This window comes from Physella acuta, unplaced genomic scaffold (assembly GCF_028476545.2).
Source record: "Physella acuta isolate Inbredline_101_S28 unplaced genomic scaffold, ASM2847654v3 ptg000307l, whole genome shotgun sequence".
In the NCBI taxonomy this organism is placed as follows: Eukaryota; Metazoa; Mollusca; class Gastropoda; family Physidae; genus Physella; species Physella acuta.
The window spans coordinates 213808-285896 of NW_026731826.1; the positions used below are offsets into that span (position 1 = coordinate 213808).

Consider the following 72089-nt stretch of genomic DNA (forward strand, 5'->3'; position numbering starts at 1 on the left):
TATTTTGTAGAGCTAAATATGAAACATCTTTTGGTTTTAAGTTTAAGTCTTTTTTTTATTGCATGATGATTTAGTGAAACTTTCAGCACACATATAAAAAACAACATAAGGAGAGGCATATGGCTGGGAGGGGATGAGAATTGCACATTGTGACACCATCCTGTGTGTGAGATTATCCCAGAGGGTGACAGCATCGAAGTAACACCATTCTGGGGTGTAAGACTATCCAAGTGGGTAACACCATCCAAATTTACTATACCGTCCGATGTATTGTCACCATTAAGGTGGATCCTTCTTCTCAAGAAGATTCGGAGACCACGGCATATGAAGGGATGGTGTGGTCAGCACTATGCCCAGCCGCCATTGTTTCCATAACGTAAATTAGGTGCCCATCAGTGCTGGGATTGAATCCGTATTCGAACTCGAGACTCTCGGGTAAGCAGTCTAGCTCTCTACCGCTAGTCCACGCCATCCCATATTGAAGGGGAAAATGCCATTCAAGTGTTTGACACTAAATGACACCAATCAAGTGACACCATTCAAAAGGTCAAACCTCCCATGTTGGAACAAGACATCATAGTAACTTAATGTACATTTATTACAACACCTTCTTATTATAGACACCTTTCAGCACAAAGTGCAACCATTCAGAATGTGATAACACCAAGCAGTTGGTAGTTTTATAGCATTGTATGGTGTATACAGCCTTTGCGGTGGTGACACAAGTGGTATATAATCGCAAAGTAAAAACAAAGACAAGTTGACACTGATTGACTTTGAAAATCAAACGTTTTATTGAGTTCGCATTGTTGTTTTTTTTTCACATTGATATAAACATGTCTCCACTTTTCTTTAAGCAAATTAAAATTGTACATACAGTAGTCACAATCAGGGGAAGCAATTCAGAGTAATCATGTAGGCATTTAAAAAAAACAGCTTCACTTCAGGTTTGCTAACACATTATTATCTCAGAAACCAAAATGTTGTACAATATTATATAAACTAAGAATAAAATAAACATTACTTAGACTTAATTCAATATTCTAAAAATAAAATAAACTCATTAGCATCAAGGAAACCATACACATTTTGACATGAATGCAATACACGAAAAGAATGTTTGGAAAAGTAAGCGATGATTAAACACTGTTAGAGTCTGAGACAATATTCCAGTATGAAATTGATTTGAATAGCAAACGCAGCTCGTTCTTAAAAAAAAAAAATTAAATAAAAAAAAAAATAGCAAACGCAGCTCGTTCTTTTAGTCACACTCGTGCTCTTCAATTGGTGTTCACAAGTAAAACCATTAACTTTTTAAAAAATCCGAAAGCAATACTGAACCGCAATGATTTCGAAAATTTAAAAAAACAAACTGCACTCAAGTACATTAGGTTTGTCTTAGAGAAAAAAATTAGTATGGTACACAGATCTATCACACTTTACTTTCCAGCTTAAGAGGTTTTTTTTACTGTGGACGATTTCTACATAAATATTTGTGGACTGAAATCCGACTCTAATATCAACTAAGTTGATTTATATTTTCTTGTAGTCTATGAGAGATGTTAACAGTACTGTTTTAGTTTGTTTAAAAGGGATAACTTGATCTATTGGTAGGCAGATCATTCAACTGCTAACTTTAAAGTGCCGAGTTCGGATCCCGGGCCCGATTCCGTACGACGTCCAAGAGTCTAGTCACCTTTAAGCACAGGCCTCACGTTAGAAAATGTTAAAAGCGGCTGGCCATAGTGCTGACCACATTATCCATTTACATGTCAAGGTCTTATCCCCATTTACCGTAAGGTTCGAATGAGTATTTTACTTTTTTCTAGTCTGTTTAAGGGAAATGTAATCACAAGGGTAACATTTGAGGCTGATAACTTATAAAGTAGGTAATCAACTGTAATATTGCTGCTGCATGAATTGTAATACTCGCCATCTTTTCCAAATTATGACAGGTATCCGTTACAGCTGAGTAGACTCCATCACATCAGAAGAAAGTTAAAAAAAGTTTATCCGTATAGTCGGTTTTAGAATATAAAACTTTTAACTATGAGCTTATTGTGAGACAAACATCGTCATACTCCTTGAAGCTCTTATTGCTTTTTCTCCAACTTAACGCGTACGTTGATAAAGATGATCTTAAATCAAGGTGAAACTACTGACCTCGGCAGGTGAGACATACACAAATAGACCACACGTGTGAAGGGTACAAATGTACATTCAGTAGGTAAATAACAAAACTACTGTTTACAATTAAATCTGCATATTCATTGAAAACAGACTTCGATATATATATAAATATATATATATATATATATATATATATATATATATATATATATATATATATATATATATATATATATATATATATATATATAATCTATATGTTATTTTCAACCAGTGATAGGAGAGTATTTTTTGTTATAGAACTATGTTTATTCAAGAAGCAACTTCGAGGCTTCTGATACGACTTTATAACATAATGTACTACTTTTAATTAAGAAGGGCAAGGCAATGTTTATATGATGCTTAATAATTAAAATATAAGTAAAAACTAAATTTGACAATAAAGTAGAATGCAATTGTTTTTTCCTAGGCTTAATCAATAGTAACTTTTTATTTAAAACAAATTAGAAGAAGGTAGGTTTCTTTGTTTAATATTTGTAACAGAAGTGTTATTTTTATGTGGTTGTCTCCCTTAGCAACTATCAAACACTATAATATGGATGTTGCTTTAGTGAAGAAAATTATGTACAGCATAAATTCAGCATACAGTAGCATACATAAACATGAGACAATTCACATACAACTAAATAACTTTACTAAAGCCAACACATTTTTTTTCAATGATTGGACTGTTAAATTAGAACACATTACGGTGTTAAATAATAGATTTAAACAGAGGGGTGGGTTGGGTAAGGGAGGCTAATAAGGTTAAGCTTACTCTAGTGATCTATTTTAACAGTGTCATTTTACACTCCAATGCCACCTAGATATAATGTAGCGTGAGTATGTTGTTGTATATAACAGTTATAAATTAATGTATATGTTACATGATATATGTTAGGAAATTAGGATATAACTTTTACGCTAAAAAGATGTTGTGGAGTATGAATGAAGTAACCTGAACGATATACGTATGTTTTAAAACATTGAGTAGTGACATTACACTTACATAACATTTTATTTCACGCTTTACTCTAATACTATTAGGCACGTAGTTATATCTGTTTGTAAGGAAATCCTTCTATCAATCACTTTGTTACAAAAATGCGAGTTTAAGAAAATGTTTAAGTTGCTATTTCACATAAACTATTTTATAATAAGTTTCATGGTTAATTTAAATTCTTTGCAATTTTTTAATTAAATTTAATGAAGGGAATTAATTGTTTTCTTATAACATTCAAACAACTTTAAACATTGAGTTTTAAAGTTACTAATTATTTGTGTAATTGTCAGTACCTGAGACAAAAAATATTTAAAAGTTTATGGGAAATTTTTTGATGAATATGGAACAGGTGCTATAAAAAATAAAAACAAAACAAAAGTAACTGACTTGCTTTTGATATAGTGGAAATCATTAGCTGTCACTGTGGCTCAGCCACTTTAGTTGATGCTGTGACAAGGTCATTGTGACAAGGTTATTGTGACAAGGTCATTGCGACATAGTCATTGTAACATGTTCAGTTTGACATAATCACTGGACACGTTCACGTTGACCGAGAGGCGTAGTGACCCTTCCCGGCGCCCGGGGACAAACTTTCGATTTGCACCCCCCCTCAAACTTTCGATTTGCAACCCCCCCCCCTTCAAAAAACTTTCGATTTGCACCCCCCCCCATCATCAAACTTTAGTTTTGCACCCCCGTCAAACTTTTTATTTGCAGCCCCCCCCTCAAACTTTCGATTTGCACCCCCCTCCCCCAAACTTTCGATTTGCACCCCTCCTCAAACTTTCGATTTGCACCCCCCTCAAACTTTCGATTTGCACCCCCTCCCCTTCAAAAAACTATCGATTTGCACCCCCCTTGAACTTTTGATTTGCACCCCCCCCCCCCTCCCCCATCATCAAACTTTAGATTTGCACCCCCGTCAAACTTTTTATTTGCAGCCCCCCCCCCTCAAACTTTCAATTTGTTTTTCCAACCCATTTTGGCGCCCCCCCCCCTAAGGTCGGCGCCCGGATACATATGTGTCCCCCCCTCGCTACGCCTCTGCGTTGACCATTGACGGCAGTTAGGTGACGGACGTTGTGACACAACAATGACACCGTAACTGTGACACTGTGACATGAACAATGCTCGATAAGAAAAGTGTCATTTTTTGTAATATTAGAATAAACAAAAAGCAAATAAAGTGTATGGCCTATTGGTAACCAATACAGTAGGTCAGGGTTCAAAGCTATTCTGCAAGGACTTCAATGATTGACACATGGCAGAGAAACTAACATACGTGGAACAAAACAAAAATATGATGGCGAAAATAATTTTAAACGAACATATCAAGCAGATTATTAATTGCAATTTAAAGCAAATTATAAAATAAAAATAATTTTAAAGTATAATATTAAGAAATTTAAAAAACTTTTATGCACATAGTAACATGTCTGGTCAAAGGGAGGTGATTCGTGAACTATACTTGAGAGAATATTTTAATCAGTTAACTCCCTTGTATTATCTTAAAATTATTATTAAATGCAAACATTCAAAATCTTTATACAAACACAGGTCATGGGCGGCGTATTTATAACAAAACAAGGACTATTCTAAATGCTTCTACATTTAAGTAAACAACGTGTTAAAATTTTAAAAATTGTTTAAAAAAATTATGTAAATGAATTTTCTTTTCCTCATACCCATTTAGTATCACAAAATAAAATCATCACAATAACAAAAATTCCCGTTACAATTTCATTGCAAATTACAAATAAGGACACATGTTATAGGTAGGTAACAGTAAAAACAATAACACTGACGTCAACATGCCTGATGTGACGTCATGTAAGCTATCGGGAATTTAAAACATTTTATTTTTAAACTCACTCCTTCCAGTAGACATTGTTTCTGTATTTCAGAAATGACGTCAAGATTGCCTCCTTGAATTGTTGAAACACGACGTTGACTTTAGTTTGTCAATTCTAAAAACAAATATAATTCTACTTTCACTGAAGAATTCCACTTTAATTAAAACTTTCTACATCCAAGTAATTTTTTTTTCTTTGCTAATTATTAGAAATATGTAACTGTCTGCAGAATTTGATGATTATCATTAATAATTGCTTGTTTGTTGGTTTGTTTTTGTGTCTGTTTTATGAGTTCACATATTTGAAACAGCAAGCTAATTAATCACAAATAATGATTTGACAGTTTTGTGGCATTAATTAGACAGTTAATATTGAATTTCTTCAATCAGTTTTTTAACTATAAAAAAAAAACCATCCTAACAATACTAATATTTACAAAACAAGGAATTGTAAATGGGAATTCCCACACATGAAAACGGATGATACTGTTTTTATGTAGTTATTTTTACTCTCCGGGAATTCCCAGACGAGCAGTAAATTGACGTCTTAGCTTTTACGGAAAGCTTTTAGAGACAGTAGATTTACCAGTGGATTTCGTGAGGCGAACTCGTAGAGACTGCCGGCGTACTTGGTGTTTAGACGTAACTAGAGCTAGGCTAGGGTTATCCGTCGATGTACAGATGCTAATCATTATCCAACCGCCTCCTGGATTGTTAATTAACTGGTTTTACGTCATCTCTAATTAGTTTAGCGTCTTGGGTTTCTTTGTGTGGTAAATGCGTGTCAGTCACCACTCACTCGTCTGTTGAACTGACCGGCACGCATGCGTAGAGCGGGCTGTTCTGTCGCGTGGGCCGATCACGTGGTGACTTGTAATGGACTTTTGGACTTCCGGAACTGAGTGCCGCGATCTCTCCGTCCTCGCTGGACTCTTGACCAATGGCGTCCTGGGGCTGGACATAGGGCACCCTGACGCTACTGCCCACAGAGGGGGGACGGCGGTATGCTGCAATTTCAGTGCGATAAGCTACAGATATAAGTGTGGGCAATCAGTTACAGTTTACATTCAGCTATAGAGAGAAATAGGCAATAAGTTATAGATAGAAGAAGGGAATAAGCTACAGATATAAGTGTGGGCAATCAGTTACAGTTTACATTCAGCTATAGAGAGAAATAGGCAATAAGTTATAGATAGAAGAAGGGAATAAGCTACAGATATAAGTGTGGGCAATCAGTTACAGTTTACATTCAGCTATAGAGAGAAATAGGCAATAAGTTATAGATAGAAGAAGGGAATAAGCTACAGATATAAGTGTGGGCAATCAGTTACAGTTTAGTTTACATTCAGATATAGAGAGAAGTAGGCAATAAGTTATATATAGTAGTGGGCAATCGGTTTAAGATAGAAGTAGGCAATCAGTTATAAATATATGTAGGCAATCAGTTAAATATAGAAGTAGGCAATCAGTTATAGATAGAAGTAAACGATACGTTAACAGATATAAGTTTACATTTAGTTATAGATAGAAGTAGGCAATCAGTATTAGATAGAAGTAGGCAATCAGTGATAGATATAAGTTTACATTCAGTTATAGATAGAAGTAGAAAATCAGCTAAAGATATAAGTGTGTGCAATCTGTTATAGATAGATTTGTTCAATCTGTTATAGATATAGGCCTACGTGTGTATTCAGTTATAAATATAAATTATGTGCAATCAATTTTAGATATCAACGTCTTAGAATGCATTCAAGCTATAAATAAAATAAGATCTATAAACATAAGTATGTGCTATCGGCGAAATATATATTAGGCGTATACAATTAGGTGACGTTATAATAGTGATTTTGAGCACACAGTTTAAGTTAAATACAAAATGGCGTATTAAATATTATAATAAACCGTGTTCATATAAATATAATTACTATATACGATTTTTAAAATGTGTAAAAAATATTTAGTAGGTCTATATTTTTAAACATTTACTTCTAGATTTTAAACTAAACTTATCAAGAGACAATATATACTGAAATGGGGATAGGTTGTCAATGTAGGGGAACTTACTCTTATTTCTCCTAGGTGAGTGGGGTATTGGCGGCAGTGGCATGTGCATGTGGTGAGCGGCGATGCTGTAGTGACTCCTGGAGTTGAGGGTGCGGGCCGAGCCCTTGCTCTTGATGGTGGAGGAGTCGGTCCAGTCCAGGTGGTGCTCAGGTGCCAGACAGTAGGCAGGTGGTCGGTAGAGTTCCTCGTCACGTCTCATACAGCGACCTGGTACAGGTGGGGTAGGTGGGGGGGGGGGGGGTGGATGAGATGGTGGTTGTAGTTGAAACGGTGGTTGCAGTTGAGATGGTGGTTGTAGTTGTGATGGTGGTTGTAGTTGAAACGGTGGTTGTAGCTGTGATGGTGGTTATAGTTGTAATGGTGGTTGTGATGGTGGTTGTAGTTGTAATGGTGGTTGCAGTTGAGATGGTGGTTGTAGTTGTGATGGTGGTTGTAGTTGAAACGGTGGTTGTAGCTGTGATGGTGGTTATAGTTGTAATGGTGGTTGTGATGGTGGTTGTAGTTTTAATGGTGGTTGTGATGGTTGTTGTAGTTGTAATGGTGGTTGTGATGGTGGTTGTAGTTGTAATGGTGGTTGTAGTTGTAATGGTGGTTGTGATGGTGGTTGTGATGGTGGTTGTAGTTGTAATGGTGGTTGTAGTTGTAATGGTGGTTGTAATGGTGGTTGTAGTTGTAATGGTGGTTGTGATGGTGGTTGTAGTTGTAATGGTGGTTGTGATGGTGGTTGTAGTTGAGATGTTGGTTGTAGTTGAGGTTCAAAGTTGCTTGTATTTGCAATAACTAGAGCATTATTGATTAAATTCGAAATAGGGCTGGTAAGTAGGTCACCAACCCTATTGTTAGATTTAAGTTGGTTGTTTTTGTGATGGCTAAAATTTAATAAGTGCACACATTTATTGTTATCAAGATTTAAATTATTTATTAATATTCTTTCTTTCAGCACATATGTATGTGAATGTAAATGAAGTGTTTATGTTTAGCACACAGGCATATCCCAAGAAATACATCAAAGACCATATCATAAACCACTAGCAATTGTGTCAGGTTTAAACAAAAATTAAAGTAATGAAAGTTAAGAAAAAGAGACAAGTGTTCTTTGAGAAAATACATTGAACATGTCTTTTCTTTACGCGTACATTTTCTAAAATTTTCTCAAACATGTGGTTTGTATCTTTTTGCTAAAGAAATGTTTTGTGTAAAGCATCGATTTCTCTTTGTTAGGGAAAAAAATTAGAAACATCAATGTCACCAGATAATGACATATGACATTTCAAATCATAGCTTGAAGATCAACCCATGATTTTTTTTTAGCGAATGTGTTTTGAGATCGTCTCGATTTAGGGTTGAAAAAACAACAGCATTTCGATGCAAGAAAACCATCGTAGTTGGCTGCAGTGCAATAGATATAGTCAGCGTTTCTTTCAGACATTTTTCTCCGGGTTGGGGGGGGGGGGGGAGGCACTTGATATTTTCGGGGGGTGGGGGCAAACTATATTTTCCTGGTGGGGGGGTGGACATTGGTAAAAATATACGTTTTCAATATAAATTCCATTTCGTACGGGGAAGGGGGGTCCGACGACTCCCCTCCCCCTCGTCTGAAGAGATGCCTGAAAGAAACCTGGATATAGATACAACTGATGACATGAACGGACAAAAGTTTAACTCATAAGGGCAGATACACACTGGTATATACAGCCAATAGAATCAGAAGCGCTAAATGTAGCCCTTCTTTATCGGGGGCTAAAATGTTGCCCTTATCTGTCAGGGGCTAAATGTAGCTCTTTTTGGTCAGAGAAATATTTAACATACCCCCCCCCCCTTCCCCGTGCCTTTAAAAGAAGCTATCGCTTAGTTTATAAAGTATTAGAAAGGCGAGGTGAAAGAAAATTATCACTCGAGTATAATTACGATTACAGTGTTTTACTTACTTCGATACCTATGTAGTAGTAAAAATACAGCTAGGAAGAGCAGTATCGATATTAAGACCAGCATAACAATGAGTACCGTCATGGGGAGACTCTCAGCATCAACTGCAAGTGAAAAGGTAAAGAAGGGCATTGGTTAAAGGGGGCATCTGGGAGGGCGTTTGTAAAAGTAGGCATAAGTAGGGCATTGGTTAAAGTAGGCATAAGTAGGGCATTGGTTAAAGTAGGCATCTGGGAGGGCATTGGTTAAAGTAGGCATCTGGGAGGGCATTGGTTAAAGTAGGCATCTGGTATGGCATTGATTATAAGTGGTTGCATTATGGTATTTCATTGGTTAGTATGATTTAATGTCATTAGTAGTTACATTACTATCCAGCATTAGCTAAAGAAATCATCTATGTTCTTTGTATCCTTATTCAGGTCGGGCTTTGGTTAAAATGGACATCAGTTTTGTTAATATTAGCATTCTCGTAGGGTGGATTACAGTAAAAGCATTAGATAGAGTATAGGTTTTTATATTGGCCAGTAAAGGATATTAAGTTGATAATTAATTTTATCTATCGTGGAGCTGTAAATTATAAAATAATTAAAACTTACTTTCTTTTTCCTTGACGGGTCCCACCCTGTAGGGAGCCTCAGTGAACGGCCCGGGGGTCGTCGTGGTGCCTAGCGTGGTGCCGCCTGCAAGAGTGGACATAGGAGAAAATGTAAGGGTGTGGTGGGTGGGGTTGTTACCTAATGGACTTGGTGACACTCATGGTAAATTTTACTCCACTTTCTTACAGTGACTCTATGGTATACAGTGACTCCATGGTCTTACAATAACCTCAGGGTCTCTAGAGTGACTCCACTTTCTTACAGTGACTCTACAATCTACAGTCATTACAGGGTCTTACAATAACCTTACGGTCTTATAGTGACTCCAGTTTCTTACAGTGACGCTACGGTATACAGTGACTCCAGGATTTTACATTAACCTTACGGTCTTATAGTGACTCCACTTTTTTACGGTGACTCTTCAATCTACAGTCATTACAGGGTCTTACAATAACCTCAGAGTCTCTATGGTGACTCCACTTTCTTACAGTGACCCCAGGATCTTACAATAACCACAGGGTCTCTATAGTGACTGCTTCAAAACAGTGACTCTTGAGTCTACAGTGACTCCAGAGTCCTACAATGGCTTCTATACTAACGCCTCTAGATACGCAGACCACTCCTGTATGTGACTTTATCGAACTATTCTACTTCAAATACAAAACACAGCTTCAATTCTTAATATGAAACTTCGTTGTTGCTATCATTTATTTTTGTTTACTTATCAATCCGTGCGTACTAATTAGAAACTAATTGGATTGTAAATCACGATTTTTAAGTTTTAAAGAAAGTTTTAATTTGTGAGGTACGGGCGTGATTTATTTAACCAGAAAAAATGTCAACAATACATTTGAATGTGGGCAATTTCTTTTTTAAATAAAGAACAAAATCATAGATCATTACATGACGCGTACAAACACCAAAAATATCTTGGCAAGAAAAATGGTTCTCCCTTCTTTTGTTGTTCTTATTTACCGGATAGGTTTTTAAAAAACTTGCATCTCCAGAAAAGCATGAGGAAACGAAATATTGCTAGGATGTTTTGAGTGAAAGCTCAGATAATTGTACGAGGGATAGGTCCTGAGTTAATTGTGACAAATGATTGTTGACAGTTTGTTTGGCGATTTGTTTGTCTGTCTACCGCAGGCAAAATAAATACCAGCTTATTTTTAGAAAATAGATCTAGAGCAGAAACTAATTAATCACAATAACATTGTTTTTGTTTTAAAGCAAGCCGTTCAAGAGTTTAGCATGGGTGATTTTTAACATGGATGACAGTGGCGTAGCTACCGTAAAGCTAGCGTAAGCAAGGCATAGGGGCCCAAGGCAAATAGGGGCCCTTTTTCGAAAGTTTGAGGGGGGCGGGGTGCAAATCGAAAGTCTGAGGGAGGGGGGTGCAAATCAAAAGTCTGAGGGGTGGGGTGCAAATCGAAAGTTTGTCCCCGGTGGCCGGGAAGGGTTGCTACGCCTCTGAGGGACCCACTAACACTTTTTGCACAGGGGCCACTGATGGATGAATTTTTTTCCTTTGCTGAATTTGTTGACTGTAAAATATATTTAAAAGTGGACGTCGTAACTTAGTGGTAAGCTAACACAAAAGTCTAGAGTTTGAATCCGGATTCAAGTCTGTAAAACATTCCTGAGCCCACCCAGGTGGGTACCTAACTCACGTTAGGGAAAGTAAAGGCGGCTGGGTTTAGCGTTGATAGCACTATCCCTTCATATGCTGTTCCAGAAACAGGTTCACTCTACTTCACTTGGACCGCAACGTTAAACAAGGGATCATTACTTAAAATAATAAAAGTCAAGCGTCACAAGATTTAATGATGGATGAGTCAAGCGTCACTAGAATCAAGTCAGTTCTGATGGAAAAACTCTAGAGTCACTAGATTGGAGTCAGATAAAATGGAACAATGCGAAGCTTAACCAGAGCGTACAAAAGAGTTTAACTTGTCACCCGTTTAACTAAAGTACAGAGTTCGATAGATTATCCGAGGTTGACAAAAACAAAAATAAAAAAATATCTCATCAAAAACCTTTTGGCTCAAGTGAAATATTAGATTTAAAAAATAAATAAAAAACTTTCGTAACTAATAGTTTTTAGTTTTTAAAGATCTTCGTTGAAATAGAAACTAATGAATGGAGTGTGAGACAAAAACAAGACAGTGAGGGAAATGTACTGTCATTTCCAGAGCGAGGCTGTAGAGACACTTCCGGGGAGGTCAACGATATTTATGTCACGTGACAAGCACGTGATGCGACTATTCTTAGCTTAAAAATTTACATTTTTACAGGAAGTTGTCTGTAATGAAAACCTTTTGAAATTTAACCATTTTTAAAATTACAAATTCGTTTTATTATTTACATTATTTTGTAATATTTAAAATATTTTGAATACAGAAATGAAAATATTTTTATATTATCATCATGCCTAAGACGAAATAATAAAAAGTGAAGGATTATGCGTCTCATTTTATTCCAATCCAACATTTTTGTGACGATCCTTGAGAATTTTACTCGCGAACACGTTTGTAGGAGATGAGCACTTCAAACTTCAATAAGGTGAGTAATAAAACATGTTTTTTAAACATCGTTACAAGTGTTGGAAAATTTTTTTTAACAACGTTTTTTTTCTCGTTATTGGCAGACGCTTCAACGCTACGTTCTATGTGAACAGTGGGTAAATTCGATCAAAAAACTTTTTTGACATTATATAGTTTGGTGGCAGAGATATAACAGATTTCTCAGTCTTGTACTCTAAACACACACATTTATGTATATATATATATATATATATATATATATATATATATATATATATATATATATATATATATATATATATATACATATATATATATATATATATATATATATATATATATATATATATATATATATATATATATATATATATATATATATATATATATATATATATATATATATATATATATATATAACAGTATTGCTAACTCTGTAAGCATTTCCGTATGCTCTTAGCAATTTCTGAAAATTAATGCTAACTTTGGTTGCTCGGATGAAATGTTAATTTAATAATTACCAATTATATCTACGATTTGATGAAATAATGACAAAGTATAATCAAATATTATACGTTTTTAACAAAAAGATCTTCAACAAGAAATAAATATGTTGTTAATTATTTTTAACTATTATATATATTATTTTAATTATTCTCTTAGCGGTTAATGAAAAGCCACCTTCTCCAAAACTGAAGATGGTGGATTTTCAAAAGCTGCTGAATATAGATAGGAACGGCGTGGCCGGGTAATAAAGCATTTGATTGATACCCATATCTTTCGAGTTCAGATTTATATAGATCTAGTTAATTGCGTCTTGGCCTAATATTTTTATTTCTCAAACCTTTAAACGAACATTTAATACTGTTGTGTTATGTTAAGAAGCTTGTAAATCTACTGCAGACACTGTAAAGGTCAATGTAAAGTTTACCTGTAAACACAACATTGTTTAGTTAAAGTGAGAGACTCGGCCAAGAAAAACAAAAAACTGCGCACCTAATTTGACAACTAGTGAACGCCCCATCAGACGCACCGAAATTTAGTGCGTTTACCTGTTGGCTAAGTAGATTTAATTTCGCCTGCATTGTGCGTACATGTCTGAAAACGGATGTCGATGATTGCAAAAAAAAATAAACGCGAGTTTTTTTGAGGGAGTTTTTTCCCTTGGCGCTCGTAAAATAAAACAATGTCACGGTAGGCTAGAGCAAATGATTGCCGGGCTTTGATGAGAGGTTTGCCAGGTGGTTTACTGAGTTCCAGACCTCGACAACAGCAGAGGTAGCTTTTGGTTTTAGAGTTTAGGTATCAGTTCTTTAGTGGTAGTTTTTGGTTTTCAACTTTAGGTAGCAGTTCTTTAGATTTAGCTTTTTGTTTTAAAATTTAGGTTGCAGTTCTTTAGTGGTAGCTTTTTTTTTAAATTTAGGTAGCAGTTCTTTAGAGGTAGCTTTTTTTTTTAAATTTAGGTAGCAGTTCTTTAGTGGTAGCTTTTGGTTTTAGAGTTTAGGTAGCAGTTCTTTAGAGGTAGCTTTTTTTTAAAATTTAGGTAGCAGTTCTTTAGTGGTAGCTTTTTGTTATCAAGTTAAGGTAGCAGTTCTTTAGTGGTGGCTTTTGGTTTTCAACTTTAGGTAGCAGTTCTTTAGATGTAGTTTTTTGTTTTAAAATTTAGGTAGCAGTTCTTCGGTGGTAGCTTTTTGTTATCAAGTTAAGGTAGCAGTTCATCGGCGCTAGCTTTTTGTTTTGAAATTTAGGGTAGCAATTCTTTGGTGGTAGCTTTTTGTTTTCAAGTTTAGGTAGCAGTTTTTCGGCGGGTGTTTTTTTTTTACATTTGTAAAGCAGGTATTAGCAGATGAATTTCTGCATTATTTGAAATATTTTTTTCCGCTGAAATTTCTAAGTTGTTATAGCTATTGAGGGAAATATCGCTACTGCAAATAAATAGTTCTTTAGCGGCACTTCAGCGGATGATTTTTATAAAATGTAGTCGCACTTGAGCGGATGGTTAGTATGTTGATATAGAGGTAGTGGATGATTGAGTAAGGTCACGATGAGCTATACAGTTTGCACTTATATAGACAAATTCTTTGTTATAATGATATAAAAACATCGAGAAAACAAATAATCGGATACCATAGAATAATCGGATTATAAGAGAATCGTGCATTCAATTGTAGTTTACTTCAATAGACTTAACTTAGAAATCGTGCAGTAAAAAACAAACAAACGAATACACGAGTATAAAGCTGCTGATTGAAGCTAAACTAACATGACTCTACGTCATACCTGTTTTAAAGCTAATCAGGGATACTAAAAAACTTGTATAAAAATAAAAGCTAAAAAAACAACTTTGGTTTAAACAAAATTCGAAATTTTTTTTGTTCTGCGAGTTCTTTCTCTCAGCATGTTGGTAATTTCTACCCAGTCTGAGAGTGGGTTTTAAAAAAAAAATTCTACACGTTTTAACTCAATCATTTTTTAAGAGTGAGAAGACTCTCATAAATAAACAGACGCTGTCGTGTTGTGTTAGTGGGTGCAAAAATACGGTGTGGGGTGTTGAGATTTGTTTATAACTAGGTGTAGTTCCAGTAGCACTTCACTCACATATAAGTGATTCTCCATCGGTGGTACTTTAGCCGTCCATTGTTGCAACCATTACTTTTATTTAATAAGTTGTGAAATAAATGTGACAATAGAAGTTCAGTTATTCATTAACACCTCACTAATCTCTACTAATAACATTATAAATTCAACAGTACTTTACGTAGGAAAAAGTATTCCATACATCCAGTCGTGCGCTACTAATCCAATTATATAAACTAATCAAAACAAGCTGGTTTTAGGAAATGTAATTCATGCATTGACTACGTATTTACCTTGAGAAAAACACTGGAACAAAACAATGAAAGGAAAAGCTCCCCCTATTAAATGATTTTGAAAAGGCTTTTGATAGTCTAGACCAGGGGTCGGCAACCTTTTGAGACGGAAGAGCCAAAAGTTACAATTTTCAAAATTTCCCAGTTTATAAAGAGCCACAAACATTTTTTATACCAATATTTTATTATTCGATTAGGGTTAGGTAAATAAATTTGATTTTGCTATTTAAAATAAATAGCTTAAAATAAAAACATAGGACTATCCCAAACCACTTTAAAAGCAGTTAACTTTTACTTTCTTTACGGACACCGCCTGATCAGTGGGTGTCTCCCAATAGACAGGCAGGCCTCAACACGGCAAACTCAACTGGCTTGGGTATCAGTTTGATTAGCGTGTATCGGTCTTTTCCCATCCTTTGGATCTCATCAGACTTATCTTCCACCCCACTGAATGCAAGGTAAACTCGTACCACACCGTCTAGTACACGGCTCAACAATAGGAACTAATCACTTTAAAACTACGTCACTCACGTCAAATTAAAGATTACTAACCGATATAAACATGCATTTTGAATAAAATGACATTCACATTTAACGATATTCGAAAAAGTGGGCACTTGGGCAGTGGCAAGCATGTTAGTCGCCACGGAGCTGGCTAAAGCACGACCGTGGGGCTGGTCCTGGTGCCCAAATGTCTGTCAACTGTCCGTATACTTTCTATTGCACCTATCTCACTGTTCTCACTGAGTGTTTTTATCCTGTTTAAAGTTGAGTTTCTTTACACTATAATATTTGATGCGAATTTTTTGAAAACGAAATAATATAACTATTGATATATGTGCAAGCATCTGGAGAGCCGCATCTTGACATCAAAAGAGCCGCATGCGGCTCGCGTTGCCGACCCCTGGTCTAGACTCTAGACAGAAATAACCTCTGGAAAATCTTACAATATATCTTTAACGGCCCAGTTTAATGCTAGTTACGTTTACTTGTCGTTGTGTTTTGATGTAGGGTTGGGTTTAGGATGAAGAGGAAATGAGGAAATCCTCTCTAAGCGTTGTATTGTAGTATAGCTAAGATTTACCTGGGAAGTTTATTGTACCATAGCTAACCTACAGTTAGGCTGTTGTTTTGATCCATAGCTAACCTGCATAAGGGCTGTTAATGTATTGTATTATCGCTAGCCTACATGTTGATGAGAAAGTACCTTCTTGTAACCCCACCATTATCACTCAGTAGCTTAGTGCTACGGTGTCACGATATTTTTTACCCCGTTTTTAAAATTTACATCCGTCTTTCGTAAAGTCTTGAGTTGATGGCACGGTTTCTTATCTAACCTCCAGATAGGGGTGAACTTTAAGTGATGATTTTTTTTACCTCTTTAACTGCTGATATTTTATTTATCTGTTTTTGATAGCTTGCATGAGGTTTAGTTCATTTTAATTTATTATAGAGAGGAAAAAAAAATGAATTCGTTTTCGAAGACTTAAGACAAATACAACTTACGCAATGATAGTCTTTTTACCAATTATTTCAGAAAAATATCGAATTTCCAACGTTTATGTTTATAGTGGATCTCACTATTATCAATGCCATTTAACTTATTTCAACCATTGTAACTCAAGTGTTTTTTTATCGAACATTGTCACCTCAGTGTTTCAAATATACGAATTAAGGAGGTGCTCTAGGTTCTAATACAGTGGTTCTTAATCTTTATGGAGGTACCGAACCCCACAAGTTCATATGCGCATTCACCATACCCTTCTTTATAGTTCTATCATCCGTACTGACAAAAACCAATCGTGAATCATATAGGTCGGTATGTTTCTTGACCTATGCCGAGCCCCTGGAATCACTGTTCTAATATAAACGTCACTAAATATGCAGGTGAAGTTGAGAAATAATGCTGTTCTGTTAAGTTGCTTTTGTGTGTGGCAGTGAACGAACACATAAATACAGTACAGACAGCTATGGGCAGTACATGGTGTGAAAAGGTGCGTATAGGTAATTACCGGTTCTATTTTATCGGTACTTACCGGTTCTATTTTTATCGGTACTTATCGGTTCTATTTTTATCGGTACTTAACGGTTCTATTTATATCGGTACTTACCGGTTCTATTTATATCGGTATTTACCGGTTCTATATATATATATATATATATATATATCGGTACTTACCGGTTCTATTTATATCGGTACTTACCGGTTCTATTTATAACGACCGTCCATGACAAAAACTGAAAGTCCGCTCCGCGAAGCATCAGCGTGACGTTACAGATGAAGGTCTGGTCAAAGGTTGACTCGTAGCGCAGCATTAAGATCTCTAGGCTGGCAGGGTGGTAGGAGTCTCTGTTGGTAATTAGGTTAATTAGTTGATGGATAATTATGTTGTTTGCTGTGATATTCCAAGTTACCATGATACTCTAATTGTTACCCCGATATGCCAATACCCCAGTAACCATGATATTCCCACACCCCATAACCCCGATACCCCCACCCCCAGTTACCCTGATATTCTACCTCGCCAGTTACCGAGTTACCCAGTTACCCTGATATTGCACCACTTTAGTTACCCCTGATACTCACAAACACCTGTTACCCTCGATACCCACACCACATTTACCCCGATATTCCCTCACATTATTCACCCCTATACCCCCCCCCAGTTACCCCGATACCCCAACCCCCATTACCCTGATAGTTACCCTAATACTCCACCCCCCAGTTACCCTAATACCCCACCCCCAGTTACCCTAATACCCCACCCCCCAGTTACCCCGATACCCCAACCCCCATTACCCTAATACCCAAAACCCCCAGTTATCCTGATAACCCCACACACCCAAATACCCCAATACCCCCACTCCCCCATTTACGCCAATACCACCACCCCACAGTTACCCTAATATTCTAAAACTCCCGTTACCCCACTATTCCACTACCACAGTTACCCTGATATCCCCACCCCCCAGTTACCCTGATACTCCCACACCATAGTTACCCCGATAACCCCATCCCCCAGTTACCCTGATATCCCGACTCCCCAGTTATCCTGATAACCCCACCCCCAGTTATCCTGCCCCACCCCCAGTTACCCCACCCCAGTTACCCTGATATTCCCCGCCCCCCCCCCCCCACAGTTACCCTGATATTCCACACCACAGTTACCCTGATACCCCCCCCCCCCCCCACAGTTACCCCGTTACCCCCCCCCCCCCCCCACAGTTACCCCGATACCACCACCCTTAGTTTACCCCGATACCCCCACCCCCCAGTTACCCTGATATTCCACCGGCCAAGAAAAACGTCCCATCGGCGTATTTCCTCTCCAGTGTCGGCTCCTTCTCCTTCATGACGTAGGCCATCTTCTCCTTGGCCGTGCCGTTGTAGATGATGATGGACACGACCGTGTTGTCTGAGCTCAACATGCCCACGTGACACCGAAGTTTTAGAATGTTCGCCTCGTTCCCGATATACTGGAAGTACAGGCCTGAAAGTAGGACAGTCACGTGATACCTTAATATAGTTGGGGTGATGTTAAAATAGAATTTTACTATGGGATGCAAATCTTACTCTCATAAAAGCAGAAAAAAGTATAAATACATGCTTATATATATATATATATATATATATATATATATATATATATATATATATATATATATATATATATATATATATATATATATATATATAACGCAGATTTCGGGTCGGTCAGTCATTTTTACATAAGTAAAGACATTGGTACTTTGAGAATATAAAAAGCAATATGTATTGAAGATGTACATTTAATATGAGCATCTATTCACAGAAACATGCAACATTTTAAAGACGATAGAACAGATTCTACATGAGTTTCACTATCTTTTAATGAACTGTGTCTTGATAAACTTTACATAGAGCAGAACACCATTTTCAACTCACCATTTAAAAAAAATTATAATTGTGTGCTTTTAAATTAGCTACTCACTCAGACGTAGAACGTGTTAAGGTTATGTTAAAAACATGGTTCTAAACCATAACCATTATAAACTTAAGGTTGGTGACGATATTATAACATTGGCTGAGGCCAACCGACGAATACCATATGTATATTCTATTGTAAGACGCGTCTGTGTAGTTAAACAAATTGTTTCGTAAAATAAAACGAAAGTTTAGCTTTTAAAATCCCATGTTTTGTCGGCGACGTCCGTATCTCTGGTCATCTGGACTACTTAAACCGGAAATGGTACCTGCCGACACGGTCCATCGACCCTACACGCCGACCACGTGGGTGGTAGCGGTGTACTGGCCGCCATGTTTACACAGGCGTTTAATTACAGTTTTATTGGTCCCCGTTCTTATCGTCCAACAACAAGGGAGGGAAGTGTAGGACGTACTAGTCGTCTGTCAAACTTTATCGTCATGCCACGTCTGGGTACATCATACGTGATGGAGGGTGGGGGAGGGTAGGGGGAGGGGGTTACTGCCGAGCGTAGATTTTCTCGAGGTGAGAGTTATCTCGCGTAACGTAAACAAATCTCCAGCAGACGGCGCTTGTCGTGGGGGTCGTGTAAAAACTCGGACGATGAAAGGCACGGGGCGGGTGACTGGAGTGCTACCAGTTTTTTCTTGTGGGATGTTTTTTTTTCAAAGGTCGAAGGTCAACTGTAGGTTACAGTTTGTGCCTTGGATGGGGGTAAAGAGGAGTGAAACAATTATAAATGTCAAAGGAAAATATGCAAACAAGAATGGAGTAACTATACGAAACAAATCATTTTTTTTCTTTTTTGGATTAAAGCACACATAAATGAAACATGAAAGTATAATTTGTGATTTAAAAAAATTGTTGCCTGGAAAACTACAATAATTTTTTCCATAAAATATGTTTAAAATGTATCAAATCTTAACAAAATGCTTTTGAGCTTCTAGCAAAATTGATCAGTGTTTTTAACGGAACAAATATTATCATGCGAAATAAATAATAGTTAACAAAATTAATACGTCAGCATTTAAATCATTTATTATTTTCTAGATATTTTCTAAGTCTTTTTTTAAATTTCTTACGTGTCAGTCTAAAAAAAAAAACAGTCTATTGCGATTGTAATTGCCTTTCTAAATATATTTTCTCAGTTTACAACTTATTAATGATAGATCAACAATGTATCACGGCCAAACTCAATGTTTGATTTATACACACCTAATCAGAGCTAAACAAATCATAAATTCATATTAAGAACATTTTTTTTTCTTGGAGAGCTGTCAAATTTGAACACGATAAGACAACTGAGTCTGAGTAAAACGATAATTATCCCCCTTATCATGTCTACGCTGTCGGCCACGTCTAGCGGCCACTGACCGCGCATGTCAGGAAAAAGCTCGGCAGTTTTGTCCCTTGATCGAGATATGGACGGCGAGTCGACTGAACCCGATGACCGCTAGATATGTTTGTGTACGTCTGGGGTTGTGTGGGGTAAGTTTGTAGATGTTGAGGGAGTTTGTGGATAGTTTTAGGATGGAGATCGGATAGTAAAGGGTTGGTTGTAGATAGACTGGGAAATGGAGGAATTATAGAAAGTTGTAGATGGGTTATATAGGAATTGTGGAAAGTTGTAGATGGGTTATGGAGGAATCATAGAAAGCTTATAGATAGGTTATGGAGGAATTGTAGAAAGTTGTAGAAGGGTTATGGGGGGCTTATAGAAAGTTGTAGATGGGTTATATAGGAATTGTGGAAAGTTGTAGATGGGTTATGGAGGAATTCTAGAAAGTTGTAGTGTGTATTTGGTGGAACATTTGTAGAGAGTAGGAGGGGAGGGGGGTATTGCATATATTTTGTGGGATACAGTTTGTTTACAATGTGTTTGGTAAGGGTCTATAGAGTGTGTTAGAAGGTTTGTTAACGTTTATAAAACGGTGTAAAATGCTATGTGGGGACTCACGGAGTATTTATAAAGTTTTACTGTTTTTAATGTTTACAAAGTTAGGTATTTCGAGTTGGTAAATGATTTGTCAAATTTTTTGGTTTTGTTTGGTAGATGGTTCATAAATGTTTTTTAGACATTATTTTAGTTACTTGTAATGAGAAAGAAATAATGCATAAAGTTTTGCCCATCAGGACTACGGCAAGAGAAATTCTATATAAGTTTTGTTTGTTGAGGTGTGGGGATGATTTTCACAAGAATTAGAATTCAGACATGGACCCATCGGAAATTTAAAATCAATGGCCAGCGGTTGACCAAATAAAAATATAAAGACAACTAGGAAAATTTAAATTGGGATTACGAAATAATAGTTAAATAAATGAATCATGTCTAAATCCAAGGATTAAATTAATTAAAATCTAAGGCAACTATTGTTTTGAGGAACTAAATACGTGCCCATTAATTATGACACAAAATAATTCCTTTTGACTATTTGAAAATCTAAAGATATAAAATTATTTTCTTAAAATTCGAGAAAAATAACTGGGATCAAGCCTTGCTTTTTGTGTTTTTAGGTGTTTTCTTTTTACAAAAACCACGGTGTTTGTTGTTATTTATAATTTCGTCAACGAAACAATATTAAAAAAAAATAAAAGCTCAGATCAATTAGCTATATTTCCTCGCTACACAGTAACTAAGCAACTACAGAAAATTATCGAAGATTCCCGTTTAAAGTATTGATTTTTAATACACGTTTTATGCCAACAAAGCGCGAGGCTTAGAACTAAACTTTTTCAAACAAGTCCAAATATTTACCAGGAGAGTATATAGCACACTCTGCAGCTCCGGATCAAGGTATGTACATTCTAAAGTAAGAAGCCATCAAACGACAAAATAAAAACGTGACGTGACGGAAGTTTCATGTCAACAGAAAAGTAACTCCAAAGTTACGATACTATTTTCCAGTGTTTTGTATTTTAAATTGTGTAACATACATTCTTTTGAGATTTAATTTGAATATCTATTTTTTTAAGACTACTCTCGGTGCAAAATGGGAAAAAAGACATGTTTTACTTTAATGTTTATAATAAAGATTATTTTCCTTTCAGCCAGCTTAGTACCTACTTCAAAACACTGGCTTGCTCAAATCACGTTAACATAACCTCAAGTATCACGTGATCAAACTACCGGATGTTGACGATGTATGACTAAACAGGAAGTGACATCAGAGACATGCCACGACGAGACTGGGAGGTTGAGTGGTCCCATAAAACAAGATGGCACTTGTCGATTAGCCGTACCCACAGAGCCAGAGTTGATAACGCCCACACTGAGTCTTTAATTTGAAAACAAAACGTTACTTCACTTCAAAGTTTCTTTCAGGCATCTCTTAAGGGGGGGGGGGGGGAGGGGCGAGGAAAGGAAGAACGTCTACCAACGACAGAAAAAAACTAATGTAAATTTATAAAGTACTAATAACATTGCGCACTATTATGTACATTTAATTTGGCGTTCACTTGGTGTGCAATTCTTTTTTTCTACGAGATTTTATTCTATTTTAAATTTTTTTAAAGTATTTGAAATGGATTAAAAATCATGTCTATATCCAGAGTTCCCATCCCCTGTTGTTTTATATAAGAAAATTCTAGAAAGTTTAGGGGAGATCACTCCCGTTTTATTAAACATATCTAATTGCAACGAAAGAATATAAATTATTATTTTTCACATGCATAGGATCTGAAAGTGGTTGCCATTAATAATGGTACAGATAACTCTCCCAGACAACCAGAAAACAACATGGGTTAGGGATAACTCTGTCAGTTAGGTGAGCTCCTAGCCATACTGAACGTTGAAACAAAAACAGCATATAGCAGTGTTGATATTAAATTGTGTGGTGGGAGTTGGTTAAGAACCTCCAAAAAGGAAACAATACATCTATTACCAGTTACTTAAACGAAATTGTGATTATCAGTATTTTTTACCTCTTTGGATAGTAAAAAAACGTACAAATACAGAAATACACTTTTGTTTTAATCTTTGTTTTAGTGCTTTTAAACGCTTGCATTTATAAATTATATATATTTACATGCTTTATTTAAAACTAGAAAATGAAATTCTGTTGCCTTGCTATGCTGAGGTAAATTACAGTATTATACACACAGTTTAGAATTTGTCATTCTAGGTTGTAAAATAGTTTATCAAATAGTTTCGTATTGATATTTAGGGTAAATCGTCGTCAAAATTTATTTAAAGAAACTATTTGCTGCTTTTTAATTTTTACAATTAACATGTGATGCTATATAACAGGGGTCTCCAAACTACGGCCCGCGGGCCGAATGCGGCCCGCAAGGTCCTCTCATCCGGCCCGCGGAGATCTTTTTGTTCACGGAAAAAACGTTTGTTGGTGATGGCTGAGGAACTTTGCCCAGAAAAATCAAAGATATGTCTGGAAAAAACTGGCCCCCGAACTGACAATTGATAGTTAATGCGGCCCTCGGACTGAAAAGTTTGGAGACCCCTGCTATATAATAATAATAAGCATTTAAAGAAAAAAAAAACAGTTCAATATCTTGACCTGTATTTTCTTCCTGTCGCAAAAACAACCCCCTATTACAAATGTAACGAAACGAAAAATGTAATTTAAAAAGTCATCCATTTTAAAACGTGGAGGCTGAGCCAACAATAGCTCAGTGACGCGTGTCAGATAGCCAGCAGAAATATCTGTCAAACGACCTTGACAGTCAGTCAAGGACACACAGCATCGGCTTACAAATCTATGACCAGGTGAACAGCTAAGCCATTAAACCTTTCGGAAATTTCCGTTCTAAATTTATGTAACAGCGACATGTATTATGCGCGGTGCGAAATAGATCGGCGCGAAAGGTGTGCACACGGGTTATATATTTTCGTGGTCGTATTGAAGGCAAATCATTATGACAGTGAAGGTTTTGTTTTTCTGCTGTATGTTCTAAACCTGGGCAGGAAGTAAATCTTTTTGTGAAAGTGGGTTGAGGTCTAAACTGCCCGTATTTGGCCATAGAGTCTCACCTTTGTCTTGAAAAAAATAACATTACAGAGGACGTTTATCACAGGTGGCACGTCCCATCGAACCGTGTGCGGCAGGTGATTATATAAACAAACGAGACAAAAGTCTCTTGGAGCAATAGAAATAAAGTGTAGCTTTCTCAACGCAATTAGCCAAAAAAAAATATGCAACACTTTGAAAGTTTTTTTCCTATCGTTTTATTTTAAACTCGTTACATTTTTATCTCACTTATAGCTTATATGTTCCCTTAAAACACCAAAATAAACTCTTAATTTATACATATAAATTAACTGCTTTAATACTTAATAAACACGCAATAACAGTTCGAGAGTTTGATTAGCGGTAACCGTTATTCCAATACCTTTTTTTAAAAAAAATAAACTTTAAATAATGTGTACGTTATTCACGACTAAGTTTTAGTTTGTAATTATTTCTGTTTAAATATAAGTCAGTTTGTAGCTGATTTGATGATCTGTAAAATAATTTGTTTGTTCATTAAAAATATTATACACACATAAACTTTAAAAAGTAGAAAAAAAAATACTGGTCTGAAAATAGGTTTTTGATTAATTAATAAGTATTTCAACTAATTTTTTATGTTAAAGGCGTAAATTATTCAACATCGTATTTATAAAATATATTTGGATCAGAGTTGGTGCAGCGCCTAGCCGGAACGGCTTATTTTCTTTTTAAAATTTACAGACTCCGAAAATTCCGCACAAAAAATCCCAATCTCCAGGTGTGAAATGCGCCAGAAAGACACCTGTTGGAGAAAAAAAATGGCAACACAAACGGTTATCTTAAACCTTCAACGGCCTGACGTGTAGACGTACCGTTTTTTTTTTCTTCTTAAAGTTTGTTGTTTATTGCTTCAACAACAGGTCATCACGTGATTTAAAGTATAACAGGCACATTGAAGGAGGTGAAGGGGTAGCCTTTACAGCTTAATTTTAGTCTTATGTAAGGGGTGGGCGAGGGGAATATATTTTAGCTGTAGGTTATGTTGGAGACGTTTCATTCTTCTTGTTTTACCACCTGTACTCACGTTAGGGAAGGAAAAGTCGACTGGGTATAGTGCTGACTCAATTTCCCGGGGGGTGGGCGGGGGGGGGGGGGTTAGTGGCGGACACTGATAAAAGTATGTATTTTCTATATGAATTATATATCATTCGTGGGGGGGGGGGTTGGTAGGGGTGGTGATAGACCTTCTTCGGGTAAGCCCCCTCCCTCTCCGAAGAGATGCCTGGAAGAAAATCTGACAAAGAGAAAATCAAATTTCAAGATCGTGTAGTTTTACATCCTATCCTTCTATTCCGACAAATGTTGGCACATAAACTTCAACGAAACATCAAAACAATAAAACATCAACTCATCAGAACTTGACATCAAAATATCAACCATCCAAAACACAAGTAATGGAAGATAACACATGACATATTTTAATTGCTAAATACCTAAAATACACTTTTAATTTGGTGGGAGGGAAGTTCGGGGCGGGGGAGTTTGGACCTGCACCCCAGTATCATTATTAGCACACACCGATATCCCATCTTTCTAAAATGACATGTACAAAAAAAATTGCAAAGACAAGACGACTGTAAGGGTTAATGACCCAGTGCGTGTTGCCCCTCCCTCCCCCCCCCCCCGTACTCCGTCACCAATCAAACATCTTCACATTGAGAGGCAACCTCCCCCTCGTGTCTGAAGTCAATTTTATAAAGTCGCTAATTCCAAAAATGACTCGTTGTTTTTGTCTAGGTTTATCCTTTACTTTGTAACTACTACAGCAGATTACAGTAAGACTTTAAAAAGATTAAGTACTTTAAAAGAGGACAGACGTCACCTAATGACGGGTTTGTAAACAAAGGTTGACTGGGTAAATCGCAGGCTTACAGTAGCGAGGTGACTTCCGCCGAGCAGGATTTAGTGCTGGAGGTAATGTAACCGTCTGGTTGGAAGGTGGGGGTGGGGGTGGGGGGGGGGGGGTCGGATGTCCAACACTTTCCGAGTAATTGATGTTGTGATGGTATGGATGTGATACTGGCACGACATGAGATTTCTATGGGAGAGTCGGCTCGGAGATTAGTAGGTTAGTAGGTTTAGTCGGAGCTAAGTAGGTGGGTTGTAATTGGGAGATTAGTAGGTTAGGAAGTTTACTGAAAGTCGGAGTTAAGGTAGGTTTGTTAATGATAGGAGCTCAATAGGTTTTGTTGAAGCTCAGAGCTAAGTAGGTTTGTAGACGATCGGAGCTTAGTTTAATATGTTTGTTGTAACCTGAATCTCAGATAGAAGCTCAGAGTTTAGTAGGTTTGTCGATGCTCGGAGCTCAATAGGTGTTGTTGAAGCTCGGATCTAAGTAGGTTTGTTGGTCTATCGTAATGTTGTAAAGATAATTTGAAGTTAGTGAGGCTCTTTTTACTTTCTCGTATATACGAAGTATAGAGAAAGTATTGTAATCGTGCAAATCTCGACGTTTTACATCTCACTGATACGGAAAAACATAATTTTGCAATCTTGTCCGTATGTCTGTGTGTCTGTCTGTGTGTCTGTCTGTCTGTGTGTGTGTAAACACGATAACTTGAGTACCGTTACAGCTAGGTTGATGAAATTTCATATATAAGTATTTTATCAAAATTGTAGATCCGTATCAACTTTTGAGCGATTTCCGATAACCGGAAGTGGTACTTTTCCTACTTTGAAATTTTCAAAAGCCTATAACTTGAGTACTATTTCCGATAGATAAACGAAATTTCACATGTAAGTAAAAGATCTAATTCTCTACCTTCTTTTAAATTTTGAGTCATTTCCGATGAACGGAAATAGTAATTTACGCTACTTCCGATTTCTCAAAAAAGTAATGTAAATTTTTAAAGTACTAATAATATTGCGCACTATTATGCACTTTTTTAAATTTAGCGTTCACTTGGTGTGCGATTCTTTTGTCTACGAGATTTTATTCTATTTTTAAAACTTTAAGTATTTAAAATGGATTAAAAATCATGTCTATAGCCCGAGTTCCCATCCCCTGTTATTTTATATAAAAATATTCGAGAAAGTTTAGGGGAGATCACTCCCGGTTTATTTAGTTTGCACACATTAATTGGGTGGCGTCATTAAAGATCGATTCTGATGTTACAGAATCGATAATTAGTTTCCGATTTAACTAATCAAATTCCTACCATAACTATTTGCATAGTTTAATTTTAAGAAAAAAAAAAAAACGTGATTTAACCATGAAAAAAAAACGTGATTATAATCCTTAAACAAAAACATGCAGTTTAAATCTTATGTCAAAATAACAACAAAAGGGAAGTCTTCTTTATGATGGAAAAGAGAAAATAGAAAGTTTGGCGCTGAAAAAGAAATACGATTGACTTAGCGTTTTGTTTTTTACATAAACAAACGGCATTAACACAATTAATTAGTATTTTGGAGGTGATTAATGCAATGTTTTTTTTTTTTCAATTTTTTTTTCAAACTTCAAACAGGTAAATGTTAAATGGAGACACAAAAGCTTCGTATAATGAATATACGAATACACGAAATGTGAATTCATTAAGTCGAACGTTTTAATTAGTCACGACAATTATTCTCACAGAGACAAGACTTCAGTACAGACTAGCTGTTCGCCCTCATTAGACCTAAATCATTTGCTGTTTTCTTTTAAGTAAAAGAAACAATCTGCGTAGCGCACCGCAAAGCCTTGGTCACTTTGGCTGTCGGCTTTTTGTTTATCGGTAGATTATATAGAGTTATTTAGTTTGAAAGGAGATCTCTTGCTCATTTTGGTCTTTGGTACATGGGTGTCCACATATTTGATCGAGTGATTTAGCTTAAAAGGAAACATCTTCGTCATTTTGGTTAATTGGTTACTTGTGTTCCCAGAGTTTAGACCAAGTCATTTAGTTTGAATGTATATCTCTTGGTCAATTTGGTCATTGCTTTCACGGGTGACCATAATTTAGACCGTGACATTTAGTTTAAAAGTATATCTCTTGGTCATTTTGGTCTTCGGTACATGGGTATCCATTGTTAAGACCGAGTCATTTAGTTGAAAAAAAATACATCTCTTTGTGATTTTGCTTATCAGTATATGGGAGTCCATAGGTTAGACCAAGTTAACTTTAAAAAATAAATCTCTTTTGATCCTTGGCGTATTCTTGTAAAAAGGTGGTCACGACTCATTAAGTCAGGAACCAATTTCTTGCCGGCATTCCGTAGGCGCGAAATGTACTCGTCTAGAATCGTGTGAGTTGTGAATAAAACGCTCCAGTTAAGGTGTTTTTCAGTTAGACCAGAGGTGCGGAGTGTGGGAGGTGTGAAGACAACCCAGGGGGATATACTATACCTGTTGTAGTGTGGGGTGGGGGTAATAAAACTCGAGGATAATTCCATAGTTACTGCTCAAAAAGACGCAGTGTTGTCTAATTGTTCTCTTTGGCGGGTACGACGTGAAATAACGTGGATGGGAATAACAGATTCTACTGGGGCTATTTGAAGCCAGTGTTTCTTCCAGACTTTTTACTCCCCGAGGGGGGGGGGGGCACTTGATATTTTCAATTGTCGAGGGAGGGGTTGCGGACGACAATATTTTCCAGGAGAGGGCGGGCACTGGTAAAAGTATATGTTTTCTGTATAAATTCCATTTCGTTCGGAAGGGGGGGGGGGGGGGGGGAGAGAAGCGGTAGACCTTCTTTGAGGTGGCTTCGCCTGGAAGAAACGCGTTTGAAGTTAGCAGACAGAATTAACAAATTCTACTGGGGTTATTTACAGTTTGAAGACAAAATAATTTTTGTTTAAAATCGTGAAATTTCTATAACAAGATCCCATCTATGACGTACGGAGCATTTATTACTAATCATGCATGAGAAATCCAATTAGCTAAAACAAATTTAGTGATTATCATTTTTTGAAGAAACAAATAAAAACAAAATATAAAAAAGTTAACAGTATAAAATTTGTTGGAGAAATGCTTTATCAGCCAACAGAACTTCACCCAAATATCAATCTGGTTTTTTGATATTTCCAAAGTATTTACTACGACGTAGTGACGTAGTTTAAACAGGTGTCTAACACCGGAAGTTTAAGGTCACATTCTTGGACAGAAATCAAAAGTTACCACGTGACTTTTATAGATGTTTTGGGTCAGGTCAAGGGACGTGGTTACGGACTAGGTTTAGTACAAAAGTTTGAAAATTCTTTGAAGAAATTCATGGAATGTAGACTAACGTTATGTTTCGTTCTTTTGTAATTGACGGCAGGAATTGATGAGTGAAATAGTGCCTTAGACAATCTTCTTCTTCATTCTTTATTCTTTATTTTTAGTGTTAAGTATACGTTTCAACTGGTTATGCCAGAGGCGTAGCGACCCTTCCCGGCGCCCGGGGACATACTTTCAATTTGGCGCCCCGCTCGGGAGCAAATTTTCGATTTGCACCCCACCCCCTCGAACTTTTCATTTGCACCCCCCCCCCCCTTAAACTTTCGATTTGCACCCCCCCCACTCGAACTTTTCATTTGCACCCCCCCCCCCCTCAAACTTTCGATTTGCACCCCCCCTTCGAACTTTTCATTTGCACCCCCCTCAAACTTTCAATTTGGCGCCCCCCCCTAAGGTCGGCGCCCGGGGACATTTGTCCAACCAAGAACAAACTACAAGGCAGCAGTTGTTTGATTTTGGAGTTGACTCTCCAAGCTAACGAGCTTCATCTGCCCGAGGAGGGTTCGATCTCATGAGTTTTCGGTTTAGCAAGAGCTTAACCCGACTCGACCACGCCAACCCTTGCTGAGATAATAAAAATATATGATGTTTATACAACACATGTTGATAGACATTGATTCCATCCTAATAGTTAGGTCTATCGACAGGTGGTAGTTGATCTGTGTGAAAAGGACAGGGGGTGTGTGTGTGGGGGGGGGGGGGGGTGGGGATAACCTGGGGTGGGGATGGGGGTAATTATCAAGGAGGTAATTCCTAGACAAAGTTTCTATAAGAATTCCATAGAGGGGTACGACTTAAGACAGTGACCTCTTTATGTTTGGTAACATTTTAAGCTGGACCGTTTTTCCATACCATAAAAAAGGCGTTTAACAGTGGAGGATTGAATGGTTAAAGATATGATTTCATGCTGTAGGCCTACTCTATGACTGACTTACCCCCCCCCCCCCCCACCTGCACCCTCCCGACTACACAAAGTACAAACAACAACAGTAACCCAGTAAAGGAAGATAAGCGTTGCTTTAGAGTGGTTTCAAGAAGGAAAAGTTACGTTAGTTTTCTAATGGAGGGAAATCTAAGCAGTAGTTCTTTAAGATTAGTCAAGTACCTTTTTGACTTTTATAGGGTGTATTCAGGAGGTCTCTAAAAGGGAAGGGGGGGGGGATGGATTGGTTATGTTTGTTTTCCGTTTTGAGGGGAGAGCAAGTTTAAAGGCGTATATATATATATATATATATATATATATATATATATATATATATATATATATATATATATATATATATATATATATATTATATATATATATATACATATATATATGTATGTATATAATGTGTGTCTGTCTGTGTGTCTGTATATATATATATATATATATATATATATATATATATATATATATATATATATATATGTGTGTGTGTGTGTGTGTGTGTGTGTGTGTGCAAAAATACTATAGATTTTTACACTACAGAAGGTCATCATTTTAGTCTCCATGTTAAGTGGGATCTAATTTATTTCAAGAGCAGGATGAGTTTTTTATTGAGCTGACATGTTGTTAACTTACTTTCTCGCACTGAATCGCTCTAAACCTGGCTATATAACACACACACACACACAAACACACACCTACACACACGCGCACGCATGCACGTACGCACGCACACACAAACACACACACACACACACACACACATATATATATATATATATATATATATATATATATATATATATATATATATATATATATATATATATATATATATATATATATAGTGTGTGTGTGTGTTTATGTAGAGTTATTAGAATTAATACGACATTCGCCTGCCATTAGCTTGTACTAAGAGAAGCAACAAAAGTCGTTCACGAGTGAAAACAAAATTCCCTCATGCCTCAATCGATAATTTAACAAATGGTAACTTACGGGTAGGTTAACGTTACAGTGGTATATACTTAATGTATAACAGTTTTAGTTACAGGTGGCGCGGGGGGAGGGGATGAGTTTGAATGTTCAGGTCCAGGCGGAATAGTGACGTCATACATGGTGTGATGACGTAAATCAGTTAGCGGACAGTTTGATTAAGATAATCTACTGACAATATATTTTTAGTGGTATGTACTGACTGAACTTCAGAGCAATTGTAAGCAATATATATATATATATATATATATATATATATATATATATATATATATATATATATATATATACATATATATATATATATATATATATATATATATATATATATATATATATATATATATATATATAATTTATAACTATAATATATATATATATATATATATATATATATATATATATATATATATATATATATATATATATATATATATATATATATATATATATATATATATATATATATATATATATATATATATATATATATATATATATATATATATGTTTGTGTAAGTGTGTGAATATGTTCCAAAAAAAACGAAAACTTGTGGTAAACTTTATTGTTGTTAAACGCCATTGTTTCCTCTGGCTGAAAAAACCTGGCACACTTGCATGTTGTGATGGGGCTGATGAGATACAAGAGATTAACTTCCATCTACATCCTGTGTCAAGTCACACAAAACATTCTCTTTAAAAAAAAATACACACCATGTAATTACTGATCACGGAAAGTAATCACATAAAACGTTCACCTTTAGATGAAATTGTGTAGGAAAATCGTGGTCGAGTTCATATTTAACAGTCAATTAGCGCACTGAAAGCAGTTTTTTTTAATGCTTTTATCCCATCCACTGCACGTAGCAGCATGCGCGCGGCAAGCAGAACGTACTCTCGGCCCTGCTTAATCAGAAACGCTTTACCGTCATTAAAAAACAGGATTTGTTATTTAAAATTTGAAGGTAAAAAAAACGAAACAAAATTTAAATGAAAGCCGCCATGTTTGATTAGATGTGAATCAACCATCTTTCCTGCAAATACAAATTTATTTCATCAACAGCGCCGTGAATGGGGGGAAACAAGAATTCGCTATTGAAAGGGGAAGGAATTACACGTTCAATTAAGTCTCGGTGAATGCGGCTTTCAGGGACCCGGAGCTGAAATACCAACAGAATTAAATCCATTGGTACACAATTCATGCAATTGTGGGGACATTGGGCGAGGTGTTTTCTTTATAAACAAGGTTTCTTTTTAAAAAAATGTTGCGTAACATGAGGGAAAAAAAGTAACAAATTGTCCCTACGGTTAACTGGTTAAATTTAATGCATGTGTACCTAAATAAACCGATATATACCTTCTTCTTCTTCTTCTTCGATCTTAATTTTTAGTGTTGGGAGGGATCGAGCGTTATCTGCCAAAGGGTTTGAACTCGAGACTGTTTTCGAATTTATCAACCATGAGCTTTTACCGACTCGACCATGCTTCCATCACAATTAAGGATTACGTGTCAACTGCTTATGCGCCATTGTGGCCATTGACTCCGATTTCAGCCTGCTTTTCTTTTAGGATTTGCTTCCATAGCCTTTGTTCAACCAAGAACAAACTACAAGGCAGCAGTTGTTTGATTTTGGAGTTGTCCGAGGGTTCGAACTCCAGACTTTTCGGTTTATCAACCATGAGCTTTACCGACTCGACCACGCCGACCCCTCGGACAACATAGTTCGCCCCACCCCCATATACCTATATACATATATATATATATATATATATATATATATATATATATATATATATATATATATATATATATATATATATATATATATATATATATTATTTTATATATGTATATGTATGTATATATATATATATATATATATATATATATATATATATATATATATATATATATATATATATATTCGCACATGAATTCATATTATAGTCTAAATACGCATTGATGTAATTATCTAAATGTTTATAGATGTTTATAGAGTGTTGAGCGGCTGAGACCCCTATGTTACTATCATAGTCTGCCTCTAACAGAATTACAATGTGAGATGTTGTAATAGTGAGATGTACATTGACCTTTGAATGTGTGCTTGCGCTATGTAGGTTGGGGTGACTTTATAATCAAAACTTTATTTTTAACCAACTTTAATAGATATCTTTATTTACGGGTATATTGTTTTGTTTGAGTTACATGCAGTTACTCTGACACACTGTTATTAATAATTACATTTACTTAAATTTACCTAATAGAAGTTAATTAATGAAACTGAAAGTTTACCCAGATTAGAACTAATTGATCGATAAAGTAATTAGTGGAGAGAGTGATGGGTTGTTTAATGAAGAGATTGATTGGATCTTTTATTCTAAAGTCAAACAGGATGATTCCGGCAGTGGTGAAGTATTTCGCAACCTGCATATCAGTCAAAGTAGGATCTAGATATTGAACCGGTTACATGGTACATGATTTATATGTAACCAGAGACAACCGGTTACATGGTACATGATTTATATGTAACCAGTGACAACCGGTTATATGGTACATGATTTATATGTAACCAGTGACAACCGGTTACATGGTACATGATTTATATGTAACCAGTGACAACCGGTTACATGGTACATGATTTATATGTAACCAGTGACAACCGGTTACATGGTACATGATTTATATGTAACTAGTGACAACCGGTTACATGGTACATGATTTATATGTAACTAGTGACAACCGGTTATATGGTACATGATTTATATGTAACCAGTGACAACCGGTTATATGGTACATGATTTATATGTAACCAGTGACAACCGGTTATATGGTAAATGATTTATATGTAACCACTGACAACCGGTTATATGGTACATGATTTATATGTAACCACTGACAACCGGTTATATGGTACATGATTTATATGTAACCAGTGACAGTTGATATTGAACCGGTTACATGGTACATGATTTATATGTAACCAGTGCAAGGTAGATATTGAACCGGTTAGATGGTACATGATTTATATGTAACCAGTGACAGTTGATATTGAACCGGTTACATGGTACATAATTTATATGTAACCAGTGACAACCGGTTACATGGTACATGATTTATATGTACCCAATGACAGCTAGATATTGAACCGGTTATATGGTACATGATTTATATGTTAGCAGTGACAGGTAGATATTGAACCGGTTACATGGTACATGATTTATATGTAACCAGTGACAACCGGTTACATGGTACATGATTTATATGTACCCAATGACAGCTAGATATTGAACCGGTTATATGGCACATGATTTATATGTAACCAGTGACAGCTAGATATTGAGCAGGTTACATGGTACATGATTTATATGTAACCAGTGACATGTAGATATTGAACCGGTTACATGGTAAATGATTTATATGTAACCAGTGACATGTAGATATTGAACCGGTTACATGGTAAATGATTTAACCAGTGACAGCTAGATATTGAGCAGGTTACATGGTACATGATTTATATGTAACCAGTGACAGTTGATATTTAACCTTTTACATGGTAGATGATTTATATGTAATCAGTGACAGGTATTTCGATTTTAAGAAACATGTTAGATGTAAAATGATTTGTTGGTGTCGATTGTGTGTTTTATAACTGGATATATTAGAGCTATATTAGCTAAACAAGTAGAATAAAAAAGGCGTGTTAATAGATTGGCTGGGGCGATGTAGTTGGAAGGGGCAGCCTCCCCTGTTCGGATTCCGTACAGGTGAGAACGTGAGAAAATTAAAGAAATTCATTAACCTTGCAGATTGTTCTTGGCTGCATAAATGCTATTGAAGTAAATTAAGAAATATACGCAGGTTTAAAGCAACGGGCCATATAGCGTAAAACATTACACGCAAATGCGTTATGTTGAAGGAAATCCGCACCAATTTTAATTATGAACAAAAAAGAAGTTAGCGGCGCTAGTTGGTTTGACGTATTATCACGTTTTCGTGAACTTGTCCCCAATGTGATTGCTCACTCAGATATTCGTTATGTTTATTGTTGTGAAAGAGTCCAACAAACACTAGATGTGTATACTGTATGTTGAGGTCAGCCTAGACAGCTACTTGTATCAATACACGGAGCTTGGTGTCACAGTTTAGTGTATGTATGTGTGTGCGTGTGTGAAACCGTGTGTATATGTCTGTGTGTACGTGTGTACCGTGTGTATGTCTGTGTGTATGTGTGTGTACTCGTGTGTATGTCTGTGTATACGTCTGTGTAGCCGTGTGTGTGTATGTGTGTACATGTGTATTTCGGGCGTATGTTTATGTGTGTATGACGGCGTGTGTGGTTGATGACGAAGAGGCCATTATCCCCTAAACATGGACCCCCCCTTCCTCACTGGGCTAAGAAAGCTACTTGTCATAAATCAAATCGACGATCTAAAGAAGCTCAACACATTAGGGAACAAACAAAAGATTTGTATCTGGAACATTAAGATGGTAGACAGGTAGTGTAGCCTACAGCCAACTTATACACAGGGGTCCTGGGGCAAGTTTTTAGATAATTGCTCTTAAGTGTGTGTGTGTGTGATGAGAGGGGGGGGGGGGGGTTAAATACTTGGTTCTAAGAGAATGTATACGTTTTCAAATACTGGGTGGCATGTTTTAATTGGTTGCAAAGTGACATTTCTTTTTGATTCATTGTAAGGATTGCTTGCAAGGGCTGTGGAATTGTAGTCAAACTTAACTTTACAACTAAATGGACTTACGCAGATGCGTAGCTAAGGGAGGGCGGGTGGGGCGGCGGCCTCGGGCGCCGACCTTAAGGGGGCCCCAAATAGGGCAGAAAAATAAAATAGCAAGCTTATTCCGAATTACAGTCGAATTTAAGAAAATACATTTTTGGTTCTACGGACGGTTTTTACGTTGTTTGTGTGATACGGGAAAAAAACTATTAACGGGGACTGATGTGTGCTAGGGGGGGGGGGGTCCTTTTTCGCTCACGCGAATAAATATAAAAATACGGGGGGGGGGGGGGAGGGGGGGGCGCAAAATTGATAGCTCGCCCCGGGCGCTGAAATGGGTTGCTACGCCCTTTACTTATGTTGGTCAAACTGTAGAATTAGATGGTTATTGACTGGTCAGACAGGCACACTACCTGAATATGAAGTAGTCAGTGAAAAAAAAGTAATTCTAGTTTTTACATCTTTAAATTTTATATACTTTTTATAGATAAATGAATTTTCCTGTTATTTATTGGCTTCTAATATAGCTTTAGATTAATTAGTGAGAAAAGGAATTAACATAATTGTTATAACAAAAAATTCTTTGCTTTTAATAAATACAGCAGTGTTGCTAGCTGTTCTATGCAAAGAAAGATTTAATTAAAGCCGAATATTGTAAGGAAAAAATTTTTTTTGTAAAAATGGTTGACACGCGAAAGACGAATGTCAGAAAAAATATTCCATTACAAGTTCTCTCAAGTTATATTATAATTAGGATAACGAGGACAAGTTTTTTCTTGATTGACTTTGACAAACGTTGTTTGTGTTGTGGGTGTGTTGTGGTAGAATGCAGCTCTGGTGGTCTAATGGGGTGTCTGCTAGTTGGTGTGTGGGATTGGTAGGAAGTAGTGTGGGGTTTGTAGGATGGTGTGTGGGATTGGTAGGAAGTAGTGTGGGGTTTGTAGGATGGTGTGTGGGGTTGTAGGATGGTGAGTGAGGTTGGTAGGACGGTGTGTGGGGTTTGTAGGATGGTGAGTGAGGTTTGTAGGAAGGTATGTGGAGTTTGTAGAAAGGTGTGTTGGTTTTGTAGAATGGTGTGTGGGGCTTGTAAGATGGTGTGTTGGATTTGTAGGATGGGGTGTGGGGTTTGTAGGATGGTGTGTGGGGTTGTAGGATGGTGTGTGGGGTTGTAGGATGGTGTGTGGGGTTTGTAGGATGGTGTGTGGGGTTTGTAGGATGGTGTGTGGGGTTTGTAGGATGGTGTGTGGGGTTTGTAGGACGGTGTGTGGGGATGGTGTGTGGGGTTTGTAGGATGGTGTGTGGGGTTTGTAGGATGGTGTGTGGGGTTTGTAGGATGATGTGTGGGGTTTGTAGGATGGTGTGTGGGGTTTGTAGAATGGTGTTTGAGGTTTGTAGGATAGTGTGTGAGGTTTGTAGGATAGTGTGTGAGGTTTGTAGGATGGTGTGTGGGGTTTGTAGTATGGTGTGTGGGGTTTGTAGGATGGTGTGTGGGGTTTGTAGGATGGTGTGTGGGGTTGTAGGATGGTGTGTGTGGGGTTTGTAGGATGGTGTGTGGGGGGTTTGTAGGATGGTGTGATGGGGTTTGTAGAATGGTGTGTGGGGTTTGTAGGATGGTGTGTGGGGTTTGTAGGATGGTGTGTGGGGTTTGTGAGAAGGTGTGTTTGGTTTGTAAGAGGGTGTGTGGGGTTTGTTAGAAGGTGTGTGGTGTTTGTAAGAAAGTGTGTGAGGTTTGTAAGAAGGAGTGTGGGGTTTGTAAGAAGGTGCGTTGGGTTTGTAAGAAGGTGCGTTGGGTTTATAAGAAGGTGCGTTGGGTTTATAAGAAGGTGCGTTGAGTTTGTAGGATGGTGTGTGGGGTTTGTAAGAAGCCGCGTTGGGTTTGTAGGATGGTGAGACGGTGAGATGGTGTGTCGGGTCTGAAGGATGGTTGAATAATAGGTGTGGACTATGAAGAGGTTGAAGCTAATAATTTCTGCTACATCATGTAGATCTGGAAAGGTGGTGTTCAGAAAAGTGGCTGTCTTAGTGCGGCGTGTGGTTGGGGGGTGGGGGGGAAGGGTCTGCAATATATTTTTTGTTATGGCCAACTTCAGGATCGTGTTAGATAATAGTTGGAATTTACTATTTATTTTCATGGTATGGCGGTAATCAGAATTGTCGACTCGTGCTATTGTAGGGTGTCCGTACTATTCGCAAACTAAATAATGTCTATGTTTGTGTATGTTTATGAGTGTGTGTGTGTGTGTGTGTGTTTGATTGTGCGATGAGGTGGGTCTAATACAAAATTAATGTGCTGCAATAGAATGTATATGTTTTCAACGAGCTTTTCAGTCTGTAAAGTTTATATTGTTTGACAGAACATAAGATCTTTTGAACAAGGTAGGCTAATTGAATTAAGCGTTGTTCTTTATCGTTATGGGATGAAAAGTTATTCTGGTTAAAATAACAGTATAGTTGTCAGCGCAGCTATTCATCCAAAAGCAACGTGATACTATGTGAATTTAACCACGGTGACGTCATTCAGATTAACTTTTACCCGTGTACAGTCGTGCAGGTGGAATATAACCAGTCTGACGTCACATGTCTAAAAGTCAATTAGTGTGACGTCATACAGGTAGAAGTTAACCAGTGTGACGTCATGCGGGTACAAATGAACCAGACTTACCTTTTTTATTTGCCATCGTTATATCCAGGATCACAACCGTTACTATAAATAGTAACACTGACGCAAATCCGTTGGAAGGTTTCTCGCTATGAATCGCCATTTTGAATAATTGTTTCAACGGGCACGTGACACTGTGTCGGCAAAATCTACACACTTATCAACACGCGTATCAACACGCTGTATCAACACACTGGATCAACACTCACACACGAACACACAATACGAATATGAGATAATCCACTTGGTAGAACAATACTTCCGGTTTTGGATATATCCATAATCATCCACTTCCAACGTTTGAATAGTTTGAAAACTCCACGACAGCCTTTATCTGTAAGAAAAAAATACGACACGTTATTTAGAAAAAAATATACAAGTTATTTAGAAAAAATAATTCAATAAGAAATATAATGTTATCAGTGAATTAAAAAAAAAGATCGAATCGGTGAATGTTTTGTATAAATAGGTTATGTCCTTAAGAGATATATGGTTGGGGTGGGGGTAGGCATGACTCCGGTTCACAGAAGATTTGTGTAATCAAGTTTTATAAGCGGAACATTGGGTAATGATATGTTTGGTGCTGAGTAAGTAGCTGATTCTGACGCAACAATCTGATTTTTGGTTATTGATTTTCTTTAAGGCATCTATTTTGGGCATTTCTTCCACCGTCCCCACCCCGAACAAAAGAGTGAATATTTTTTTTTGAATGTGTATACGAATCAATTAGAAAACACCTCGCTTAATTAACTTAAAGCCAAGAAACATAGAACCGACATTGTTTACCTTTAAACGTATAAAACTAAGAAAAATGGTGAATAGTTCATTCTGTAAACTGGCAACAAGGCTGCTGATATTTAAACCAGTGTTTCTTTCAGACTTTTTTCTCCGGGTGGGGGGGGGGGGGGTGGTAAAAGTAAAATTATATATTTTCTATATAAATTTTATTCTGTTCAGGGGGGGGGGGGTGGTAGACATGCTTTGGAGGGTATTTAAACGACACCTCTAACACGACTGGGGTTAAAACGTCCGTGTTCGTAAATGACTTGACAACGTTTAGCGGACGCATTTGTAGATATACTCGCGTATTAATTTAAAACAACACTTTGAACTATAATCCATATTAAAATTAATATTGTTTTCTTTCATTTAAATGGTAGCAACGTGCGACGAGTCAACTAGTGAAATATATTTTGTGTTCATTTATTCTTAAATATTGTAGCAAATAAAGTTGTTGCTATATGTAGACTATATTTACATGATTGACTGAACCCTAATATCACATGACTTAGATAAGCGCGCACTGACACAGCGCGGCCTAGGAACCAGGTCAAACTGAACACTGTCTCAAAACGGTAGCTTAACCACTTCCGGTCCTTGTACTAGAATAATCCCCGTCTTTCCCACGATTGTTCACGCTCTGATACGGGCGCTTGGGATATAGGTCACACTGCTGCTTGTTGCGTATCTTTCAAGGTCGTAGTGGTTTGAAGTTGGGGAGGGGTGGGGAGAGTTAAAGTAGGAGGATACAGTTTTTTCATAAACTTAACACAGAAAAAATATTACAGGTACATGTAAAAAATGTCTAGAGTTTGGCAGGCCTACTGTTGTATAACTGTTGTAGCATTGTGTTGTAGTTGTTTAGTAGTGATGTAGTATTGGTTTCATCGTGGTGTAGTAGTTGTGATTGGTGAAGTAGTGGTGAAGTAGTGGTGATGTAGTGGTGTAGTAGTGGTGTAGTGGTTGTGTCGTCTTGCTGTAGTAGTGGTGTAGTAGTGGTGTAGTAGTTGTGTAGTAGTAGTGTAGTAGTGGTGTACTAGTTGTGTAGTAGTGGTGTAGTAGTGGTGTTGTAGTGGTGTAGTAGTGGTGTAGTTGTGGTGTAGTAGTGGTGTAATAGTGGTGTAGTAGTGGTGTAGTATTGCTGTAGTAGCGGTGTAGTAGTGGTGTAATAGTGGTGTAGTAGTGGTGTAGTAGTGGTGTAGTTGTGGTGATGTAGTGGTGTAGTAGTGGTGTAGTAGTGATGATATAGTAGTGTAGTAGTGGTGTACTAGTTGTGTAGTAGTGGTGATGTAGTGGTGTGGTAGTTGTGTACTAGTTGTGTAGTAGTGGTGATGTAGTGGTGTAGTAGTGGTGTAGTAGTGGTGTCGTCTTGCTGTAGTAGTGGTGTAGTAGTGGTGTAGTAGTGGTGATGTAGTGGTGACGTAGTGATGTAGTGGTGGTGTCGTCTTGCTGTAGTAGTGGTGATGTAGTGGTGTAGTAGTGGTGTTCACGGCCACGCACATTACTGATTGACTACACAGCCGATGTGGGAAGGAAAGTGGTTGTGGGATAGTGGGCGCACTGTATCGCCTACCAAAAGAATGAGATTGTGGGATTGTGGGCGCACTGTATCGCCTACCAAAAGAAAGTGGTTGTGGGATTGTGGGCGCACTGTATCGCCTACTAGAAGAAAGTGGTTGTGGGATTGTTGTCGCACTGTATCGCCTACCAAAAGTAATTATCTGATGTAAATCTGTGAGTCAACAGTATGGAGAGTACGGCGGGCCGCAGGCTAGGAAAACGTTTATTCGTTTAAGCCCGCGAGTGTTTGTATTGTTACTAAGGAGATTGCTTATCGCCCTTTAAGATGTAGGCAAACATGTCAACAAGGGAAAACAGGGGAGACAAATGCGGGGGTTATCTTACTGGATGGTTTAGTGACAAATTAGCTTGTAAGTGTCTAGCTAGTAGTGTGCCAATCATGAAGGGAAAGGTGTTAAATGTCGCGAAGTATGGTAGGTATTTTAAATAAATTTTATAAATGTATCTAAAGTGTTTACAAACACATAATTGCTAACACTAACACAAGATACAAAGATACAATGTGAAATAGGTTTTATGAAATAGATTTCAGGATAACTTCAGTATTTTTTTCACTGAAAATTAGTCAACTTTCAACACTTTACATACAGATTTTATCAAGACCTATTAGAATAGTGAATAAGTGGGTGGGGAGAGGGGGGGGGATGCAAAATTGAAGGGTTAAAAGTTTAAAAGTTAAGAGTTGAAGATTACGACGTGAAGCGTTGAGAATTGAAGGGTTGAGGGGCTTAGAGATGAAGGGTTTAGCGATGAGGGGTTGTAGGGGTGAGCGATGAAAAGTTGAAGGTTGAATGGGTAAAAAAATGTTTTATAAATCTAAATTATATTAATAAGTAACTTAATGTATGCAATCTTAATGAATTTTTGTAGTAGCGATAAAATACTCTTTTTGATTGCTAAGATTCTTATTACAATAAAACTAATCCGACACGGCTTTAAATAGATTATAATTATAGAAGCGAATACATTAAACCCCAACAGCATCCAACAAATTAATTGCGCTTTCAGGGACGGTAACCCCGCGTGGCCGTAGGTGCGGAAATATTAGAGTTACCCTCCCCTGCCTGTAGGAAGGGAATTCAGATAATGAGCGTTTAATTATCGCCTGTGTGGTTGTGTGGTGTGGACGAGGGTGTCGCGCCAGCCACACGGCGCTGTGGATTGGTTCCAGAGAGTGCCGGTAGGACTACTGATAGATCACGGTTTACGGTAAATTATGTCAACGTGATACTCGCTGGCTGCTCAGTCCGGTTGTTAATGTAAACACATTTTAATCAACATAATTTGTTGTCCAATCATTACTGTAAACATACTAAAATAAACAGAATTGTCGTATATCTATTGTTTGAACATTAAAATAAACAGAATTTAGTTTTCCGTTTATTACTGTAAATATATTAAAATAATATTTTAATAACATTTTGATAAACAGAACTGTTGTCCAGTTATTAAACAGACTAAAAAAAATAATTGTTGTCCATCTTTTGCTGTAACATTAAAATCAACAGAATTGTTGTCCAATTATCACAGTAAATTTATTAAAATAAACTAATTTGGTGTCCAATTGTTACTGTAAACATACTTATAAACAGGTTTAAATTATGGCTCACAACGAAAATTTTTTAGTTTTCAGAATTTATTTTACGTACTTTTAATGTGTTTACCAGGAATTTAATTTGAAATCTTAGTTAAGAAAATTGAGCAGAATTCTACATACTGACATTAAATCGCCAGGGCAAGTATCACATATAATCAAAGGAGTGACAGAAGAATGAATGAAAATTATCACTTGCGTAATTATTTTTTTCTAACAAACATGTTTTACCAATAAGGGGTCGTACATTAATAACGTCATAATCGTATGGGGGGAGAGGAGGGTCCGTAATTTTGTGACAGTGTGTGATGAGGGGGGAGGGGGCTCAGATGGTGCGACGTCACACTTTTGCATTATAAAAAAGAAAGCAAGGTTAGAAAACGAAGTTTAGACGTTATTTCGCGCTTTAGAAAACTTTTAAAATAAATTTTAATAGGAATTGAGAGAGTTCAGACAAGATTTTGGAAAAATAATCGATGTTTTAAGAAAAATTCAACAGCAATTTTGAGGGGGTTGTAGGCTGAGGTGTGACGTCATTTTAGTTTGGAAAGGGGGGGGGGGTCTGGCTTTTTGTGACGGAGTGGACGGGGGAGGTAAAAATCGTCAAACAAAGCCTGACGTCATGTATGGATGACCCCTAAAACCACTGACAAGTATCTACACACCCGACAATCTACCTGGGTCTGAGAATTGCTAAAAACACGCAGGGTATTTGATCCCGTCAACATGTGACCTATACAAAGCACGCAACTTCTTGCACACAAGCATTCAAATTTGGCGGGGTGGGGTGGAGGGGGGTGGTTTGAAGGAAAGCCCCAAAAAGACATCTGTAAAATAAATATGATGAGAGTTCATTAATGTCATGAACTGAATATTTCGTGCAGATTTATTTTATTACAGGATACTTAAAAAACCATAGATTTACAGATAACAGCATCTCCCTTCATTTTTCAAACTGAGCAGAAACCATATCAGTTCTAGCGTAGAGTACACGTTCATTCTCTGTGTAGTCATGTGTTTAAGTGCATCTTTTTTTATACTCAGATTGAAACAAATAGGCCTACACTTCTTATAAAGACGTTTATTTATAAGAAGCATGAAATAACATTGTTAATGTAATTTAATAAGAGAACATTTTTTTTTTTTTTTTGCGCTGTTGAAAGCAAACTTAATTAAAGGCCTAAGCCATGCTAAAAATGAATTAAATTAGCGTTGATACAAATAAAATATGCTTTAAAAAAACACGTAAATTTGTTGTTGTTTTTTTTGTCTATTGTGTCTCCTGCATTGTTACGGTTGTAATTCAGCCAGGGAGGGTGTTATGGCATATTTTCGAGTGACACCAAGAGGGGTGAGGGTTGGGGGTGGGGTGTTAGACAATATGGCGCTTCAACTCGGTGTGAGTTTGATGGTTTATTGTGACAAATGAGGGGAGTATATGACACGGGGCGGCTACAGGGGACGGAATTATGGCAATCTCGTGGGGAGGGGGGGGGGGGGTGAAGTACTTAGCGGGTGTGAGGTGGATGATGTGACGGATGGGGTGCTGGGAGGTGGGGGTAAGCTGGTAGAAGGTGATACGGGGCGAGGGTTAGATGGTAGTGATATGGTGTCAGGGGGTGGGTGGTGGTGGCGAGGTTGATGGAAATAACAAGTGACAGTTGGAGGTGGGGGGGGGGTTAAGGGAGACATAGGGTTGTGTGTGGGTGGTCAGTGATGTAATGGTGGGGGTTGTGTGTGGGTGGTCAGTGATGTAATGGTGGGGGTTGTGTGTGGGTGGTCAGTGATGTAATGGTGGGGGTTGTGTGTGGGTGGTCAGTGGTGTAATGGTCAGGGTTGTGTGTGGGTGGTCAGTGGTGTAATGGTGGGGGTTGTGTGTGGGTGGTCAGTGATGTAATGGTGGGGGTTGTGTGTGGGTGGTCAGTGATGTAATGGTGGGGGTTGTGTGTGGGTGGTCAGTGATGTAATGGTGGGTATTGTGTGAGGGTCGTCAGTGATGTAATGGTCAGGGTTGTGTGTGGGTGGTCAGTGGCATTATGTCAGTGGTCTTATGGGTTGTTATGAAACAACTATGTTAATGATGTCCTGGGTTGTAATAAAACAACTACGTCAATGGTGTTACGGGCTATTATTAAACAACTATTTCAGTGGTGTTATGGGTTGTTATAAAACAACTGTCAGTGGTGTTGGGGTTGGTAAAATGTTATAGAACACTGGTAGGTCGGGTGGGTAGATCTAGCCTCATTAAGGTGGATAACTTCAAGGTCAATGACCAACTATTAATAGATTGTGTGATCAGCATTCCCCCCCCCCCCCCCCCCCCCCCCGATAAAACCATATACCCAACTGAGCTCGGTAGACTTGTAGATGCGTCGTCCTACAGCTGGTACTTCAACTATTCGGGTTAGATGTTATATGCGCTTCCATTCGACCATGTGATTTCTTAATCTCAACTCAAATACTTTTTTAACCGAGTATAACTCAAAGGCAGTCTAAGAGTTAAAGCAAATAATTCGGTAACATTTAATACTTGAACCGAAAAAAATATTTCTTTCTAAAATAACGTTATTTGGTTTAAAAGAAATGTCTACATTTTTCACCCCACATCCTGTGTTTGTCATTGGGAAAAAAAATATCAGTTTTCGTTTTGTTTTAGAGATTACGTCAGTGTTGATGTCAGTGTCATGTGTGGTCTCGCCCGTCACCGCCCCGCCCCCTCGACTCTCCCCCCCCCCCCCCCCCACCCCAAAGAAAGAAAACCGACAGGATAACCCGTGTCATCAAGCTACTGTTGAAATTATTGTGACATGCGCAGAAAGAGGGAAACGACGGTAACCGGAAATGAAGCTGATTTGAACTTTCGTTACATGGTACGAGAACAAGGGAAGGCACTAATGTCGACCCTGGGACCACGCCGACATTGATACGTAAAATAGCCTGCGATTGGCGTGTTGGAATCGATTTGACAAAATGGCGCGGAGGAATCGGTTTAAAAAAAAATTGAAATTGTCGCCTCGATCCTGTTAAATTATATCTTTTATTCACAAAAAAAAAAAAAAAAAAAAAAAAAAAAAAAAAAAAAAAAAAAAAAAAATGGAAGAAAGAAATGAAGAAAGGGTTAATACGCATTTTGTTGGACTGAGTAAAAAGAAAAGCTGCAGATTTTGATTGCAATCGTTAAAAATAAAACTTGGCTGTAATTATCGAATCGATGGCGTAATCCGATGAGCGGAACAGATACTCGAATGTAATGAAGGGAGATGGATATGAAAATAATGCCGTACTTTTTAGCTATCCTTACGGAAATAAATATAGAGAATGAAAGTGGGAAGGGGGTTATAATAAACGCTATTTTAAAAAGAAATTTCACAGTTTCTGCAGATTCAATTTTTTTAAATGTGTGCTACACAAATCCTCTACCAAAGTCACATGACACATACTTAAGTCACATGACGCAAACTTAAGTCACATGAAAAAAACTGAAGTCACATGACACAAACTTAAGTCACATGATACAATCTCAAGTCACATGATTCAAACTGTAGTCACATTACACAAAAACACTACTTCATCACATGATACAAATACGCGAAAACTAAAGTCACTTGACTCAAATATGCTACCTATCACCGACACTTTTCACTTTTCAAAATTTGATTAACAAACATAAAGCAATTAATTAAGAAACTAATCAACGTCCTATTTACAGCTTGTCAGGAAACCCGTAAAACTGGCAATTAGGTTTTAATCTACAGCAATATAATTAATCTGCACGTTAGATGCATCTTAGAACTCGCCGTTAAAACAATTTAAAGGTGTGGGGAGAGTAGGTACAGTAGAGTGATTCTGTTTTTATGTTCATGCTATGTGGGTTAATGAGGTGACATTAAAAATGAAATGACTTCTCGGATATGACAGTGTTTAGGATAGATGAAGTAGAGTTCGTCCATCATGTTGGGACTGCGTATAAAAGAATTATGTGGTTATGAAATCGTCGCTCAGATCTGGTGTAGGTATAAAATAGGTGGGGGAAGGGGGATGATGAAACAGATTCACTCTCCTCCACCTACATTACGCCGTCTGCTAATGTATGCACATGTTTTACACGACGTACGTTAACAATGTTCATAAAACAAATGTAAAAAAAAAAAAAAACTTTTATAGTAACAAGCTTTTAAATGCAGTGAAAATAAGAAAATAAAACTAAATTGCTTTCTTTCATAAAAGCTTTAGTCGCTCATAATTTTTTTTTTTTTTTACATATTTTTGCATCGAAAGCTTTTATGAAAAAGCAAATTATAATAATTTAATTCTTTTTCAGTGCATTTAAAAGCCTGTTGCTATAAAGGTTTTTTTTATATTTGTTTTATTTTCTGCTTTTTAATTATTCCTAATTTATGACGTCGCCACGACTAAAACTATTTGCATTAAAACACCATCAGTAGCACGCGATATCTAAAAGACGATTGTCTGTTCGTGAAAGCAGCTGTCCGTGACCATATTTATAGACGACAGCAAGTTCTAAATCATGTTACCTCCCCTTAGTTTCAAATTGTTAAAAAACTTTATTATCTACCCTTAATACTTAATAGCCTTCATTAGATCGACCGGCTCTACGATTGTAAAAAATCTCGTGAACCAAATATCACCAGACTGTTAGGGTGATCGCGTCTAGCTACTTATCTCCACTTCTGTTATTGAATATAGTAATCTATCAAGTGATTTAATTATGTTATCTCCCCTAGTGTCGAAACCGTTTAATCACTGTTAAAGACTAATTAAACATCTAATTAATTTAAAAAAATTGAGTTGTATTGTTATCGAAGTGGAACGTATCTGGAAAGTTTGAACGAAATCGCTGCATTAGAAGTGGGTCAAAAGTGTGCTATAAGATTTGCCACAAACCCAAAAATAAACACACAAACAGACGTTGAGAACTAAATAAAAGCTTGTAAAAACAATCGTGTGTCAAAACACCTCAAAACTAGAATGTACAAAGAATTACAATTAGCGCAAGTGAAAATTAATCGTCTGATGTAACGAGTGCATTTTATCTTACACAAACGGACAAAAAAAAAATGCAGTACTTATTTTTTAACCAACATTAGTCTTTCATAAAGGTAAATGAACACACTTTATTTGAACCTGAAAAATAAAATTATATATAAAACTGTGCCAGAAAGCTTACATGTTTTGTGCGGGAAAGATAATTAGTAATAGCGAAAGAAAATTGAAAATTACTGACTTACCTTGATAACGGACGAAGCGGTATGCTATAAGATGCCTAGACTATAAAATACCTACTAAGATCGGCGATTTGTCTCATGTATATACTATATATCCGACTGTTTGGGCTATCACTCTACCACTTACTTAAATCATAAGTCTGGGCTATCTATACTAGCAGCGATACTACCGTATTTAGATCTACAAGCCATCCGCTAATACAACCATATGTGCAGGCTATCCACTAAAACATTAATATGTGCCGGCTATCCACTAATACAACCGTATGTGCCGGCTATCCACTAATACAACCGTATGTGCCGGCTATCCACTAATACAACCGTATGTGCCGGCTATCCACTAATACAACCGTATGTGCCGGCTATCCACTAATACAACCGTATGTGCCGGCTATCCACTAATACAACTGTATATCCAGGCTATCCACTAATACAACCGTATATCCAGGCTATCCACTAATACAACCATATGTGCCGGCTATCCACTAATACAACCGTATGTGCCGGCTATCCACTAATACAACCGTATATCCAGGCTATCCAAATATACAACCGTATATCCAGGCTATCCACAGAGCAGCCGTTTAACCACCTACCTCACGCCTACTACACCAGGTAATTGTGAGACAGTTACAAACGCCGCTACCCCCCTCCTCTCTCCTCGCGGAGATCACAATCTCTTTTCAACGGGCGGTAGGGTGTTCGCGGACCGGCCCGCTAACCGTGTGTGTGTGTGGGGGGGGGGGGGGGCGCTAACCGCATGTGTGGGGGACGGGCTTGTTACATTCAGCATGTGCAGGCCCGTCGCTTGTGGCTAATACTGATAATACGCTTTTAAAAGTTGGGGGGGGGGGGGGGAGGTTGGGGGGGGGGGGGGTTATTTCCATGTATAATTTACGAATTTAAAAAAAAAAATCTATTATTTGGAAAAAACTGTTTCCACAAAATAACATTAAGGCCTTTGAAGAACCAAATCGTTCATAGCATTGGCAGTCAGAGTTTGTACTTTGTCGTGGGTTGGTGTGTGACATCTCTACCAACGTCTTATGTGTAATTATATTACCGTTAAATAATTAACATAAGCGCCCAGATTTCAGGCAGGATTAAACTACTCGTCAACGTTGTACCATTCCCATTTCGATAAAAAGGAGAATATATATATATATATATATATATATATATATATATATATATATATATATATATATATATATATATATATATATATATATATATATGCCATATTGAATGATATATTTTGTATGTGCCATTTTTTATCACAAATATATAGAACTTGTAATAGGACCGTTTAATAATTGTCTTAGTTATGTTGTGGCTAACAAATATTTCACGTTAACAATACGCTGAATAATTTAAAAAGTTCCAGCTTGTAATTCAGAATCAATATCAGAGACCTTCATTAGGTGCAGAAAAATATCGATTATATCACCAGAGGAGTATAGCCAGGTGGTATCCGAACCCACCACTCCACCGAATCGCCTCGCCGGCCATACATCAGGAGAGAAGTGTAAACATTGCGACCAGTGAATGGAGTACTCGTGTTTACCAGTCGATGACATTATGATGTGTAGTTAGTGAAGATGATAGAACACATTTTGATGATAGAGTAATTTATATCAGTCTAGAACAGCCTATATTTAATGTATGAAATAATATTGTCGATACTTTGATTTCTGTTATATTTCATCTGGACACAAACTTAAGTTTTACGCACACAATTATTTTTTGTGTAGACAATTATGTTCTTGTTCACCAGATATGGTTTACAAAGTGTGATCTACTCGGTGAAATATTATGTAACATATGGCATGAGTACACACTATAGGTCGTGTCTTAAGGGGTTTTGTTTAGATATCAAAAAGTTTTTCAGGTGGTGTTTTCAATTTAGGTGTTTTTTTTTAAATTACTGTGTTAATTTTTAGGAACGTATTAAGCGTGTTTTAGTATTATAAACGGGGTGCAGATTTAATATCGTAGCGCAGTGATTGTCTTAATTTTGTGACCTTTAAAAATAAACCTACAAACTATGCATGTAGACTTGGTGCTATACGTTACATAGTATTCGACCGAGTAGATAAAACTTTGCAAAGCAAAGCAGGTGAATCTAAACATAATTTTCTATTCGTAAAACAATTGTTATGATGGGACCAGCAACAAGTTAGGTCGTGTCTGAAAGGATTTATTTATAATTACAATATGTATTAAGCGAAATTTTAACTATATGGTTTTCTATGTCGCTTTCAAGCACTTATGTTTATTTTTAGGAAAGTTTTTAAATATATTTTAATTGCCTAAATGGTGCAGATTTAAAAACGATTCAAAAGGTAGGTTCTTTATTTTTCTACACCTTTAAATATTCTTACTGACTATACATGAGGATTTGCTGCTAGTTCCATAATATATCTAAATGAGAAGACACGTCGCTCGTAAGACCTTCCTCCCTTCCTCTCTAACTACGCCCCTGTAGTTAGCTGGCGAATGTTTACATTCTAAAACTAACATTTTTTAGGTTTTTGATAACGGAAGAGGTCTACGCCACCTCACAAGTCCCCTATAACAGGTTTGCTGTTCGTTTTTAAAAACTTTTTTTTAACAAAACCGCGTTTTAATCTCAAAGTCAATTTTTTTTTATACTGCTGTGTGCTGTGTGACAACAGCGGTCTGTTTGTTTAGGTTTTAATACCAACAGATTGGGTAACGACAATAGGGGGTGGGTGGGGTGGGTGGGGAGGTGTTTGGGGTGTGATAGCGTGGAGTGGTTGCGTGGTGTAATATCTCATTGCTCTACGACTGGATCTATTGTGAGTGGGTGAGGGGGGTGGGTGTATGAAAAATTATGAAGGGAGGAGATTGAAGGAAGATATCACACCGCGAAACTAAATTTATTTAAAAATTATTTTACTTCTAGTGTTGCATTTTGTTGAGTAACATTGAATGCATAAATCATAGGGTAGGGTGTAGGGTGGAGGAGTTAGTAGATGAACAAAAAGTACAGAAACCTAATAAAGTTTAATTTTCTTCCTTTTTTTGTTCGCTGAATACACACGACTCATCTTCAAGGATTTTAGTTTGATATAAAGCTCATGTGTAGTTGACAATCAGATAATTGGGTTAGGATTAGGGCATTTTACAATCAGTGGAGTTCGGTTAGGGTTAGGGCACTTTAAAGTCGATGTGGTTGGATTCGGGTTAGGTTACTTTACAGTTGATGTGGATGGATTAGGATTAGGCTATATCTACCAGAAAGTGTCTACAAACGCAAATATTCGACAAATTACGTTCTGCTAACATACACATGCAGCGAACTATCACAGACCAGCTGAACATTCAGATAACACAAGTGACCATTGTCCCTAGCCGTCACATTCACAGGGACAGTTATAACTCTAGTCAGGTGTGACTGGTTTTGTTGTACGTCAGTTACGTCCCCTCAACTTAGAGACATACCAACATCATCGCCCGAGGAATACAACAACGCTATAGAAACATCAACATCATCACCTAAATAATACCGAAGTATCAACACCATCACCTAAATAATACAGCACTTCTACCGAAGTATCAACACCATCACCTGAATAATAACAACACTTCTATCGAAGTATCAACACCATCCTAAATAATACACCACTTCTACCGAAGTATCAACATCATCACCTCAAGAAAAAAAGTGCTATTGTAATTCCAAGATGAACAACGCAATTACCGAAATATCAACATCATCACCTGAACAATACAAAACCACTACAAGTTATACGAAATAGAGGGTGTGTCTTAATGTTTCAGCTTAAGGGAGGGGGGGGGGAAGTTAAATTCTATTGTGTCACTCCTCATGTATGAATGTAGATTCGGCCTTTATTTTGACGTTCCCGTTCGATGTTTACAAACGGACCGTCCAACCCCCCAGTCCAAGCTACACCTCTGGTTATGACATGTTTGATGGACACGTGTCACAATGAGACAATTGTCACAATTGTGTTGAAACTCATACAATTGGTGTTCGGTTAGTGAAGAACCATAAGACTGTTAGTGCCTGTTTTCTGCTTTCTATGTAGACCCCATATTTGGACAGTGGGTGGGGGTCGGGTTTTCTACAGCCTGAAGCATCGACAGGTGGATCCACATCCAGGTGGATATGTCTTTTATATCACCCCCCTCACCCAAACCACCTGTGGTAGCAGCCCTCCTCTACACTCATCACCCCCTCCCTTCAGTTTTTATAAAGGCTACATGTTCAACCTTCGTATCCTATAAGCCTGCGAAGACTTAATCCTTCGCGTCGATACGGGAAAATCCGAAAACAAACAGAGGAAAGGAGGACTCGACAGTGGCGCAGGGCAGAGATTCAACTGAGACGACACGGAAGGAGAGAAAGATGGGAACTCTTTTTTCATTGGAGGACACATAAAACATTATCAAGGGAGAGAAGAAAGTGAGAGTAAGGGGGAAGGGGTGGGGGATTAAGGCTGGGAGTCATGAATAATTAATTGAGATTAATTATCAAGGTAAGGTGTGACGCAAGTGACGCGTTGGGTGTGAGGAGATACCTTAAACCGTTAAATAAACATGGAGGTGAGTTGGGCCACTAGAGAAGCTGTGGTTGTCTGTGGTGGTTTCCCTTGGTTACTAAATGAAAGTGATGATGATGTAAATTATATGAACCTTCAGTTAACTGAGCATTTCTTGTGTGGACCTGTTTCTTTAGTTGAAAATTTTGTAATGCCATTTTAAAAAAAATGTGTAAGATTTTCTCCCGGTACAAGCAGTGTAGGTAGTTTAATTAATTAATTATTTTTTTTTTTGTGTATTGGATATTTAGGTAGAGATTAGTATATATTCTAATTAGAAATACATTAATTCTTATTAGTAAATTATTGAAGTCTTTTTTTGAAAATGGATGTGCAGAAATTGTATATTCTTATTAAAACACGATGTATACACCAGTTGAATAGTTGAAATTTTTTAAATTATTATTGATTTTCAAAGTATGCTCATCAAACTTTATGAAGACAGTAACATTGGGGAGGGAAGGTGTTGGAAAGTTGATTTTGGCGCAAGTAACTTAAAATGTTATTATGTCTTATAGTTTTTGCGGGCTTACAATTTGTCCTTTTCCCCAACTTGTTTCGACTCTGTTTATAAGCAACAAACATTTTTCTCTGTAGAAACATTGACCTAAGACTCAAATCTATGAAAATGTTCTGGAAGACAGATGAAGTAGAGTTGAGCCGTTACGATAGAGCAGCAGAATGCAGCATTGGATGATACTAGCCTAAACAATGCCCTGACTCTGTTTGATTACTCCGCCTAATGTCTGCTGCTGTTTGTACACGCCGTCTCCACAGAACTAAGGCAAACACACATGTTTGAACTGAAGCCACTGAGCTGACAGGCACACGCTCTACCGTCCGACCACGCCGCCCCTAAACAAATCTGACGATACACTTATAACGGTTGTCGGAGATTAACTCCACATTTTTTACGGCAGGAACAAATAACCAGCCGGTCGTAGAGAAAAACAAGGGTCGGTTTATTTTTAGGTTTTTGTAAAGTGTCCGTTGATAGCCCTAGACAAAGGCGACACTGAAACACTATTAGGCAACACGAGATGATGCCGAGAAAAATATATCATAAAAAAGAATAACCCGAAAGAAAACTGAAAAAAATCATAGATTTTTTAATCATAAAATAACGAACTTTATTTAGATTTTATTCCGAGGTTTTTAAAATTTTAAGATACTTATTTTTATTTATGAAATTTCTACTTGTATTGCTATTTTTATGTTTAATATTTTGTTGATGCTTTAAACCAAGAACAAATTATACACGCTCGACGCTTTGTGATATTAACCGAAAATTCACAAACAACTTGTTCTTGCAGGTAAAAGCCACATTTTTAGCACATTGTTTTAAGCAGTTTTCAACATTTTGCCCATAAACACAATCACTTTACTGAACTTAAAATTATAAGAACATGGAATTTAAAAAATTAGAAAAATGTTTAAAATTACTGGAACTACTCTTTAAAAAAAATAGCACTAGACTGCCCAACCCGAAAGTCTCGAGTTCGAACCCGGGTCCATTTCAATAGAACGTCTCTGAGTCCACTCATCTCTGATTGGTACCTAAACATATGAAATCTACTTCGTCTGCCCAATGGATACTAGTTCTAAAGAGAATTCTATTCTTTAATTTTACTCTTTAAAAAAAGAAATAGGCAAGCTCAGCATGCTAGAATAGATCTGCCTAGAAAAGTTCATTAGAGTCGGCAAGAACAAAGACGTTTATCTATCATTATTTAATCCGCCCTCAGCTTAGACAGAAACACAGCGAAACTTTAGCGCACACAATTAGACCGACATAAAACGCCGCAATTTCACGACAGGGATAAATTTTTCAACATTAAAAAAGAAGTCCCTTAACTCCGCCATTGATTTTTGTCCGACTGTCGACATTTATGTCCCTTAATTGCTGTTCCCGGATTGTTTAAAGTCATGCAAACCTTCTCTTCTGTCGGAGCTGTCTCCTTTCATCTGATCCGTCCCCCCCCACCCCCCCCCCCCACCCCCAGTCCTTGTCAGTTGCAACGTTTTTGGTTTTCCCCTTTAAGGGGGCAGTATCACCCAGACTAAGGGAGGGAAACAAAAACTATCACCAAAAAAAAACTATTTGTCATACACATGTCAAATTTTTACAGCAATAGTAACGTTTCTTTTGCTATAATACAGTATATAAATTGTAGGGTATATGTATGGCAATAAATTGTCAAAAAATTATTTTGTTAATATTTTGTCACATTTTTAATTTTTTGTAAACATTTTTTCGAAACCATAAGTAAAGTACTTAAAATTTGGTATAAACCTTCCTTGCGTTTATGGCTATGTCCAGGACTAAGAGAATAGTATTCTATTGAGAGATAAATTTTTTAGGAAATTTCAAAGTTCAATTATTTTGGTCTGACTTTGAAAAATTCTAAAATTTTCAAAATTTGTCACAATGGATATCTCCTAGCCCCGGACATAGGCAACCCTGTTGTGCATCTCCCAGAGTATTTTCAGAAGGAAGGGCCTAAATGTTGGAAAACCGCAGCCAAAAATTACTTAGTAAACATTTTTTGGTAAAATTATTTATAAAAAATGTTTGCATCATACGTTAACTTTCTTTTATGTGCTGTTTTATAGCTCCTTGCTATTTACTATTATGGTAAAAGATTTATGTGTGTATGTATAATAGTTTTTTTTTGGCAAATTTTTTCGTCAATTTTCAAATTTCTGGGTGATACTGCCCCCTTAAAGTGAACTATTATATGAACTCCTTACTTTAACTTGCTGGGAAATTAGATTTTAGAGGAAAGAAAGATCGGAGTTATTCTCTAGGATTAGGAGATAATTTCCATGATAGTGTCGATTAGTCGTACCCTCGTGTAAGTATAGCGATATTTCGTAATAACTTTCAACAGAGGATGTATTTAAAGATATGGTTTGATAATAGACCTGTGCTTTAAGGTCTAATGGGTAGCAATAGTGGACAACAATTGGTAGGTAGCAATGGCGGGTAGCAATGGTCGGTAGCAAATACGGGTACAGCTAGCATAGATGAAGGTTGTTTTCTTTTTCTTTATAATTTACAATATAAAAAAAATGCAGGCAACATAACAGTTTAAGCGGATCTGTTCCTTAAATGAAAAAAAAAATATTTTAATGTGTTAACCGAATTAGGTTTAATATTATGGGGTTTTAATTTCAAATTAATGAGTACTTCTCTCAAGACACTTTCTTACATAAAGCCAGATATTTAGATAGGGATCATTTTAAATGTGTTGGTGGTCGAGTGGTAGATCGAACGACTGAACGCGAGTCAGCAAGTTCGCATCTCGTCAGAGCAGGTCTGTCTCACGTGATTCAAACAACACCTGGGGTCACTTAAACCAACAGGTGAACTCTATCTACTTGTGAGGTTGTCATGTCAATATCCTACAGGATACTGAACTATCCTACAGGATACTGAACTACCCTACAGGATACTGAACTATTCTACAGGATACTGAACTATCCTACAGGATACTGAACTATCCTACAGGATACTGAACTTTTTATACTCAAGTAATCTATCTATATATATAATTCTCTTCTGGGAGCTGTTAGAAAACAAGCTGCAAGCGCCTCCTTGCAGTCCCCTCTCTTTATCTTTCTCTCTATCACTATCACTACCACCCCCACCCCACCCCCACATCTGGTGAGCTGTGGTCACGCTAATGTTTACAAAGCTAAATGTTTACAAATCGTAGAGCCAGGTTTCTATTGGGGCAGATAATTTAGTTCGATTTTAAACTTACAGGAGGTGACTAAGAAATAACTAAGAGGAGGCTGCTTTCACGGGGGGGGGGGGGGGAGGGGGGGGTCGGGATTAGGGGAAAGGGGGTGGGGTCGGGATTAGGGGAAAGGGGGGGGGGTTAGTGTTTTAAAGCAAATATTTTCAGTGGGGCAGCATTGGTACTGTCGAATTCACAAATTATAAATTACTGAAAAGTAGAAAATAAAACAACTAAATAGCGGCGTATGATACGCTGCGGGTCGGCTCGTTAGAAATATTGCACTAACGCGTCAACATCCTTACGATTAAGTATAGAATCCTTGATAGATCATGTGAAGACAATGTTTTTATATTTCCTGTCCTTACCCCACTTTGACCTCTGACCTTTAGATGACGTGTGCGGAAAGTTCACATCGATACTTACCAGGTAAGTTACGATCAGTGAAGACCACCTGGGTCAGCGGCCATCACTCAAAGGCTGACAACTCGCTTGACTGTGAGCCCGCATTGACAGGCGGGCATCACGTGGTCACAGTCGGGCGTCACGTGATCCAGCTCGTGTCCCGTGTCAACCGCTGGCCCCGGGCCAAGTGGCCCCGGGGTCCTTTTGTCCCGGCCGGTGGCCCAAACACAACAGTACAAGGCGATCAGCGACTGGAGACGGCTAAACGCCGGCTTGATGGTTATGTATGGCTGTCAGGGGGGACAATCTACGTAGGTGTGGCGAAAAGGTAGGGGGGGTGTAAAAATATATCGCGCTTAGCTTAACGACCCATGTCAACGTTGTTTGAAAATATTTTCTTGCCTGTATTCTGACAGGCCACAATTTTAGAGCATGTTTCTAGTACATTGTTATATCGATGGTCTGTTTAGATCGATAAAGCTGAAGTATATATAGAGTATACGAGCCGACCCGCGGCATATCATACGCCGCTATTTAGTTGTTTTTTCTACTTTTCAGTAATTCATAATTTGTGAATTCGACAGTACCAACGCTGCCACTGAAAATATTTCTTTAAAAGACTATAAGTAGCTCGTTAAGGACGATAACCCCCCCTCCCCCCTCCGTTACAGTAAACTCCACTTAGTTACCCCTTCCCCCTTTACGTTTAAAATCGTTTCAAACTAAATTGTCTGCCCCTAATAGTCGTCACTAAACCCGGCTCTGCTTGTAAACATTTAGAGTAAACCATAGCTCACCAGACCATGCAGGGGTGGGGAGGTAGGGAGCGCGCTTACAGCTTGTTTTTTAGCGTCTCCCAGAAGAGAATTATATATATAGATAAGGTTTGTAATCGAATCGTTAATATCGTTGTTTGTTTAAAATCGATAACGTAGAGTTAGAAATAGAGTACATCAGGTTTATAATCAAATCGTTAATATCGTTGGTTGTTTAAAATCGATACCGTAGAATTAGAAATATAGTATATCAGGTTTATAATCGAATCGTTAATATTGTTGGTTGTTTTAGATCGATACCTCAGAAGTTAACCTCGATCTAACCCGGACTTAGACACCTCTAGATATTCGAATACTAACGTGAGGACTCCCACACTGCAGTGAATATCATATTTTTACTCACTTAAATCCTCTTTGTTCTTAATTTTAATATTGGGAGGAATTTCCTCCCACACAGTAACGTGTTATATATCAATTTGTTATACGTTATATGGATCATTGACACAGACATCGGTGTGGTGTTTTTACAGGATTTCCTTCAATAGTTTTTATCCACCCAAGAACAATCAGCAAGACAGAAGCTGTTTTATTTAAGAATTTTCTCAATCTCGAAGTGTTGCTGTCCCCTGCTAACGATTACCGCGTTCCCTCTAAGCTGCGCGGTTGCGCGGCCGCGCATTAGTTTTGAACTGCCGCGCAGTGATTTTGTAAAATAAATATATCCTTGTATAAGACTTTTAGCACACCGCGAACACAAAATACAAGATGCACACCTTAGGAACGTTGCTAACGAACCTATCTTTCTGAGGATTCGAACTCTGAATTTTTAACGTTAGCAACAACGAGCTCGACCATCCTGTCCACTTTCCCTCTCTAAAAATAAACTTCTGCCGGCTATACACTTTCTCCCACAAACGAAAGCTGCAATCGAGGATATGTTATGCCGATTGCGCAGAACAACGATCAAGATAACACGGGTCTAGAGAGAAAAAAAAATCGTTCATTATATTTAAACATGTTTTTGTTTGAAGATCAGTGTATTGTGTCTGTGTTGTGTATTAGGCGGGAATAAACACAGGATCAGACAATGTCAAACAACGACGCGTGTTGTTTTAAAACCTCATTTGGGAATTCCCGTCCGAGATTGTACAAAAGGGGAATATCCGATAAAGATGTACGGGTTTTTTAAAAAAATGAATGGGTAAATAAAACGTTATCCTTCACTAACAGGAAAGTTTGTTTGTTTGTTTGTTATTTAAATAAAAGATGATCTGGCTTTTATAAAAAAATATATTCTTGCTGCTGGAAATTAAAAGCAAATATATTTTTTAGAAATGAGAGTTCAAAATCATAATACACTGACGTCTATTTTTACTTGGTTTTAAGTAGTATGGGCTTTGAAATTTAAAAAAAAATAAACCGGGAGTGATCTCCCCTAAACTTTCTCGAATATTCTTATATAAAATAACAGGGGATGGGAACTCGGGCTATAGAAATGATTTTTAATCCATTTTAAATACTTAAAGTTTTAAAAATAGAATAAAATCTCATAGACAAATTAATTGCACACCAAGTGAACGCCAAATAAAAAAGCGCATAATAGTGCGCAATATTATTATTACTTTTAAAATTTACATTAGTTTTTTGAGAAATCGGAAGTAGCGTAAAGTACTACTTCCAGTCAACGGAAATGACTCAAAATTTAATAGAAGGTAGAGAATTAGATCTTTTACTTACGTATGAAATTTCATTTATCTTTCTGAAATAGTACTCAAGTTATAGGCTTTTGAAAAATTCAAAGTAGAAAAAGTACCACTTCCGGTTGTCGGAAATCGCTCAAAAGTTGATACGGATCTACGATTTTGATATAATACTTATATATGAAATTTCATCAACCTAGCTGTAACGGTACTCAAGTAATCGTGTTTACACACGGACACACAGACACACACACACACAGACATACGGACAAGATTGCAAAATTATGTTTTTCCGTATCAGTGAGGTGTAAAACGTCGAGATTTGTAAAAATCTCGATTTTTTTTTTTTGCACGATTACAATACTTTCTCTATACTACGTATATACGAGAAAGTAAAAAAGAGATACTAAACAGCTTGACCTTTCAATAAAAGTTTGTTTTTGTTTTCTTTAGTATGTGCTTATTTTGGTTAAGAATTTTATTTTAAGTTAATTACACAACATAAGAAATTAAACCGAAATTGGCTAAGTGGATAAACAGCAGGATGCTCGCTTTTAATTTGTGTAATTGGTTTACTTTACTCGGAAAATTTAGTACTTTAATATGTGGCGACACAGTGTTAATTTCCAGGTAATTTACTTTTATATACACATTTCCACACACTGGGTGAATACGTCGTTACCCTTCTCATACCTTAAGGTTACTAGGTTAGGGGAAGTAGAGTTCTCCTGATCCTATGACCCCGTCAAATTGAAGGAATGGTGTGGTCAGTTTTTTTGCATACTCTATTATGAGAGGCAGAAAGACCTGTAGACGTGACCTGGAAGAAGACACCAAGAAGATTGAATACACCCGGGGACAGTTGGAGAGACTAGCCCAGGAAAGAGACGCATGGAAAGCTCTTGTCAGCGGCCTATGTCCCAGTAGGGACGACAGGCAAACCTAACCTTTTCTGAGTCAAATACCTTAAACAGCTATGTTAACTCAGGTACGCACTAGGGATATGATAAAAATATTCTCTGCCGGTCGGGAATGATTGAGATTTTCTGATGGAGTTCTCTGATTTGTAAATAATAATTTATAATATCCAGGGAACTAAGGTCATATGAACCATTTTGACCAACTCTACTTGCCCAATGCAAATAATTATTCCCGAAATAACACACGTATTGTTCTTTTTATTTTCTTTCGAAAATTGTAAAAAAAAATTTACTGTTCAAAATGCCGACAAAAGATAATGGATGTATTTATTATTATGGAAGTGCTTCCAATCATTTTCATGTGACCATTTTTAAATAATTGACCTGCTATCAAATATTAATTAGCGGAATTCACATTTGGCAGTGGGTTCTGGAATTTCTTTTTATTTCAGCGGAAAGGTCCTTGGCCTCTAGATTTTGGCGTGACCTTAGTTTCAAGGTCTGTGACCTGAAGGTTTTGACGTGTTGAGACCTTGGCATTTTGATAAGACTTTACGTTGATAATCCGGGTGCTGATAATTCTCACATTAAGATGTCAAATTAAAGTGCTACCACGGTGAGTTTTTGTCACGTTGATTCATTGCCACGTGTAAAATATATCACGTTGAAAATGTATCACGCTGTCACATGGTCACGTTGAGACACTGTCTAATTCTGACTGTCACGTTTAGAAATGGTCAAGTTAATAAACATTAAGACGTTGGTTTAGCTGCATAGTTGATATAGGGTTAGCAATACAACTTTTCGCCAACCAACTCAAGGTGTACTGTTGGTTCTTCACCCCCCCCCCCAACGATACTTTTATTATATGTAAGTGGTTCTTTCACTACATACTACTACCGTAAAAACAAAGAAAGGAACTATCCTAAAAAACTAAATGTTTTTCTAAACATGATCTTTATAAACTATTGGATTTATATTTCAGTATATTATATAAAGAAGATGAAGTATAGTTCATCTGCTTCAGAGACCTCAACATATGAAGGGATTTTGTGCCCAGCCGCCTTTACTTACCCTAATGTGAGTTAGGTACCCATCAGAGCTTGATGGACTCAGGGAAGTTCTAACAACTTAAAGAAATAAACCGGTAGTGATCTCCCCTAAACTTTCTCGAATATTCTTATATAAAACAACAGGGGATGGTAACTGGGGATATAGTTATGATCTTTAATCCATTTTAAATACTGAAACTTTTAAAAATAGAATATAATCTCAGTAAAAAACAATTGCGCACCAAGCGAACGCCTAATAAAGGTGTGTATAATAGTGCGCAATAGTATTAGTACTTTATAAATTTACATTAGTTTTTTGAGAAATCGGAAGTAGCGTAAAGTACTACTTCCGGTCAACGGAAATTACTCAAAATTTAACAGAAGGTAGAGAATTAGATCTTTTACTTACATGTGAAATTTCATTTATCTATCTGAAATAGTACTCAAGTTATAGGCTTTTGAAAAATTCAAAGTAGAAAAAGTACCACTTCCGGTTATCCGAAATCGCTCAAAAGTTGATACGGATCTACGATTTTGATATAATACTTGTATATGAAATTTCATCAACCTAGCTGTAACGGTACTCAAGTTATCGTGTTTACACACGGACACACACACACACACACACACACACACACACGGACACACAGACATACGGACAAGATTGCAAAATTATGTTTTTCCGTATCAGTGAGATGTAAAACGTCGAGATTTGAAAAAATCTCGATTTTTTTTTTTTGCACGATTACAAGACTTTCTCTATACTTCGTATATACGAGAAAGTAAAAAGTTAACCTTGCACAGAAAACATTGTTTTTAATTAGCAAAAAATTCAGTCAAAATCTGAAAAATGCAGTTTAATAAATACTTACTCTTACAGAATAGAAGCATTTGATCGCTTTCCTCTTTAATGAAAATACTTTTAATCACACATCTATTTCCTGTCCAATATTTAATGTACTTTCGACACGGGTAGGCTTAACAAACATACTCATCAATTTTTTAACTAGTTGTTACATCTTAAGCAATCGGAAAAGACAACATAATATACTGTCATAGAATGTTAGACTTTTGGAATACTTCAAATAATTCAACTGCTATTTCTAAAAATATCCTTTACTGGTATAATGTTGCAATGTTTGAGAAAGCTAAATAAAACTTGGTGCAGCTAATTTATGATTGATTCATACACACAAAGATGGGCAGTTCAGCAGTCGAACCCAAAACGTAAAGAACATTCTAAAATCGAGGAAATAAAACCTCTCTCTTGTGTGGAGGTAGCTAAAAGCACAGTCGAACTGAACCAGAGCTAAAAGCACACTCGAACTAAATCAGAGCTAAAAGCACACTCGAACTGAACCAAAGCTAGAAGCACATTCCAGAGGAAAAAAAAATCTCATTGCAATTTAGATATGAATGAAAGCGCACTCCAATTACAGGGTAAAATCTCCGTAATACACCCTGCACAATTTCAAAAAGTTGCTGTCTTTCAGGTGAATCATAAAAAAAGTTCTAGAGTACCTGTTGTGGGACAAGATTTACGGTACTTAACTGGGCGTGACGGTCGATACACCTGAAACTTCCGGTGTCGGGTATCACCCCCCTCCCCCAAGTGTAGGGTGTCGCCCCTACGTGCTTGAATAGCAGCAACGTAACCGCGAGCTGACCTTTGAACTATTGCACCCCTTATCTCTGAGATTCCAGTGTTTTAAAGCTACACACTTTGTCCTGATATTCAAGGTTGTGTAATGTATTTCATCCATGCAGTATACTGGAGTGCGTGTAATGTTGTTTCTAGGCTGTGTGAAGCATAAAATAGGACGGTTAAGATACCATTAGCGGTGCAGGTTGTTAGGCTGTTTGGGGGTGAGGGAAGGGGATAATAACGCCCCCCTCTCCCCCACACACTTATGGATTTCATAAATAAAACTTGTCTCACGATGTAAGTTAGGCTACAGATACAAGAGTCGACAGGCTCTAGGCATGTTGTCAACCATTTCAAAATTCTAAATGTCTCAACAACAAAAATCTTTACGAACTCAAAATCCCGATATATATATATATATATATATATATATATATATATATATATATATATATATATATATATATATATATATATATATATATATATATATATATATATATATATATATATATATATATATATATATATATAAGTGTGAGTGCGTAAAAAAAATCCCCCCTCCCTTTGCCATGATCGAATTCAACCAGTGCCACTGTTCAAACTGTTAATGTAGTATGACGCGAGGAAGTCAAATGCTGTGTACAAATTGGTCATGTGACAAATACTTCTACACCAGTTAACACTTCCTGTTTCACGCAAATGCAACAGTTACCTAAACTACAAGTGTAATGGTTTACGGTTGTCACGTGATTCTATTGAGAAATACCCAATCCGTGTGTGTGATACCATGTTTGCGAGGGTTTAAATCGGGGAAGAGTTTATAACACAGTTTGCTGCGTTTTGAATGCCAGACTCGTTAACCCGGATGTAATAGTAGACATAGCCATGACTAATTGATGACACCCTAGCTAAATATAGAATACAATTCTACAAGAATAACAATTATTAAAACCAACTTTTTCTACCCTATTATTATAATCAGAAACAAAAATTGAACTGCAGTTGCACAACGAAACGCCCTCGCTCCTAATTTGTGAAGTAACTAGATAGGCCTAGCGGTAGACAATTATACTGCTAACCTGAAAGTCTCGAGTTTAAATCCGGGTTCAAGTTCGTAGAAAGTCACTGAGTCCACCCAGCTCTGATGGGTACCTAACTTACGTTAGGGAAAAAAGGCGGCTGGGTTTTGTGCTGAACACACTATTCGTTGATATGTTGAGGCCTCTGAAGCAGATGAACCCTATTTCATCTGCCTTATATGTCTTGGGCTAAAAAGGGAAACGATAATAAACTAGGTAGGAACTAGATCTATATGAAATCACTCCAAAATATATTTTTATGTTTATTTTTGTAGTACATGTGTACTCATTTTTTTTATTAACTAAACATGACTAAGGTTATGCAGAGGGTTCCTGATAGTCGCAGTTATCTTTTCCTGCCAAGGAATCTAACTCTCAATGTCTTAAATTTAAAAACTATTGCCTGAAAAAAGTCAACATTAGACACTATTTATTTACAGAACGAGTAGTTACAATTTATAATGCTAAGGATGTGTAGTTTGGATGGCGGCATCAACGCATAAGGATGTCAAACGCAAAAACGCCAATACGCAAGTGGAGTTCATCTGTTTCAATGACCTCTTGATTAAATGTTGCACACGTTTAGACCACTGGTATGATCAATTAAACCTTCTGTTTTTCCTTCACAAGCAACACGGACTTAATTTGTCCGGGCTGTCCGTTTGAAGATTGGAACAGCCGGATGGCACCGGACATCGCAAACATTCGTCCGCTCACAAACTCGCTTCCATCTTACACATGCAGAAATCTGGCCAGTTTGTTTTTCATCGGAAGTCAGTGTCGATTCAACATGGCGGCCCGGAATTCGTGCTGACTGTGCCATCTGGCGGTGAGATTATGTCAAAGGCCGATGCTGGACTAGACAATAGGGGAATATATGTGGGACACACCAGGGTTTCTTTCAGTCATTTGTTTTGGGTTAAGTAGGGAGGGGGTCATTTAAAAGTTAATTGGATTGTTGCAATTAACATTTCGAAAATGAGTGTCGGACTTTTCTAGAGTACAAATGTGCGTTTTTTTTTTCGTGTTTTTAAAGGACGGAATGAGCATGATACGGAGAAGTAGTCGTCCCCCACCCCACCCCGAGGGATGCCTGAAAAAAAACAGATCTGACCTATACCTATTTTAGCCAGCAACACATTGGTTAAATAATGAATGTATATGATATTTGTAAATATAACAGGGAACGGTGTGGCGCTAGAGGTAGAGCGCTAGACTAGTAAACCGAAAGTCTCCTGTTCGAATCGCACCAATGGGGGTACCCAATTTACATTTAGGAAAGCCAAGGCAGCTGGGCATATTGCTAACAACACTATCCCCCTATATGCCGAGGTCACTGAAACAAGTAAACTCTACTTCAAATGCCTCATGAACCATCAGGTTCGAAAATGAGACTTAACTTTTACCATTGGTATTATAATTTTAAAATATACATATAATGAATACATATATATGTATATATATATATATATATATATATATATATATATATATATATATATATATATATATATATATATATATAAGCACAAAATCATTTATTCACAAACACGGTAGTAGTAATATGTAGTGAATGAACAACTTACGTAAAATAAAAGCCCAACAGATGTTCAACAAAAGGCGAATAAAGTCCAACGTTCTCAACACAGTGGTCTGAACTTTGTGTATCGTGACATCCCAACCAATCATGAATAATTAAGCATCAAATGTATAATTTGTCAACTGCCATTTTGAAGGCAAGGGACACACGGGGAGCACTCGGTGGTCCTCGGTGTGGGAGTTGTCGTCCTTGTACTTCAGAGTCATGGGAGTTGTCCGCCTTGGACTGGAGTGTAAATGAGAGTTATCTTCCTTTAGTTATTGTGTAAATGTGAGTTGTTTGTTCGGTAAACTGTAAATAGAAGCTGTTGTCCGTATGAAGAAATTGTGAGTTATCATTTTTAAGATTAAATATAAATTAGAGTTATTTTCCTTAAACTTGTGTAGGCTTTTATGGGTATTATGGTAGCAATACTCAAATTTAAATGAGAGTTATCGTTCTTGAATGTGGGGGTAAATTGGAGTTGCTGTCCTTGTGCTAGTGTATAAAGCGAACCATACATAAAGACGATTCCAAATACAATATAACAAAAATTTCAGCTGGTTGCTAGTGTTTTGTCTGATTCTTAGTGATATGGTTAAAAGATAGCGAATTTCAATCACATTGCTGTGATTTAAACTTACGAGAATTATTTACTACGAGCGACCCGCGGCGTATCATACGCCGATATTCAGTTGTTTTATTTTCTACTTTTCAGTAATTCATAATTTTTGAATTCGACAGTACCAATGCTGCCACTGAAAATATTTGCTTTAAAACACTAACCCCCCCCCCCTTTCCCCCAACCGCTCCCCTACACACCCCCCCCCCCCCTTGAAAGCAGCCTCATCTTATTTACCTCTTCTAAGTTTAAAATAGTTTCAAACTAAATTACTTGCCCCTAATAGCCGCCACTAAACCCGGCTCTACGATTGTAAACATTTAGCGTGACCACAGCTCACCAGACCATGTGGGGGTGGGGGTGGTAGTGATAGAGAAGAAGAGAGGGGACTGCAAGGCGCGCTTGCAGCTTGTTTTCTAACGTCTCCAAGAAGAGAATTATACATATAGATTGTGAAAATGTGGTGCTGATCATAGACCCAGCAAAGTCTTGGCAACAGGAAAATAATAAGTTGTCATGATAGATAGCCTAAGGTCTTATAGAGTATAGTTCTTTAGTGCTGTTCAACAACACAATAGGAAATCCCCAGTGCTTTAACTACATCTACTCTTGTTTAAAATAATACAATTCAACATTATTATGACTTAAGTACTTCATTTATTACATTAAATCCGGAGATTGCTGGTGCTTTATCTAGAGTTGTTTGAAAAACAATAGAATCGGAAATTCCTGGTACTTTAACAATAGAATCGGAAATTCCAGGTACTTTAACAATATAATCTGAAATTCCTGGTACTTTATCTAGAGTTGTTTAAAACAATAGAATTGGTAATTCCTGATACTTTATCTAGAGTTGTTTAAAACAATATAATATGAAATCCCTTGTACTTTATCAAGATTTGTTTAAAACAATGAAATCCCAAATCACTGGTGCTTTATCTAGAGTTGTTTAAAACAATAGAATCTGAAATCCCTGGCATTTTCTTTGTTTAAAACAATAGAATTGGAAATTCCTGATACTTTATCTAGAGTTGTTTAAAACAATATAATATGAAATCCCTTGTACTTTATCAAGATTTGTTTAAAACAATGAAATCCCAAATCACTGGTGCTTTATCTAGAGTTGTTTAAAACAATAGAATCTGAAATTCCTGGTATTTTAGCTGTTTAAAACAATAGAATTGGAAATTCCTGGTACTTTAACAATAGAATTGGAAATTCCTGGTACTTTAACAATAGAATTGGAAATTCCTTAAGAGGTGTTGACTGTGAAGACTTTCAAGTACCAAACGCGCCTAGTAATTGAGTAACACAGTGGTAGAAAGAATTAAGTAGATGTTTCACCCTACGGCTGATGTTGTTGTGTCTGAGGTGGCCTAGGGTGAGCTATTTTCATTGTCTTCTTACAGACTGGCTGACTTGATTACGTCAAGTGAAACACATTCAAGAAGTGGGGTTGGGGGGGGGGGGGGTGTTAAATTTATAACTAAGTTAGTTGGAGGTGGTTGGGGGGGGGGTCTGCGAGTGTAAGATAAGGTAAGGAAGTGATGTTGGCTAGAGATGTAAGCAAGTGAGTATGTTGGCTAGTGATGTAAGGAAGTGAGGATATTGGCTATTGATGTAAGCAAGTGATAATTTTTGCTACTTATGTAATGAAGTGTGGTTGTTGGCTAGTGATGTAGGTGAGTGATGATGTTGGCTAGTAATGTAGAAAGTCCAGCTTCTGTCTATCGATGCTGTTAGAGAAGGCTGGCATTATAATTAAAATGAATAACTCTGTAGGCAATGCATGCTTGTATGTACTATATTTAATTATGAATCTTTTACTTGGCCCGATTTCTTTATTTTCCATAATAGAAAAAAAGAACTTTAAAGAATAGTCTCATGTTCGGCGCAAATAAGTGCGATATATAACTAATTATTTGAATTTTTAAACACTCACTAGTCCTGTAATTCATTCTCAACGTCGTAAAGTTACACTGTAAGAAAGTTGCTAACAGACTCACTTCACATTACTAACCAACAACATCACTGCAGGGTATGTCTTGTTCTGAAACACATCATCAGTGTCGTAAAGTTCCGCTGTCAAGATTAGACATTTTTCAACACATAAAATACAACATAGAGTATATGTGACTAGATGAGATGATGTAAACACATAAAGCCTAAGTAAGACTGTTTGTGACTACATTACAGACGGTGAACACATAAGACCAGACTTCAATATCTACCGCAATCATCGTTACAACTAGACTCAGCTAGATAGAGGGCGTCGATAAAAAAAAAAGAGGAGGACATGAGAGGAGGGGGGAGGGGAGGGAGGGAACAATGGCGATAGTACCAGTGATAGTAACGTTCATTGATCCAGCGGAGACCGGCGCTGATTGCTTCAATAAACTTTCAATTTCGTCATTCCAGCCGAGCTTTCTGGCTTTACAAGATATCCGTCGACAGCAGGGCTTTAGACACACGCTCTCCTTTACGCTTACACACACCGTCGCTAACACAAACACATACACTGTCTTACGTACACACACACGCTCGGTTTATCCCACACATACGCTATTCACTACAAATGAGTTCACTACACTAAAGGGCGACAGAACCCCCCCTCTCACCCCCCACTCCCCCCACCCATGATGTCCAGACTGCCCTTCTGCTGGACTTCTGGTAATGGCAATTTGTGAAATCCCGCGGCCGGGGAGCGAATGTGATCAGGGGCGAGGTAAGCCCACCCCGGAAGTGTTAAACGTTTGCCGTGACCGTAATCAAGATGGATGCCCGGGGTTTATTGAAGGGAGGTAAGATTTTAAACTAAGCCGGGCCAGGAGGGGGGCGTTGGCGTTAAGGGGAAATCACTTTGATTTATTGTCACATTTATTGAAAATTAACTTAGATGACAGCGTGTGTTAGAATTATTGGGTAAAACAAATGTTTGAATTGTATTTATTACAACGAAATAACATGTCAATGTTAATGAGAAAAAAGTTAAGGGGGTGCGTTTGTTGATAAGTGATTTATAAATAGCAAAATATATTGCGTTTGGTGTATTAATCTTGGTAGTTTCGAACCTGACGGAGCATGGGTCAAGTGAAGTATATTTCACTTGTTTCTGTGACTTCGGCATGTGAAGCGATAGTGTGATCAGCACTATGTCCAGCCTCCTTTACTTTTCCCTACCATGATTTAGATAAACATCAAATCTTGGTGACTGACTTGAACCCGGATTCGAACTCGAGACTCACGGGTTAGCTGTCTAGCGCTCTACCGTGAGCTCTAGCATCCTACCACCCAGTCCCTATCTATATAATTCTATATGTGTGATTATAATAATATAGTTCTATGTGTAATGTATAATCGATACAGTTTTAAACATTTATGTGTATATGATGTTATATGCGATGGGACGGAGTGGTCTAGCGGTAGAGAGCTGGACTGCTAACCCGTTAGTCTCGAGTCCACCTAACTCTGTTGGTTACCTAACTTACGTTTGGGAAAGTAAAAGCGGCTGGGCATAGTGCTGACCACACTATCTCTTCATATGCCGTGGTCACAGAAACAAGTGAACTCTACTTCACTTGCCCCATAGACCGTCCGGTTTGAAAGGTAAACTTAATTACTTAATAATGTTATATGCGAATTGTTTTATAAATGTATGTGTGGTTTTTAATGAAACTAGATCTAAAATCGTGATTGTTGAGTACTTACTTGGCTAACCAAACCCGAATAGGCTACTACAATACAAACATGTAATTGATACATTTCACATTGTAACTGCAAACCCTCAGCGATTTTTAAAACCATTACACTTAACGCAAGAATTTTCTGTATTTTGTTATGTTTCCCTACATGTTGAAAATCCTAAACTGTACAGTAACTAAGCTAACCTCATCACAGCAATTCAATTAACCTAAATCATCCCAAGTCCCCGCCCTTTCAAACGGCGCCCGCTCCTGAATATGACCTAGGCTCCCAAGATTATGTTCTCGACCAATGAGTGCCCCGGCCCTTTACGGTACGCCCACAATTAATTGTCATGGATATGGGCGAGTCGAACAATCCCAGCACTCGTAGTTGTTTTTTTCATTTGTACCGGGAAAACTGTATATCTATAAATAGATTAGTAAACATTGCGATCAATGAATAAAAAATTGTATGGAAAGACTAGGATAGTAGGGGGGTGGGGGGGGGGGGGGGCTCAAATAGGATGGTTGCAGTTATACAGATTGGGTGAAGGGTGAGAGAGTGGTGGGGTTATAGTACCGAAAATTGTGGAGGAGGAGGGGGTGGGGTTGGTAGAGTAATGTAAATAAATTGCTTCATCCTTCGGCGTAGGTGAATAACGATTTTTACCGAAAATGAAACGAACGGTGCGTTGAAGCGAGAAAAATGTGTAAAAAAATAAATTCTATTTTGGAAACAAAAACAAAGTGCCATATTTTGTTTTCCTTTTTTTTAAAATTGTTAAAATTTTAACATAACGAAAAACATTTTTACAGGCATATTGCTCAGAGCTGATTTTAATCAACGGTCTGTAGTCAAACTTTCATGCATGTTGCGTCCAGCATCAGATGTGTGGGATGGGGTTAGTTACATGGGGTTTGTTGGATGGGGTTTGTTGGATGTGGTTGGTTGGATGGGGTTAGTTGGATGGGGTTTGTTGGATGGGGTTTGTTGTACGGTGTTTGTTGGATGGGGTTTGTTGGATGGTGTTTGTTGGATGGGGTTTGTTGGATGGGGTTTGTTGGATGGGGTTTGTTTGATGGGGTTTGTTGGATGGTGTTTGTTGGATGGGGTTTGTTGGATGGGGTTTGTTGGATGGGGTTTGTTGGATAGGGTTTGTTGGATGGGTTCGTTGGATGGGGTTTGTTGGATGGGGTTTGTTGGATAGGGTTTGTTGGATGGGTTCGTTGGATGGGGTTTGTTGGATGGGGTTTGTTGGATAGGGCGTCCAACATCAACTATGCAAAATGGTGTCCATTGAATAACATTTGTCAGACAAGGTTCAGCATGAATTACAAAACGTGGTAGTTGTTATTATGGATATAGTTAGTAGTGTGATTTATTCATGCATTGAAAACATCCGGACGTTGCATAGACTACACTAGCTTCTTTATTATAGACATTCTTATATTTTTCATCTGTATGTTTTTAAATTTTCAGTGGAGTATAGGCAATTTACAACATCGGTATATTTTCTTTCCATTACAATTTTATTTTCCATTCCGTACAAACTCCTTCAAATAATTTTCATGTCTTTTTCAATTTCTCTACGGTAGATTAGTACTGGTACCCACAAGAGCTGGGTTAAGAAAAAGTTTGTTTTAGAAATACCACGCACCGTACAATCATGTGGGCCTACATTCGTTAACTGGGACGAGGTGGTCAAATGGTAGAGCGTTTGGTTGCTAGGTAAAAAGTCTCCAGCTTGGATGTCGATTTGGACCTGTAACTGTAGGACGTCCCTGAGTCCACCCAGCTCTGATGAATACCTTACTTGCATTGAGGAATGTAAAGGGCATAGTGCTGACCCAGAGGCTTAGCGACCCTTCCCGGGGACAAACTTTTCGATTTGCAACCCCCTCAACCTTTCAATTTATTTTTCCAACCCATTTTGGCGCCCCAAAGGTCGGCGCCCGGGGACATATGTCCCTCCCCGCCCCCCCCTCGCTACGCTACTGTGCTGACCACACCGGGCCTTCAAATGACTTCAAGAAACATATAAACTCTACTTCATCTGCCCTATGGATCGCTAGGACTAAAGAGGAATCTTTACTTTTACATTAGTTAATCAGGAGAAATAATTGCCTTAAAATTGGCTGCCTGTTAGAAAAGGGTTACCTAACAATTAATTAACTTAATTAGAAAAAATATCTTTTCACAGTTGGAGTTAGTAGCTGTATGTAACGATTGCATCACCTCACGCTTGAAGTGTTACCAGCGACAGCATGACAAAAATAATCGCTGAGTTTGAAAGCGTGTAAAAGCCAGAATAAAATATTAATTATAATGGGAGATTTTGTGTTTCTGATATTTCAAATCGATACAAGTCAGCAAGATAAAAAAAATGTACAAACAAAAAAATGTCTTTTTTTTCATTTCGCTGTTTTCTGTTTTGAATGAAATTATTTTTTAGTGCCTAAACCCGGTCACTAAAAACAGCTTTTATAACGCGCGCCTAATAATGTTATTCTATTTTAAAACATAATTATACTATCGATGATGTAGGTAGTACAGTTTCAGACATTGAACAATCATTTTATTCTG

General features: G+C 37.3%; 1 protein-coding gene across 2 annotated transcripts; it reads right to left on the minus strand.

Annotated features, from left to right (window-relative positions):
• Positions 1-4218: 4218 nt before the first annotated feature.
• Positions 4219-47878, minus strand: LOC131939982 (uncharacterized). Of its 2 annotated transcripts, none has more exons than XM_059298514.1 (8): positions 47713-47878; positions 38512-38842; positions 18304-18514; positions 17228-17373; positions 9611-9694; positions 9017-9118; positions 7089-7295; positions 4219-6031 (listed from the first exon to the last, which is right to left on the minus strand). In XM_059298514.1, the coding sequence occupies exons 2-8, from the start codon at positions 38609-38611 to the stop codon at positions 5820-5822; spliced, it is 1062 nt and encodes a 353-aa protein (XP_059154497.1). In that variant the 5' UTR covers positions 38612-38842; positions 47713-47878; the 3' UTR covers positions 4219-5819. The 2 variants fall into 2 exon arrangements, with proteins under 2 accessions (XP_059154497.1, XP_059154496.1); XM_059298513.1 differs by having other exon boundaries at positions 4219-6052.
• Positions 47879-72089: the final 24211 nt, after the last annotated feature.

Excerpts from the sequence above, each read along its gene's own strand:
- LOC131939982 (XM_059298513.1), bottom strand. The coding sequence starts at position 38,611 with ATGGCGATTCATAGCGAGAAACCTTCCAACGGATTTGCGTCAGTGTTA. Across the intron at positions 9,695-17,227 it reads GGTCGTTATAAATAGAACCG|GCGGCACCACGCTAGGCACC; the intron begins GTAAGTACCGAT and ends CCACTCTTGCAG. Across the intron at positions 6,053-7,088 it reads CTCACCTAGGAGAAATAAGA|CTTATCGCACTGAAATTGCA; the intron begins GTAAGTTCCCCT and ends TTATATCTGTAG.